The sequence below is a fragment of the Zalophus californianus genome, chromosome 1 (genome assembly GCF_009762305.2).
Source record: "Zalophus californianus isolate mZalCal1 chromosome 1, mZalCal1.pri.v2, whole genome shotgun sequence".
In the NCBI taxonomy this organism is placed as follows: domain Eukaryota; kingdom Metazoa; phylum Chordata; class Mammalia; order Carnivora; family Otariidae; genus Zalophus; species Zalophus californianus.
Window position 1 is genome coordinate 153,190,906 of NC_045595.1, and position 72,089 is coordinate 153,262,994.

At 36.8% G+C, this 72,089-nt stretch overlaps 1 protein-coding gene and 1 pseudogene across 1 annotated transcript; one reads left to right on the top strand and one right to left on the bottom strand.

Annotated features, from left to right (window-relative positions):
* Positions 1-1,368: 1,368 nt before the first annotated feature.
* Positions 1,369-2,524, top strand: LOC113917437 (ubiquitin-conjugating enzyme E2 D3-like). The gene has a single exon (XM_035728938.1). It carries the CDS (start codon positions 1,495-1,497, stop codon positions 1,936-1,938), a length of 444 nt encoding a protein of 147 aa, XP_035584831.1. The 5' UTR covers positions 1,369-1,494; the 3' UTR covers positions 1,939-2,524.
* Positions 2,525-27,734: 25,210 nt separating this feature from the next.
* Positions 27,735-40,836, bottom strand: LOC113915915 (annotated as a pseudogene).
* Between the last annotated feature and the right edge of the window lie 31,253 nt (positions 40,837-72,089).

The following is a 72,089-nucleotide window of genomic DNA, read 5'->3' on the forward strand; positions in this document are numbered from 1 at the left end:
GGTTATTTTATTTTTAAAATAATTCCCCCTAGGGAGGTGCAGCCTAAATACTGTGTATTTCAAAATTCTTTTATTGAAATACTTCTCTTCACTTGAAATAATTCTCTGAATGACTGTGTCAACAATTTGATATATAGTTAGGCTCAATTGTTCCAGCTTGCTTTTGATTATAGGGATTTCTTTGCTTTTTAAAAATTCAATTTTATTTTAAAATTATGCAAAATATTTACATAGTTGCAAAGCTAAAGGTGTAAAACAAGATCTATTTAAAGAAGCCTAACTTTGATAACTGCCCACCAAACCACCTCCCATTCTGTCTTTTCTCTATAGGTTACCATTTTTACTAGTTCTTGTTTTCTCATCCCACTATGGAACAGTGGGTATGTACACACACACACACACACACACACACACACACTTTCCTACTTCTCTTTCATCAAAGGTAGCATACTATGCACTCTCTTCTGCACCTTTGTTTCCTAATTAGTATTTCCTGAAGATGACTCCATATAATATATAGACATTATTCTTACTCTTTTTTAAAAATAAAACTCTATTGCTTGTAACAGCTTCACATTTACAGAAAAAATGCAAAGGTGGTACAGAGAGTGTCCATATACCTTGCATTCACTTTCCGCTATTGTTAACATCTGACCTTAATATGGTAGTTTTTTACCATTAGTGAATCAATGTTGATGCATTATTATTAATGAAAGTCCATACTTTACTCACATTTCCCTAGTTTTTAACCTAATGTTCTTTTTCTGTTCTGCGACCCCATCCAGGACACCACATTACATTTAGTTGTCATTTCCCTTTAGACAGCCTCTAGCTGTGATGATTTTTTTGTTTGTTTATTCATTTGCTTTGTTTTTTAGATTCCACATACAAGTGAAGTCATGTAGTATTTGTCTTTGACTTATTTCACTAACCATAATACCCTCAAGATCCATCCATGTTGTTGCAAATGGAAAGATTTCCTTCTTTTTCATGGCTGAGTCGTATTCTATTGTTTATATATACCAAATCTTCTTTATCCATTCATCTTTCAGAGGATACTTAGGTTGCCGCCATATCTGGGCTATTGTAAGTAATGCTTAAATGTACATAGGGGTGTGTCTGTTTTTTTGAATTAGTGTTTTTATGTTCTTAGGGTCAATATCTAGAGGTGAAATAGCTGGATCATATGATAATTTTATTTTTAATTTTTTGAGGAACCTGCATTCTATTTGCCATGGTGCCTGCACCAATTTACATTCCTATCAATAGTGTACAAGAGTCCCTTTTCGAGGGCCGGGGAGGCACCAGCTGCCGCGCGGGGAGGAGGCCGAGGCCGCAGCTTGAGGGAGGCCCCGGCCCCTCTGCACCTATGTCTGGCAGAGCCGGTGTGAGACGAAGAGACAATCCTTCCCTGCCGCCTGGATAATCAAGAGTTTTGGCCGGACCTTTGAGCACACACCGAGAGAATGAAGAGCCAGACAAAAAGCACAGACTATGGCGCTGAAATGGATTAATAAGGAACTTAGTGATTTGGCCCGTGACCCTCCAGCACAATGTTCTGCAGGTCCAGTTGGGGATGATATGTTTCATTGGCAAGCCACAATTATGGGACCTAATGACAGCCCATATCAAGGCGGTGTATTCTTTTTGACAATTCATTTTCCTACAGACTACCCCTTCAAACCACCTAAGGTTGCATTTACAACAAGAATTTATCATCCAAATATTAACAGTATTGGCAGCATTTGTCTCGATATTCTAAGATCACAGTGGTCTCCTGCTTTAACTATTTCTAAAGTTCTTTTATCCATTTGTTCACTGCTATATGATCCAAACCCAGATGACCCCCTAGTGCCAGAGATTGCACGGATCTATAAAACAGACAGAGATAAGTACAACAGAATATCTCGGGAATGGACTCAGAAGTATGCCATGTGATGCTACCTTAAAGTCAGAATAACCTGCATTATAGCTGGAATAAACTTTAAATTACTGTTCCTTTTTTGATTTTCTTATCCGGCTGCTCCCCTATCAGACCTCATCTTTTTTAATTTTATTTTTTGTTTACCTCCCTCCATTCATTCACATGCTCATCTGAGAAGACTTAAGTTCTTCCAGCTTTGGACAATAACTGCTTTTAGAAACTGTAAAGTAGTTACAAGAGAACAGTTGCCCAAGATTCAGAATTTTTTTAAAAATGGAGCATGTGTATTATGTGGCCAATGTCTTCACTCTAACTCGGTTATGAGACTAAAACCATTCCTCACTGCTCTAACATGCTGAAGAAATCATCTGAGGGGGAGGGAGATGGATGCTCAGTTGTCACATCAAAGGAAGCAGCATTATTCTAGCATCCAGTCTTTTTTTAAGCCTTCCACTGTTAGAGATTTGAGGTTACATGATATACTTTATGCTCATAACTGATGTGGCTGGAGAATTGGTATTGAATTTATAGCATCAGCAGAACAGAAAATGTGATGTATTTTATGCATGTCAATAAAGGAATGACCTGTTCTTGTTCTACAGAGAAAAAAAAAAAAAAGAGTCCCCTTTCTTCACAACTTCTCCAGCACTTATTTATTGTCTTTTGATAATAGCCATTCTGACAGCTGTGAGATAATATCTCATTGTGGGTTTCATTTGCATTTCCCTGATGATTACTGATGTTGAGTATATTTTCATATGTCTGTTGACCATCTATATATATTCTTTGGAAAAATGTCTATTCAGATTCTCTGCCTATTTTTTTTATCAGATTGTTTTTGTTGTTGAGTTGTATGAGTTCTTTATATATTTTGGATATTAGCCCCTTATTGGGTATACAAGTCGCAGATGTCTTCTTCCATTCAAAAGGTTGCCTTTTGATTTTTTTTAAAGATTTTATTTATTTATTTGACAGAGAGAGACACAGCGAGAGAGGGAATACAAGCAGGGGAGTGGGAGAGGGAGAAGCAGGCTTCCCGCTGAGCAGGGAGCCCAGTGCAGGGCTCAATCCCAGGACCTTGGGGATCATGACCTGAACTGAAGGCAGACGCTGAACGATTGAGCCACCCAGGTGCCCCACCTTTTGATTTTTTTTTTGATGGTTTCTTCATTGTACAGAAGATTTTTAGTTTGATGTAGTCCCCTTTGGTTTTTTATGCTTTGACTGTCATTGCATTACATTGAAGTCAGATCCAAGAAAGTATAACCAAGAATGATGTTAAGGAGCTTATTGCCTATGTTTTCTTTTAGGGTATTTGTAGTTTCTGGTCTTACGTCCAAGTCTTTAATCAATTTTGAGCTAATTTTTATGTATTGTGTAAGATGACAGTTCATTTTCATTACTCTGCATGTGGCTATCAGCATTTTACAATATCATTTATTAAAGAAACAGTCCTTTTCCCATCGTATATTCTTGCCTCCTTTGTCATAAATTAACTGACAATATATGTATGGGTTTATTTTGAGGCTCTCTATTCTGTTCTATTGATCCATGTGTCTGTATTTATGTCAATACTACACTGCTTTGATTACTATAGCATTATAATATAGTTTGAAATAAGGGCGAATGATACCTCCAGCTTTATTCTTCTTTCTCAAGATTGCTTTGGCTATTGGGGTCCTTTGTGGTTCCATAAGAATTTTAGAATTATTTGTTACACTTCTCTGAAAAATGCCCTTGGAATTTTGATAGGGATTGCATTGAATTTGTTGATTGCTTTCGGTAGTAGGGACATTTTAATATTAATTCTTCCAATCCATTAGCACAGAATATCTTTCCATTTATTGGTGTCTTCTTCAGTTTCTTTCATTAATGTCTTAATTTTAGTGTACAGGTCTTTCACCTCCTTCATTAAATTTATTTCTAGGTATTATTCTTTTTGGTGCCATTTTAAATGAGATTGTTTTCTTAATTTCTCTGTCTGCTAGTTTGCTATTAGTGTATAGAAATGCAACCAATTTCTATATATTAATTTTGTGTCCTGCAAATTTTCTGTATTCATTTATTAGTCCTAAGGGTTTTTTGGTGAAGTCTTTGGGGTTTTCAATCTATAGAATCATGTCATTTGCAAATAGTGACAGTTTTACTTTTTCTTTTCCTATTTGGAGGCCTTTTCTTTTTCCTGCCAAATTTCTTTGACTAGAACTTCCAATACTATGTAGAATAGAAGTGGTTAAAGTGGGCATTTTGCCATGTTTTCTTATCTTAAAGGAAGAGTTTTCAGCTTTTCACCATTGGGTATGATGTTTGCTGTGGATTTGTCACATATGGCCTTTATTATGTTGAAGTATGTTTCCTCTATACCCACTTTGTTGAGAGTTATTATAAATGAATATTGAATTTTATCAGATGCTCTTTTCTGCATCTGTTGAGATAATTATATGATTTTTATCCTTTATTTAGTTAATGTGGTGTGTCATGTTGATTAATTTATAGATGTTGAGCTACTTTTTCTTCCTGGGAGCAAGTCTCACTTGATTATGGTGTATGACCCTTTCAACATATTGTTGGATTCGGTTTGCTACTATTTTTTAAAATATTATTGTTATGTTATGTCACCATACATTACATCATTAGTTTTTGATGTAGTGTTCCATGATTCATTGTTTGCATATAACACTCAGTGCTCCATGCAGAACGTGCCCTCTTTAATACCCATCACCAGGCTAACCCATCCCTCAACCCCCCTCCCCTCCAGAACCCCCAGTTTGTGAGAAACAAACTGGGGGCTACTATTTTTTGAGGATTTTTACATCTATGTTTACCAGGATATCAGCCTGTAATTTTCTTTTTTTGTAGTGTCCTTGTCTGCTTTTGATATGAGCATAATGCTTTTCTTATAAAATAAATTTGGAAGTATTTCCACCTCTTCTTTTTTTGGGAAGAGTTTGAGAATGATAGGTATTAAAGCTTTGTATGTTTGTTAGAATTCAGGTGGGAAGCTGCCTGGTCCTGGACTTTGGTTTGTTGGGAGGTTTTGGTTACTGTTTCAGTCTCCTTATAAGCATATTGGTCTGTTCAGATTTTCTATTTCTTCATGAGTTAGCTTTGGAAGATTGTATGTTTCTAAGAATTTATCCATTTCTTCCATGTTGTCCAATTTGTTGGCCTATAATTGTTTATAGTAGTCTCTTAATGATCTTTTTTGTTTATGTGGTATCAGTTGTAATTTCTCTTTCATTTTTTATTTTATTTGTTTGAGCCTTCTATTTTTTTTTGATGAGTCTAGCTAAAGGCTTGTCAATTTTGTTTATCCTTTCAAAGAACTATCTTTAGTTTCATTAGCTTTTCTATTTTTCTGTTTCTATTTTGTTTATTTTCATAGTGATCTTAATATTTCCTTTCTTTTGCTAACATTGAGCTTCTTTTGTTTTTCTAGTTCCTTTAGGTGTAAAATTAAATTATTTATTTGACATTTTTCATGTTTCTTGAGATAGGCTTGTATTATTATAATTTCTCTCTTAGAAATGTTTTTGCTGCATCACATAGATTTTGGGTTGTTGTATTTCCATTTTCATTTGTCTCAAGGTATTTTTTGATTTCTACTTTGATTTCTTTGTTGACCTATTGGTAGTTCAATAACATGTTGTTTAATATCCACATATTTGAAATTTTTCTAGTTTTCTTATAATTGATTTCTAGTTTCATACCACTGTGGTCAGAAAAAAGATGGTTGATTTGATTTCAGTCTTAAATTTATTGAGCCTTGTGGCCTAACATGTGATCTATTTTGGAGAATATTTCATGTGTACTTAAGAAGAATGTGTATTCTGCTGCTTTTGGATGGAATGTTCTCTATATATTTTTAAAGTTCATCTGGTCTAATGTGTTGTTTAAGGCTGATGTTTGCTTATTGATTTCCTGTCTGGATGATCTGTTCATTGATGTAAGTGAGGTATTAAGGTCCACTATTATAATTGTATTGCTATTTCTCCCTTTAGGTCTGTTAATATTTGCTTTATATTTATATACTTAGATGCTTCTATGTTGGGTACATAAATATTTTCAAATGTTATACATACTTGTTGGATTTATCACTATGTAATGCCCTTCTTTATCTTTTCGTGCAGTCTTTGTTTTAAAGTCTATTTTATCTGGTATAAGTAGAGCTTCTCCAGCTTTCCTTTCATTTCCGTTTTTTAAGAAAATCTTTTTCCACCCTTTACTTTCAGTCTGTGTGTTTCCTTAGATCTGAACTGAGTCTCTTGTGGGCAACATATAGATGAATCTTTTTGTTTTGTTTTGTTTTTTAACCTATTCAGCTACTCTGAATCTTTTGATTGGAGAAGTTAGTCTATTTTCATTTAAAGTAATTATTGATAGGTATGTCCTTATTGCCATTTTATTTATTGTTTATTTATTGTTTCTGGCTGTTTTTGTAGTTCCTCTCTGTTTCCGTCTTCTCTTGATCTCTTTCCTTGTGGTTTGATGAATTTCTTTAGTGTTATGTTTAGACTCCTTTCTCATTATCTTTTGTGTATCTACTGTAGATTTTTGCTTTGTGGTTATCATTAGGTTTACATTTAACAGTCTATATATACATTAAATTTGAATGTATTCTACAAACTCTACATTTTTACTACCCTTCCCTGTGTTTTGTTTTTGATGTCTTATTTTACATCTTTTTATTTCATGTATCCCTTAACTAAATTATTGTAGTTGTAGTTAATTTTACTACCTTTGTCCTTTAACCTTCACACTATCTTTACCAGCCAGATTTTTACTTCCATATGTTTTTTTATTATGTTCAATTAGCCAACATATAGTACATCATTAGTTTTTGATGTAGTGTCCAACAATTCATTAGTTGTGTATAACACCCAGTGCTCATCACCACACATGCCCCCCTTAATATTTCCATATGTTTTTTATTATTAGTTAGTATCTTTTCTTTTCAGCATAATGAAGACCTTTTAACATTTCTTGGTTTAGTGGTTATAAACTCCTTTAGCTTTTGTTTGTCTGGAAAACTTTTTATTTCTCCTTCAATTCTGAATGATAGTTTTGCTGGTTAGAGTATCCTTGTTTAGTAGTTCTTTCCATTCAACACTTTAAGTATATCATAGCACTTCCTTCTGGCCTGCAGACTTTCTACTGAAAAATCAGCTGATAGTCTTATATAGGTTTCCCTTTTATGTAACAAGTTGTTTATCTCTTCCTGCTTTTAAGATTCATTATCTTTAACTTTTGACGGTTTAATTATAATGTGTCTTGCTGCAAATCTCTTTGGATTCATCTAATTGGAACTCTTTGTTTCCTGAAACTGGATGCCTCTTTTGTTCCCAGCTTAGGGAAGTTTTCAGCCATTATTTCTCAAGTAAGTTTTCTGTTCCTCTCTCTCTCTCTCTCCTCCTTCTGGAACCCCTATAATGGGAATGTTATTCCACTTGAGGTTGTCTCATGAGTCTCTTAAGCTATCTTCACCATTTAAATTCTTTTTTTCTTTTTGTTGCTCTATTTGGGGAAGTTCCACTATCTCTGGGTCACTGATTTGTTCTGACTTGTCTGTTGTTGAATGCCTCCAGTATATTTTTCACTTCAGTTATTGTATTCTTTAGCTCTGTGACTTCTTTTTGGTAGTTCTTTATATTTTCTGTCTCTTTGTTGAAGTTCTCAATGTTCATCTATTCTTCCTCTGAGTTTAGTGAGCGTTTTTATGACCATTACTTAGAACTCTTTATCAGGTAGATTTCTTACCTCCTTTTCATTAAGGTCCTTTTTCCAAGGTTTTTGTCTTGTTCTTACATTTGGCACATATCCCTTTGTTTCCTCATTTGGTTTGACTGTGTGTTTATGTATTAGGTGAAATAGCTACCCCTTCTAGTTTTGAAGGAGTGTTCTTTGTACAGGAGGTGAACCTTATCATTCAACCTTGCTCTAGCTCTTGGTTTTCTCCTGAACCTTTGTGACTGTCTAAGTTGCTTGAATTATTTTTGATAGGTCCCAGGTGTTGAGGGTGTGTCAGGACCTGTCAGTGTTCCAAAGGGAGTAATCTCAGTCAGAGCCTAAATTCAGGCTGATTGGAAGCCAGATTTTCAGGCAGCAGCTTTTAAAGTTTGCAGATATATGCAGTCCTGTGGGACCACAGTCATAGACTCTGCTGACTTCCAGACCAGGAGATTTGGACATGTCCCATGGGAGACAGTTCTAAGAATCAGGGCTTCAGTTCAATGTATAAGCTCCTTTCTGAGATGTTCTAGCAAGCTGTGGCAAGGCCCAGGGAAGGTGCACAGATGGTGTCTCCCTTCTTATGTTCTCAGAGAGTGCCTTTGTAGCCTTTAGATGTGTAGTATTCCTGAAGCCTCTCCCTCAAGTTGAGAGCTACAGGATGATTAAAGGGGTTTTATCATGTGCAGACTGGGGGTGTGTTTCATTTTGCTGTCTAGTGTCTGGGTGTGGTATCCTGCCCAGAACTATCTTTCTGATTGTTACAATCCTGTGGGGTCCAGGAGCACAAGCCCCTTTGGCCACCATAGCCAGGCAGTCAAGAGACATTCCTTCTGTGAACTACCCCCCCCCGCCTCCACCCCCCCCCCGCCCTGCTATAGCAAGGCCACAGGAGAGTGTTGGGGCGGGGTATACCCTTGGCTTTAGTGAGGCTTGGGATGAGCACTGAGGGTGGGACAAACCCTTGGCTTTAATGAGATTGTGTCTCTGTGCACCCACCTGCATAGTAAGGTAGCAGGAGAATGCAAACAATACTGTCCCCAAGGAAAATCCCAACTAATCCCTGCTTCTCCAACAGATGCTTTAAGATTAGCAACTGAATCACCTTCACTTATAATCTAGTCACCTCTTAAACTGCTTCCTTCGTGCTCAAAGAATGAGTACGAGCACAAGCTCTCTGAAAGGAGTATCTCAGATTCTCACAGCCCCTATAGTCCCCTGGAATGTTTTTAGAGACTTTGTCTCTAGGTGCAGGTCCCAAGGGTTGGAGTGCCTTATGTGGGCCACAAATCCCTTACTCCTCAGGATGAGGCTCTAGCCCAGAGATACCTCCCTGTTGTGTGTCATGACGCTGGAGTTGGGTTTGATGGGATTCTTGTCTCTGCCTCTCCTACTTCTCTGGATGTAATCCTTTTATCACTTATTATGGAGAAAGCTATTCATTTAGTTAATTTTTCAACGGGAATTATTCCATATGTGCAGTGGGAATTGTTCCATATGTAGTTGTAGATTTAGTGTGTCCATGGGAGGAAGTGAGTTAAGGGTCTTCCTAAGCTACTATCTTTGTTCCCCCCCACCCCTGAATAAATTTTTAGTATCACATAATGAGACACTTACACACGATTTTTGGAATTAGGTATATGAAATATTAACCCCAGCAATTATCCTGTGTTAAACTCATTCTCACTTCTTCTATTTTTGTTTTGTGCTGCTCCTCTAATTCTTGATCAGGAGCATGCATTTTTATACAATGAGCATAATTATTTTCCTCTTGTACCTATTTCACTCAAGTACATTGTATCGCATGTCATTATGAGATCTTCAGCAAAATTTTTTTAAGATCGTCACTGCTTATTGGTAGAAAATGCTTTAGCATTAGAGATTTTTTTCTAAGTAATAAAATAGTTGCATTTCAAAACACTTATTTTGCTATAAGGTAATTTGTACAGAATTGTACAATGACTTAGTCCTATTATGAAATAATAATTCTTATAATTAAAAAAATTATTTTCTTCAAAAAGCTATGTTACCCAGCATGCCATTTTCTTCCATGAATTTTCAACTTTGCTCCTGTGTTAACAAAAAATCTTATTAATCCAATATTGGTTTATTTAGGATAGCAAGAAGACTGCCAGTTCCCAGATATCTAGATGTTCTGTTACTTTAATAAAAAAAAATTTAGATAATCTCAAGCAAGTTAATTGCAATTCTGTATTTTTTTCTTTCTCTGGTCTCCTGTGTTAAGAATTAATAAGATTTTTACTGCATTATGTTAGCATTTTCCTGACACTAAAATTAAGCTTACAGAACTGTAGTTTCTAGAGTAATGAGTAATTCTTTTTTACATTTTAAAATGATGGTAGTTGTCTCATTCTTATCAAATATTTTACTTGTTTTCCATGATGTTTCAAATTATTACCAATATCTATGCATATGATTTTATGGGTTTATAACTGTCTTTGTTTAATTAAATCTATTTTTACAATTTCACCAAAAAAGATGAATTAGGAGGTACTTTCTAAAGTGTTTTCTTTCAAAAGTATTGTTCTCATTATAGAAACAGTCACTATAGATTTCCTTTAAGTAGCACACTTACCTCTTGCCAAAGTGCTGGAATAAGGTTTATCTGTGCATGTTTTTATCCTGAAAGGGCAGAGAGTACAGAGAAGGAAAGAGTGTTAATTATAAGTGAAGGAATTGATAACTGTGAAGGGAAGGAATGCCTCAAAAGCATAGCAAAGAAAGTCTTATTTTAGCAATTAGGTAGTGCATTTCTACCATAACTACCTTTATACTTAAATAATTAATGGTCAGCAAGGCAGGATTGGCACTAAGGAAAATTAAGTTTTCCCAAATTTATGGATAAGTTTCTGAAAAACCCATTGGAACTTTTTTTTCGTCACTTTACTTATGATCACTGTGAGCAATTAAAATAGTATAGAAACGTACCTGGCCTTAGAAACCAGGAAAGAGTGTAAATGTTGTGCTAGTCCTGAGTTTGTACCACCCAAAGCTCACTAAATGCTAAGGAAAATTAATGAAAAGAGAGCAATTCATATATATAGGCAGGACACATTTCTGAATGTCAAGGATTTTAAAAATAGAGGAAACATTCAGGTCAATATGTGAGGAGTAAACACATAAATAGACCAGCCAACAAACAAAAACACTTTACCTACAAATTACAAAAATCAATTTGATCTCAAACTTCTTTCAAACATTAACCCCTCAAAATAAAATTTTTGTAGGTTCGTCTAACTAATTAGTTCTTCTGAAGGACACAGAGAAAATTGTTCAGATAAGAAAGCATGCAGACAGCAGAAAAATCATATGCTTTATTGAAAATTTTCTTTTTCCATTAGATATTTTTTCCTAATTTGTCGAAGATTAGTTGACCATAGAGTTGAGGATCCATTTCTGGACTCTCTATTCTGTTCCATTGATCTATGTGTCTGTTTTTGTGCTAGTTCTATGCTGTCTTGATGATCACAGCTTTGTAGTATAGCTTGAAGTTAGGCATTATGGTGCCGCCAGCACTGGCTTTCATTTTCAACATTCTTTTGGCTATTCAGGGTCTTTTCTGGTTCCATACCAATTTTAGGATTATTTGTTCCAGCTCTGTGAAAAAAGTTGATGGTATTATGATAGGGATTGCATTGAATGTGTAGATTGCTCTAGGTAGCATAGACATTTTAACAATATTTATTCTTCCAGTCTGTGAGCATGGAATGTTTTTCCATCTCTTTGTGTCTTCCTCAATTTCTTTCGTAAGTGTTTTGTAATTTTTAGAATACAGATTCTTTAGCTTTTCGGTTAGATTTATTCCTAGGTATCTTATGGGTTTTGGTGCAGTTGTATATGACACCGATTCCTTAATTTCTCTCTTTAGTCTCATTGTTAGTGTATAGAAGTGCAAATGATTTCTGTCCATTGATTTTGTATCCTGCCACATTGCTGAATTGATATATGAGTTCTAGCAATTTGGGGGTGGAGTTTTGGGTTTTCCACATAAAGTATCATGTCATCTGTGAAGAGTGAGAGTTTGAGTTCTTCTTTGCCAATTTGAATGCTTTTTATTTCTTTTTGTTGTCTGATTGCTGAGGCTAGGACTTCTAGTACTATGTTAAACAACAGTGGTGAGAGTGGGCATCCCTATCATGTTTTTGACCTTAGGGGAAAAGTTCTCAGTTTTTCCCCATTGAGAATGATATGATAGATGTTCCCTCTATCCCTACAGTGTGGAGAGTTTAATCAAGAAAGGATATTGTATTTTGTCAAATGCTTTTTTTCTCTATCAATTGAGAGGATCATATGATTCTTGTCCTTTTTTTTTATTAATGTGACATATCCAATGGAAAAAGAACAGTCTCTTCAATAAATGGTGCTGGGAAAATTGGACAGCCACATGCATGAGAATGAAACTGGGCCATTCTCTTACACCGTATACAGAGATAGACTCAAAATGGATGGAAGACCTAAATATGAGACAGGAATCCATCAGAATCAAAGAACATAAGCAGCAACCTCTTCGACTTCAGCAGCAGCATTCTTGCTAGACACATCTCCAAAGGCAAAGGAAACAAAAGCAAAAATGAACTATTGGGACTTGATCAAGATAAAAAGCTTCTGAACAGCAAAGGAAACAGTCAACAAAACTAAAAGGCAACCTACAGAATGGGAGAAGATATTCACAAATGACATATCAGATAAAGGGCTAGTATCCAAGATATATAAAGAACTTATCAAACTCAACACCCAAAATACAAAAAATCCAGTCAAGAAATGGGCAGAAGACATGAACAGACATTTCTCCAAAGAAGATGTACAAATGGCCAACAGACACATGAAAAAATGCTCAACATCACTTGTCATCAGGGAACTACAAATAAAAACCACAGTAAGATACCACCTTACACAGTCAGAATGACTAAAATAAACATCTCAGGAAACAACAAATGTTGGTGAGGATGTGGAGAAAGGGGAACCCTCTTACACTGTCCATGGGAATGCAAGCTGGTACAGTCACTCTGGAAAACAATATGGAGGTTCCTCAAGAAGTTAAAAATAGAGCTATCCTATGACCCAGCAATTGCACTACTAGGTATTTACCCCAAAGATATAGGTGTAATTAAACAAAAGGGCACCTGCACCCCAGGCCAAACTGTAGAAGCCAAGATGTCCTTCGACAAATGAATGGATAAAGAAGATGTGGTATATATATATACAATGGAATATTACTCAGCTATCAGAAAGGATGAATACATACCATTTACTTCGACATGGTGGAACTGGAGGGTATTATACTAAGTGAAATAAGTCAATTGGAGAAAGACAATTATCAGATGGTTTCACTTATCATATGTGTAACATAAGAAACAGTGCAGAGGACCATAAGGGAAGGGAGGGAAAACTGAATGGGAAGAAATCAGAGAGGGAGACAAACCATGAGAGACTCTTAACTATGAGAAACAAACTGAGGGTTGCTGAAGGGGAGGGGGCGTGGGGGGATGGGATAACTGAATGATGGGCATTAAGGAAGGCACCGTGATGTGATGAACACTGGGTGTTAAACGCAACTGAAGAATTATTGAACACTACATCTGATACTAATGATGTACTATGTGTTGGCTAATTGAATTTAAATTAAAAAAAAATTTTTTCTTGAGCCATTTCAGCGTATATAACTAAAAATTTGAGTAAAGTAATATTGTGAATAATCACTGACATTAGTTAAATATATAATTCATGTTACTTCCAATTAATTTTATTTCTATTAACTTATTACCTGCATATTATGGAAAAATCAATTAATGTGAAAACATTCAGAACAGAAAGCAACAATCTTCTGCTCCATTCTCCCAATCTCATTGGCTCCTTCCCAGAGGCAGTCACTTTCAATTCTTGAGGCTGTTTCTTTTGGTATTTTAATACACATTTTTATACACACACTTGTAATTCTGTTTCTTAACTATAAAACTGAGACATTATTTATTAGCTTTCTTTTATTAGAGCTGAGGAATCAATTCTCTTTTTTTCTTCCCATATTTCTACTATAGTCATATCATATTTTATTGTTAAATACAAAATCTGTTCTTCATTTGGTGAAATAAAGAATATATACAAGGAAAAATACATCTAGGAACAGAATAGTAAAACTTTTGAAAAATTATGGCTAAATCAACCCCTAAACTCTTGATTAAAATAAGAATCATTACCTTCAAAGGAAAAGGAATCAAATGAGTAATTGACATCTAAACATATAGGGTGAAAGCCAAAAGGCAGTGTGATGACAACCTCAAAATTTTAAAATTAAATGGGTACCAACTTAGAATTTTACAGCAAAATTATCCTAAAAGGATTCTTTAGTATCCCTTTATATAAATTATCCTTCAAGGTAGGAGGCAAAAGAGAAGCATTTGCAAGGAAGTGGGGGAATTATCTGAGAGAATTTTCTCCCTCACCATAGTAAAAGAAATACAAAAGAGAACATAAAAATTTGTGATATGCAGCTAAAACTGTACTTAGAGGAAATTTAGTACTTTAAATGTATATATTAAAAACAAAAACATGAAAAGTAAATTAATTAAATATATATTTCAAGTAGGTAAAGAAGAACTGATGTAAACTCAAAAATTATAGAAGGAAGGAAGTAATAAACATAATTATTAGGTGATTTTATGATAAATATAAAATATAGAGAATCAAAGTAAAAATATTTAAAAAAATAGTAAAATTGGTAAACTAGTAAGAATAAATAAAAATGATGACATAAATTAACAGTTTCTGAAATGAAAAAGGGCCTATCACTACAGATGTTACAGATGCTTTTAAAATTTATATATTAAGAATAACTTTAGCTAATAACTTGTCAATATAGATGAGGTTGGCAAATATCTTGAAAAACAAAAATCAGCAAAAATGATACAAAAAGAAATGAAAAAAAAACTGGATGTGCCCTGTCTATATTTTTAAAAAGATTGAAATAGAAGAAATATATATATATATAGAAATCCCAACAGAATCTAAAAGAATCTATAGACCATTAGATGTAATCAATGAATGTAACATATTAATGTCAAATCATTTTGTCTACCTGTTTATTTAGTGCCTTGTCTATGTAGAATACTTTTCGAGTATTAACATGCTCATTTTGTATACAAACGTGCATAAAAATATTTATACTTTGTGCTCATGCTCATATGTCCACATACCAATGAGCATAAATCCATTTATATTCTTATCATACAAAGTGTATGAATAAGTGCATTACCCAAAGTTCTCCCTATTGGGAAGCTTTCCCCTAACTCATATCTTTCCCAAAGCTACCTATATGGTCCTATGTAGGACTGTAATGTAGCTGCTATCCATTTTTGGCTTGCCCAGTTGTACCAAACCAATTCATCCATATGTGACCTAACTATGAACTGAGGGAGAGTGCTTATCCAATAGTGGTGGATGGCATGGGGATTGAGGTAATGTACTCATGCACCTTGCTGTGTCTTCCTAACCTGCTCATGCTCACTTACAGTCATACCACTTCTATTTTACAATAGACCTATCCAACTTAGGATTTGGTGGGTCTCGTGGAACCTGGTTTATGATGAGCAAATATGTTACCCCATGGTCATGTATTTCAACTCTACCATGGCCCAGTAGCACACCACAAGCTATCTTTTCAAATGTGTGTATTTCTCCACTTCAAATGGCACAGCCTTGTTTCAGAGCACTGAAAGGTGTACATTATGGTTTTCCCATCGAAGTTGCCACAGATTCCACAAGGCATCTTTTTCTACTAAGAGTTCTAAGATAGCCCCCAAGAATACTAATGGTGGATATATTAGTTTTCTATTGCTGTGCAAGAAATTACCACAAACTTAGCAGGTGGTGCTAAGTGCCAAGAAGCACAAATTTATTATCCCTTGGTTTCTGTAGGTCAGAAGTTCGGGCTCAAGATAGCAGAGTTCTCTGTTCAGGGTCTTTCAGGTTGAGATTAAGGTGTAGGCCAGGGTTGTGGTCTCATCTGGAGCTCAGGATTCTCTTCCATGATTATTCAGGTTATTGGTAGAACTCAGTTCCTTGGAGTAATAGGCTGAGATACATGGTAATCACAGAGCATAACCAAGAAGCTGCTTGGTGTGCTGGTTCTTATGATCCAAGAGTCAGAGCTGCACACATCACAGTCTGAACCTGCTTTAGAACCCCTTTTTGCTCTAGGCCTCACTGAAACTGACAAATTTTCAGGTCACTCTGTGTAATAGGTTGATGCAGTATTCCCAGGTATGGAATATGTTGCCTGAAGGACCCCCGAAGTTTATCCCTTCCTTATCCCCCTTATCTCTATTAAGGGCACCTGGGTGGCTCAGTTGGTTAAAAGTCTGTAGTAGGAGGTACAGGGTACAGTAATTTGTTGTTCCTTTGAAGTAAATGGCCCAGTATTCCCTGTACTACTGGACACCAAAAACATTTATGGATGTGGTTGGTTCCTGATTTTTTGTTATCTCCTACCCTTTGGCATTCACAGGTTTTATCATGTCTCCATTGCACTAGCAATTTCTCTCAATTATCCTCTCTGATTAGATGCTGTAATCTCATATGATATCATTGATATTTTAAACCAGTATAGCGTTCTGAATGATGTCGTCAGTCCAGAGCTCTTTAGACTTTCTTATGACATGTATATTCTTGTCTATTCCAAGTGAATTCAAACTGTTTCTGATCTTCATTTTTAAAAATAGAAATATAAAATAATGCATTCACCAGGTCAGTGGCTACATATCATGTACCTGAAGCCATGTTAATCTTCTGTAACAAATATTCCACAATGGGCACAGCAGCTGCACATTGAGCTACTTAGTTGAGTTTGTGGTAATGCACTGTCATTTTCTCTGATCCATTTAGATTTTTCAGGAGTAAAATTGATAAATTAAATGCAGATATTAGGGGCACCTGGGTGGCTTAGTCGGTTAAGCGTCTGCCTTCGGCTCAGATCATGATCTTAGGGTCCTGGGATCCAGCCCCGCATCAGGCTCCCTGCTCGGCAGGGAGCCTGCCTTCTCCCTCTGCCTGCCGCTCCCCCTGCTTGTACTTGCTCTCTCTCTCTGACAAATAAATTAATAAAATCTTAAAAAAAATAAATGCAGATATTAGAGAAACACAACTTCTTCATTCTAGTTTCAAATTTAAACATTAATTTGTGCCATTTCCATCTCACCTCAAGGGTTTTGATATTGTTTACCTAAGTAGATGGCTGTAAGTCCCTTTGAAGAAAGATGGGGGGAATAATTACCATATATTTTTCCAAAGGAAAAACACATATATTTTTCTTCCTTGGCATCTGGCTTCTCCTTTAGTCAGTGTATTCTGGGTCTGAAAACTGGCTTACATCCAAAAACTGGACAAGGAGTCAAAAAAATGTTATTTAGGTGACTGCTCTAGCCTCCCTTGATTTCTTTGATTATATAGGATGAGTAGTTCCCTTGGCTGCCTATTTTGCTCCTAGGAATGTTATATTCTATTTAAAAACTTTCCGTAATTCTCTGTGGTTCAGGTCAGTTGGCTGTCCCTCCAACCTCATGAAAAGTATATACACCTGGTTTCTGATGATTAAGCCCTACCACCTGACCTCTATTGTTTTGGGGTCCTATAATCACTCTTTTTTATTCTTAAAATTTTTTTATTATGTTCAGTTAGCTAGCATATAGTACATCATTAGTTTTTGATGTAGTGTTCAGCAATTCATTAGTTGCATATAACATCCAGTGCTCATCACAGCACCTGCCCTCTTTAATACCCATCACCTGGTTACCGCATCCCCCCCCACACCCCCTTTGTAATCCTCAGTTTGTTTCCTGGAGTCCAGAGTCTCTCATGGTTGGTCTCCCTCTCTGATTTCTTCCCATTCAGTTCTACCTCTTGACATCAGTAAACCCATATTGTAATTGCAACTCCAGTCATCAGTTACGGTTTATAGAGAGCCAAAACTGAATATGTTAGTCATGTTGTCCTCTTTACCAGCACAATTTGTATTGCTTGGGTAAATGGTAGACCTGCTTAGGATAATAGTTCGTCCCTTGGGCTCTACTACTCTTATGATTAAATTCTGGATATGTTCTCATCTCTTTCTCAGCCATCCTGCTGTTTTTGTTGTTTTTTTACTACCAAGGAGGCGCTTTTACTGTCTCAGTTAGCTTTTAGTTGTGATTAATCACTTTTAGCTTTTCTTCTCTTCATTTGAACTTAGCTACAGTCACTTAATTCCACAGTTCTTATAGTTACTGTGTCCCACATATTTCTTAAATACCTGATATGTTATACCATTAGTGAATTCACTGCCATCAGCATACCATCCCAGTTCATGATAATATGTGTCTTAACAATTGCTCTGCTATCTTGTTATGGGGCTCAGTGTTCTACCTCAAGGAGTTAATGGTTTCTTGTTACAAGCAGGGTGATAGGTAGACAAGCCAGGTGCAAAATCCCATTCCAGAGTTTACTCTCTTGGGTCACTCCTGGCACCAATTGTCAGACTGTGTATTTAAGGAAGCACATACTGTGATGGAGATTAGTATGCAACAGATTTCTTAGGAATATTTTGGGGTGTAACACCTGAGGAATGGAAGGGCTGGATGCAGAATTAGACAAAAGGAGAAAATGAACTAAAATGTAGTCTCAATGGAGAACTTCATAGTACTATGAAGATCTTTGAAACTGAGATGACTCTTCAGTATTTTCTCAGTTTGAGCAAGAGTCAGACATGTATGCCCTCACAATGGTCAGTAGTTAGATGTGGGCTACACTTAGGAAAGGGGCATGGCCTTGGGTGAGTTTTGTCTCTCCACTTAAGGCAATCCCCAAAGGGGAGTGAACAGTAAAGACTTTTCTCCAGGCGAGACTTTCCCTTCCACTAAAAGGGGATCCAAGCAGGACCTCACATATTTACCACATATAGAAATGAAAAAGGACAAGAATACTCAAGACAATCATAAAAAATAAAAACTAAGCTGACAGATGTATAGTCAGATATTAAAACCTATTTTACAGCTATAAAAATTAAATGATTATAGCATTGGTGTAAGAATAGATCAACAGACCAGTGAAACAGAATAAAGCGTCTAGAAATCAACACACACATATATGAGCACTTGATTTATGATGACAAAATTGGCATTATAATGAGTTTGTGAAAGTATATCTTCTCAAAAATGATTTTGAACCAATTAGATATCCATATAGAAGAAATGAATCTTGACATCCATACTCATACCATATAAAACATTCAATTCCAGATGGAATATGAAGAGCTGAATATAGAGGCTAAAAATTAAAGTGCTTAGGAAAAAAAAGAACAGGAGAGTATGTATCTTCATCAGTTGAGGGAGGCAAAAATCACTAATCATAAAAAAAACAATTTGATTAATTGGGCTATTAAAATTAAGATAATTTTATCAAAACACACAAAAATACCTTAAGAAATTATAAAGCAAGCTATATAATGGAAGATATTTGCTATAAGTATATGATTAAACAACACACATCCAAAAAAGAACCCAGGCAAACCTATGTGAAAAAAATTTAAATGGATCAAAAAATGGATAAATATCTTAAATAGGCACTTTATAAAAGGTGATTTCCAAATGGTAAATTAATATATGAAAAGATGTTCAACCTCACCTGTCAACTGGGTACTGCAAATTAAAATTTACAATGATGTACTTCAACACACTTTACCTGGATTACTAAAATTAAAAAGAAAATTAACAAATTAAAACAAGTGAAGGTAAGAATATAGACTAGCTGGTACACTCATATTCCTTATGAGTGTTAATTGATACACCTACTTTGGAAAACTGGTAACATCTCCTAAAGCTGAACATATGTATATGCTATGACACAGTAATTGAATTCCTAAGCATATTCAAAACAGAAATGTGTATGCTCACCACAAGATGTATACAAGAACTTCACAAGAATATTGGTAATAAACCCAAATTGGAAACAACCTCAATGACCATAAAAAGGATAGGATGAATAAATAAGCAGAGGTATATTCATATAATAGATAATTATAATTATCAATGACAGCCCAAAAACTATTACTGTAGATATATAAATTTAGATAAACTCACATAATACTGAGTGATAAGAAAGACATGAAAGAAAACATACTGCGGGGAATAGTGTACATATGCGTGTATCTATTTCAAAAGCAGGAAACTTGATATATGATATTATATATCACAATATTTGTTTTGTGTGGGAATATAGTAATTCTCTGGGTAGAAGTAGAAGATACTTCTAGAGGATTGGAAATATTATCTATCTTGGTTTGGTACTGATTACACAGATGTGAAATTTCATTGAGCTATATAATATGATTTTATATATTGTGTTTTATGCTTGTTATACTTCAATTAGTATAATTTACAAAAAAAAATAGGAAGGACCCCCCCCATGAAATAACTACCATTACATCAAAATGATACTGTGCTAGTTGTGGTCCCAGTAAGGAATCAAAGAAAAAAATACACTCCCTCACTGCTAGTATTTAATATTTTTCTGGAAGCTCTATATGATGCAATAAGTTAAGAAAAATAAATTAGGCATATAATTATATGATGTCAAAATTATAATTATATGTAAGTGACATATTTGATAATCTGAAAAAATAAGAGAAAGTATAAATGATTACATTTAACATAGTGGTAGAAAGGTTGGCTTGTTTAAAAAACATAGACACCATTGCTATTTAGTGACATTAACTATTAGAAAATAAAATTTCAAAAAATCATATTAATAATAACTATGAGATCCTATTTATGCTTGTTATTATTATAGTGTTCTCTTTCACTATTAAAGTCTACCGATTTGAATAATAAATTATATGGTCATCTTACTAATAAGCAGTAATAAGTATAAAATATGTACAAATAATCCTAATAAGAAATGTAAGATAAGTGCAAAATAACCCCACTAAATATAATGACTATATGAAACAAATACCGAGACTTACTTAATACTAAAAATATTAATTCTCCGGATAGCACAATTTATAATATGATATAATTCCAGTCAAAATATCAATGAATGTTTTTGAAAAGTTTTAAAGATGTTTCTAAAGGTCATCTTGGAAAATTAATGATTCTAACATCCCACAAATTCTGAAAATAAAAGAATAATGAGAAGTGGTTTGTACTGGTTAATAATAAAATGTATTAGAATGCCAAAGTCATTAAAATAGTTTGGTATGGAGTAAGAACTGACTGATTAATTGTACCAAGTAGAAAGGATAAGGGTAGATTCAACCACATTTATATAGATTATGACACAGTTCACATGAAGCCAATACAGAAAGTAAGATATATTTGGGGGAATGATGCATTCTAGATGATTAAATAGTTAAAACAAAAAAAGGACCAACCACAAAATGCCTAGATGAAAAGGAAAGCTGGAATCCAGGGAAAATATTATATACATAAAAGAAAGACAAAAAATCCTACAACCAGATCGATATTTTCCACAAATAACAATGAAAATTGACACATACTATAAAGTTATTATCAATATTAAAACAAAAAATTTAAAATCAAATTTGTATGTTTAATAATTACTACAATTACTACATAAATGAAAGATTTTAATAATTAGTAACAAAATGGATGAACATACTAATAAAAATAGCCAAAATATGTTGCTATGGACTGAATATTTGTGTCCTCACAAAATTCATATGTTTGAAATCCTAATCTCCACTGTGATGGTATTCAGAGATGGGGTCTTCGGGAGGTAACTAGGTCATGAGAGGGGAGCCCTCATGATGGCATTAGTGGCTTATAAGTAGAGACACAAAGAGCTTGCTTCCTTTTTTTGCTCTCTGCCATAAGAATACAAGGAAAAAGCAGCCATTTACAAATCAGGAAGACAGCCTTCACCAAGAACCCCACCATGCTGGCATCCTGATTTGAGATTTCCCAGCCTCTAGAACTGTGAGAAACAAATTTCTGTTGTTTAGGGCACCGAGTGTGTGGTACTTGTTATAGCAGCCTGGACTAAGACATATATGAGCAGATGATTAACAATGACAGTAATCATTAGCCATTAATAATGAGAAAAATTGCTAGCTAAATAGTCCCTCACAAAAATCAAAGAGATGTCCATTAAGAAAAATGAGACTCTCTAGTTAGTCCATCCTCTTTAACCCTTAATGGCTTAATCCATGAATTTATGCAGTTGCTCTAGGACTTTTTTGGTTTTTGGAATGAGTTAAAAAAAATTTTTTTTAGCAGATCAATTAATTACTGCACTTGCTACCATTTTTTTTGTAATTACCACCAGGGGATAGATTTTGTATTTTTGAGGACTAAAGAAGAGTAACAGATTCAGAATGATGATATCTAGTATTGGTAAGGTATTTTTATAAAAACACTTTAAAAACTATAATTTCATTTTATTCTCATGTGCATTTTATTATAAACCTATGTACAGTTCATACTTGCTTTCCTACCACACAATAAAACTAAACCAAAATAGAATATTATGGCCATTTCTTAATTTTTAAATTTTAGTTTAGTTGTAAAATACTATATTTAAAAAGATATATAGGTTTATTAACATTAGGAAGCCATAAATGCAGGCAAAAATAATTATGCTTAGTGGAAACTAGAATAATTTCTCAGAATATATAACAATATTGAACTTCATACCTCTAACAATATAGACTTGAAATATATGAAGCAAAAAAGCAAAGAATTTCAAAGAGAGATTGACAAATTTTTTATCATAATGTAAACTTTTAACAATTGTATCTCAGAATCTGGTGAGTCATACAAGAAGAAACTTACTGAAGATGCAGAAAAATTGAACAACACAATGAGTAAGCTTAATACAATTGATTTTTATAAAAACTGCATCTCAAAAATAGAGAATAAGCATTATTTTTAAGCACATATAAAACTGACCACATATTAGGCCATAAAGGAACTTTTAATAAATACAGAGTAAACAATATAATGTATTTAATAAATGCAAAATAAATAATATCCATTTATCAAAAGGAACTTTTAATAAATACAAAATAAAAATATCAATATGAGTCCAAATTCCTTAGAAATATGCATTATGATTAGAAATAGCAATCTACATTAATCTATAAAATCTGATAAATTTGGAGTCTAAAGACATACTTTTACATAGTTTATGAATCAAATAGGAAATCCTAATGAAAATAACAAAATATTTAGAAGTGATCATCAGACTTTCAGGATGAAGCTTCAGTTTAGAAGATACATATAGCCTTAAAAAAAAAAAAAGAAGATACATATAGCCTTAAATCCATTTGTTAGCAAGTAATTATAAAAAGAATAACAAAGTTTAAGACTTCTGCTTTAGGTCAGGAAAACTGAATCTGGATCTGACCTCTTACCTTAAATAATTACAAAACTGAACAAAATATCTGAGACAATGATTTTCAAACATTGGATAAGAGGCAACACATCTAAAATAGTTAGATCTGAGAAAAAAGAATCAAATAAGGTGAACTGTATAATTACCTCTAATTTCATACTGGTAATTTCCAGGATGAAGCATAGGGAGAGGGAAGTCAAATTAGGTCCAGTGGTTTACAAGACAGAATTCAGATGTTGGGAGACCAAAGCTCTAAAATTCATAGAGAAGACTACTAGAGAAAAGACAATTGCATAGAGAAAGAGAGCTCCAGAGATTTGCAAAGGATTCTCCCAGAGGCTTCAATGAGTACTAATTGGTACATGTGGGTGAGGAAACAAAGTTGGGGGAAAATCCCATTAGAAAGGATCATGTGGAACAATCCTCACACAGGGCCAGGAATAATTGTTCTGATCAGTCAGAGCCCTGGTACAAAAGCTGTCTGGATTTACCTAACAAATCCTAAAAACAAGCTTTGAAAGGACCAAATTGTTTCCAACTAAGTGCATAATAAAAAAATGCCCAAAAGTATTTGAAGAAATGAAAAAAAAAATCGATATTCAAATTATAAACTTGACAAAATCTGGCATTGAATCAAAAATTACCAGGCATGGGGGCAACTGGGTGGCTCAGTCGTTAAGCATCTGCCTTCCACTCGGGTCATGATCCCGGGGTCCTGGGACCGAGCCCCGCATTGGACTCCCCGCTCAGTGGGAAGCCTGCTTTTCCCTCTCCCCCTGCTTGTGTTCCCTCTCTCGCTGTCTCTCTCTGTCAAGTAAATAAATAAAATCTTTAACAACAACAACAAAATTACCAGGCATGAAAAAAAGAGCAGAAAAATAAAAACAATAATGAGGATAAAAAGTAATCAATACAAATAGAAACAGAAATAATAAATATGGGAGAATTCGAAGATAAGAATATGAAATATGTGTTATAAATATTTACCATATGCTCAATATGAAGAAGAAAGCATGAGGTTGTTAAAGAGAAATATGGAATTGACTAATGAATGGATAAAGAAGATGTCATATATGCATATACAATGGAATATTACTAAACTATCAAAAAAGAAATCTTACCCTTTGTAATGACATGGATGGAACTAGAGAGTGTTATACTGAGTGAAATAAGTCAGTCAGAGAAAGACAAATACCATATGATTTCACTCATATGTGGAATTAAAGAAACAAAACAGATGAACATGGGGGAAGGGAAGAAAAAATAACATAAGATAAAAACAGAGAGGGAGGCAAACCATAACAGACTTTTAACTATAAGGAACAAATGAGGGTTGCTGGAGGGGAAGTGGGTTGGGGGGATGGGGTAATTGAGTGCTGGGCATTAAGGAGGGCACTTGATGTTATGAGCACTGGGTGTTTTAAGCAACTGATGAATCACTAGGTTCTACCCCTGAAACTAATAATACACTATATCTTAACTAAATTGAATTTAAATTTTTAAAAAAGAGAGAAATGGAAGACACAAAATGGCCCAAATCAAGCCTCCAGAGATAAAATTTAGTCTTGTATAAGATGAAAAATACATAAGATGGGTTTAATGGTAGAATAGACATAGTAGAAGAAAAAAATAATAATCTTGAAGAAATGGCAATAGAAACTATAGGAAAAAGATTTTTTTTAAGAAGGATCAGTGTGGCAGTGAGAAAACACCAAGCATTCTAATATGTGTAATTGGAGTCCCAGAAAGATAAAAGGGTAGGAAAGATGAAGATATTTAAAGAAATACTGACCAGTATTTTCCAATTTTGATAAAACTCTAAAGCCATAGATCGAAGAAACCCAATAAACCTCCATCAGAAGAAATCTATACCAAGGTGCATTATAACACAGTTGCATGAAAACAAAGTGATTACTGAGAAAATCTTCAAAACCAAAGGTAGGGAAAAGTCCTATTTTACCCTAAAGGGGAAAAAAAAAAGAATGATGGCACATTTCTTCTCAGAAACAATGTAAATCAGAGAAGAGGGGAACACTCTAACCAAGTAAAATAATCTTTCATAAACAAAGGTGAAATAATTTTAAGATATAGAAAAGCTTAGCATATAATCACCAGTAGACTACCACTATACTACTCACCATTATGACTATAAGAAATGTTGAAGAGAATCCCTTAGTGAGAAGAAAAATGACTGATGCAAATTTGGATGTACTTAAAGAATGAAAAGCATGAGAAGTGGAAAATGTGTTGGTAAATATATTTTTCTTATTTTGTAAATTCCTCTAAAAATTATTAACATTTTAAAGAAAAATAGTAAAAATATGTTATGGGTTTTTAACATAAGTAAAATGAAAATGTCTGACAATAGTACGAAATTCCAGCATGCCCCACTAACTGATAGAATAATAGAAAGAAAATTAGTAAGGTATAGAAGACATGAGCAGTGCAATTAAGTATTTCGACCTGATTTACATTTATAAAGCAGTCACCCAACAACTTTTTTTTAAATGTACACAAAACAATTAACAGGATATACCATATTCTAGGCCATAAAACAAATACCAATAAATTCTTTAAATTTCAGATAAAACGAATTATTTACTCTGATCACAATGGAATTAAGTTAGAAATCAATGAGAAAGATGTCTAGAAAATCCTTCAGTATTTAGAATCCAGTCAACATACTACTACATAATCTGCAGGTCAAAAAAATATCACAAGGGAAATTAGAAAATATTTTTAAATTATGGATAGTGAAAACACAGTGTAGAAATATTTGGAGATGCAGCTAAAGAAGGGCTTATAGGGAATTTTATAATATTGAAAATTAAGGGTGAGTAAATCTATAATCAGTGATTTATGCTTCCATCTTAAGAAACTAGACAATTAAACCAAATGTAATCATTATGAAGTATATAATTAAATAAAAGCAGAAACTAATGAAATACCAAACAAAACAGTAAAAACTGAGGAAACCAAAGTGGTTTCTTGGAGAAGATCAATTAAATTGATAATCATCTAAACAGATGGATTAGAAAAGATAGAGGAAAAATAATATACCAGTATCAAGAATGAGAGAGCTAAATTCTACCCCTGAAACTAATAGTACACTATATGTTAACTAACTTAACTTTAAATAAAATTAAATTGAAAGAATGACAGAGCTAATACAATCCCGTAAACACTGAAAAGATAATAACTAAATATAGTAAACATATGTTTATAAATTTGACAATATGAACTATATCTTGATATCCCTCATGACCATTAACACAAAGTATTAACAGAATTTTAGCAAATATAATCCACAAAATATACAAGCTAATATGTCTTGGCTAAGTATAACTTACACCTGAAAGGTAAAGTTGTCTTGGCGCTCTAAGATCAACCAGTATATTATTCACCATATTAAACTATCAAAAAAGGAAAATCATATGAGCAGTTTAATAGATGCAGGTAAATCATTTAATAAAATTAAACATTCATTTTTGATAAAAAAAACTCACCGCAAACAGGAAACAAAAGGAAACTTCTTCAACCAGATAAAAAAGCATCTATGTAAAATTTATAACCAGCATCATATTAATGGTGAAAGTTGAATGTGTTCCCCCAATATCAGGGACACCAAGGATGACTGCTCTCATCACTTCCATTGAACATTGTTCTGGAGGTTGGAGCCAATTCAATAAGACAAAATAATATAATATTAAATTGATAAAGTAAAATAAACAGTACAATAAAAATAAAATAACCCAATAAAAAAAACACACCCAGATTTTAGAGGGAGATAAACTATTGTTACTTGCAGACAACATAATCCTCCACATAGAAAAGTCTAAATAATGGATCCAAAAACTTCTAGAATTAGTAAAGTTGTAGGATAAAAGTTTATCAGACCAAAAACGATTATGTACAGTAGCAACAAACAATTATAAATTGAAATTGAAAAAAATACCACTTAAAATATTATAAGTATATGAAATAAAGACTACTTTCACAAGTTATGTGCAAAACCTATAAACTGAAATTTATAAAATACTGCTGAAAATAAAGTGACTTAAATAAATGGAGAGACATACCATGATCATGGTTTGGAATACTCAATATTAAGATGTCAGTTCTTTCCAACTTTATCTATTGAGTCCATGAAAAAAATTATTAAAAATCCTAGAAATTGTTTTATTCTGTAAAAATTGATAAGCTGATTCTAAAAGCTATATGGAAAATCAAAGACTTTTAATATCCAGAACAATTTTGAAAATTATGAGCAAATATGAAAAAGTTACAGTATTTTATTTAAGACTTAAGGGACTACTATAGTTATCTAGACATCATGGCATTGGCATAAATGAATATTAGGTCATTAGAACAGCATAGAGAATCCAAAATAGACTCTAACATATACAGTCATTTGATTTTTTTAAACTGTTAAGATATTTTATTTATAGAAAAAAAAAGCTTTTGTTAGAAGAAAACAACCCAGCCAACACCCAGATCTGAAAGATCTATGTAAACCAGCAGAAGAAACTGACTTCACTGACGGCACTAACAGCAACTAATCCCTGGTTGGGAAGAGACCAAGCACAGTTGGCAGGTTCTGGAAGATGCACTGCTTGAAGAAAGGCCACTGCCCCGCCCTCCTCGCCAATCCCTAACCCTATGAAGAACAGGGAGGGCCACAGTCCTAGCAGGGAGCTACCAGCCTCTGCTTCCAGATACATGCCCAAATCCACTCTGGGGAGACCTGTTGAGCATCAGGGTTCTTGTCCCTGCAACCCAGTACATGTGTGGCTGAGGCAATGTCAAATTCCTGCACCAGGTTCCCATTGAATGCCACAAAGGGGCAGCTGAAGTCTGGTGTGGAGGGTGGCAAGTAGAGCTGCGCCATGGTGAAGATGTCCAGCAGCACCTTTGCTTGGTACAGGGTCTCATCGGGAGCCTTCTGCTTTTCTCCTATTTTCACAGGGGAAGGTTTTGTTGTCAGCTTGTTGCCGCCTTTGCTGTTGAGGCTACTCAGCCTCCCTCCTGCCTTCTTGGCACTGGTGGAGGGCTGCTTTGGGGAGCCTTGCAAGACCCAGCAGCCCCTGAAATACCCTTATTCTTTCCACTGCTACCCACTGTAGTGGAATTCCCCTCCTTTCCAGTTGCCACAGTGAATTCTGCCCTCTCCTTGACAGCTGGTATAGTTCCTTGAATTGGGGCAAGTTAGTGGCAGATTTCCAGGCCTTATCATCAAGGATCTGGGTACCATGAGGGAATCAGATGAAGATGCCATCAGCTCTGTAAGCCTCAGATTTGGAGGACTCAGCCCCTTTGTCTTCCATGTGGCAGCTTTTTTTGAGTCTGGGACAATAATGAAGTCAGGATAGCAGATCTTGTTGATTTTCAGCCAGTTAGGTATCTTGCTGGGATCCTTGTGGATCTTCACCACATCTAGTTCCTTCTGAAGGTGGGCAAGCATCATATCATCATGGCCTCATGCACACTTGATGACTATGCATCACTTCTGGCTGCTTGTGTCATAGTGGCCCATGAGGAAGATGGACATCATGGCACCTTTGCTCCCATGCCCATAGAAGGCCCCAAAGCCCCTGGGTCAGCTGTGTCACCCATGGCTCACTCATTCAAATAGTCTTCCTTCACTTTTAGCCAGTGCTGCTTTCCAGGCTCATATGTACCCTTCACATCCTTCAGCTCTAGCCCTTCCAACCCTTCTCAGATCACCAAGTTTATCATGTCAGCCAAGTCTAAAGCTTTAGTGACTTGCTCCATTTCTGAGAACATGATCTGGTTGGGAATTTCAACTATGTTATGAAGAAATTTCTGCTGCTCACACAGGCCTGTCCATCAAGCTGATATTAAAGTAGATATAATCAAAAACAAAGAGACAGACATTAACATCCTGGAAGGCAGCTTTCTGGTGCACTCCCCAAGTCCCAAAGGGCAGTGGTTTGGCTGTCTAGTATCATTCAGGAACACCTCAGAGTCCAATATCATGCCATGGCCCCCACAGAAAGGCTGGGGGATATAGTCCTTAAAGTGGGCCACCTTGGGGAGCAGGACAGGCTTGAGTCTGTGACTGAAGTGGCTGAAGTGGTCCCCCTTCTTATGCACCTGGACTCACTCCCCATGATACTTGATCTCAGAGAACATGCCATTAGGACACTCCTTCATCTGATGTTTGATGGACTTGCAGATGGCAGCCAGCATGGGCTATACTGGCATCATCAGTGAAGCCTGGGTGCTCAGAGCTCATCTCTGACCTGGCTACTTCTCTACCTCCGGCTCTTTGCAGAGGACCTCCTCCACTAGGTCCTACAGGTTGCACAAGGCTTTGAAGTCTTCATAGACATTGAGTTCAAGGGCATCTAACATATGTTTTGTACCCAAGTTCATCTTCAGATCATGTTTGACCAACCTGATTATGCACTTAAGGTCATTGGCTGGACACCTGAAGGCGATGTCCTGCAGGGCCTGTTGCTGCTCTTCCTCCTTGGTGAGCTTGGAGAGCTGAAGGAGGAATTTGCCCACCTTTTGAATAGTAAGGAGGGTCTTGGCAGTTGAGGGGAAAGACTTGCTCTGCTCAAAGAAGACTCTGATTGTCTCTGACACTTCACCCTGCTCTAGGTCTCGTGCCATATCATTTGGGTTGCAGTTAAGAATGTGGCTGAAAATCTTCACAATCTACTTATTATTCAAGTTGTAAACACTTTTAATAGTAGCTGGCAGCAGCAGCTTCACTGTTAGGTACACATCACTGTGGAAACTCTCTCCTGCTGAACCTTTCCAAAGGAAGTCCTGGATCATCTGGGTCTTCGTGTCATAGCCAGGATTTTCAGCCACCATGGCACAAAACTTCCAAAACTAACATAGCAGACAATCCTTGTGCTTGGGGTCACATTTGCTGAGGACAGACTTGCCTTAGGGGTAGGCCTTGAGCAGGCTTCCCTGGAGTTGTTGGGCTTGACTAAAAAGTTAGAAAATTTCTGGGGATTGGTGTTGGTGACAAATGATGCATCTTTCACTGGAGATGTCACCTGGCCAGTGGCTGTTAGCTTTGCCTGGACAGTAGCTTTCTTCTTTGGTGTGCTTGTTGCCTTAGAAGACAGATCTGCAATGTGCTGGCTTATCTGTTCCTTCTCATTATCTTCCAGCTCTTCCCAGCCTTTAGCTCTATGTGGTCCTCAATATTTTTTGTGGTGGCCCAGGCCCACTCCAGTTTCTCAAACATGCGTTTATTTTTTTAAAATTTATTTTATTTTATTATGTTAGTCACCATATAATACATCATTAGTTTTTGATGTAGTGTTCCATGATTCAGTGTTTTTGAATAACACCCTGTGCTCCATGCAGTACATGCCCTCCTTAATACCCATCACTGGGCTAACCCATTCCCCCACCCCCCTCCCCTCTGAAATCCTCAGTTTGTTTCTCAGAGTCCATAGTCTCTCATGGTTCATCTCCCCCTCTGATTTCACCCCTTCATTTTCCCTTTCCTTCTCCTAATGTCCTCCATGCTATTCCTTAATTTCCACAAATAGTGAAACCGTAAGATAGTTGTCTTTCTCTGCTTGACTCATTTCACTTAGCATAATCTCCTCCAGTCCCATCCATGTTGATGAAAAAGTTAGGTATTCATCCTTTCTGATGGCTGAGTAATATTCCACTGTATATATGGACCACATCTTTATCCATTCATCTGTTGAAGGGCATCTCAGCTCTTTCCACAGTCTGGCTATTGTGGACATTGCTGCTATGAACATTGGGGTGCATATGGCCCTTCTTTTCACTACATCTCTGCCTTTGGGGTAAATACCAGTAGTGCAATTGCTTGGGTCATAAGGTAGCTCTATTTTTAATTTTTTGAGGAATCTCCACACTGTTTTCCAAAGTGGCTGTACCAACATGCATTTAATATGATACCACTTTCTCATCACCCCTGGACTCTGAAAAGGGATGGGCACTACTTTGCTGATCTGGCATACACTCTTCACAATCTCTTTCTGGCATTTCTTTTTTGCAACCGGCCATGCCATGCTTGGCGTAGTCCACACAGAACCATTCCTCAGCCATCTCACAGGGGCCACTGCAGAGTTCCACATGTGATCATGTGGAAAACAAGGCAGGTGACATGTGGTCTTAGATTACCTTCCTGAGGGGCACCTGGGTGGCTCAGTCATTAAGCGTCTGCCTTTGGCTCAGGTCATGATCCCAGGGTCCTGGGATCAAGCCCCGCATCGGGCTCCCTGCTCAGCAGGAAGACTGCTTCTCCCTCTCCCACTCCCCCTGCTTGTGTTCCCTCTCTTGCTGTGTCTCTCTCTGTCAAATAAACAAATAAAATCTTAAAAAAAAAGAAAAAATGAAGATTACCCTCCTGAATGACAGAACAGGCTTTTTTTTCTGGAGGAGGTAGTACTCATGAAGCACATCTGTTTTTGACCAATGGCTGAATTGTCTTATGTCAGACCAATGATGCTGCTCTCGGGAAAGGTGCAGTTCTTTTCGGCTGAGTGTGTGGAAGGTTGGTGGGAAGAGGATCTTGAAAGCCAGAGTGATACAACTCATGGGATGATTGGGAGAATTAAAATGAGTCCATGGATGGGCTGAGGGGCTGGACTCGGAACTCCCTGCCTTCTCCACTCCAGTGCACACCAGAGGCCTTGGACCAGGCACCCACAGGCTGCATGCACCATGTTGGTTTGTCTCAGTTATATGATTTTGATAATGGGGTTAAGGCAATTCAATGAGGAAAAGATAATTTTTCATGAATATAGATATAAAAGTGCAAAAAAAAATAAGAGAGAGAGAAAACAACTCTTACAATAAATGTATTTATGTGGACCACAAATCTAAATGTAAGCTTTAAATGACATTGAGTTTGGTAAAGATTTTTAGGTGAGAGATGAAAAAGAATGTGCTATAAAAAATAATCCATTTTCATCAAAATGAAATAATGTTTTTTAAAAGAAATTTAAGAAATCAAAAAGAACAACCATAGACTGTGAAAACACATTTACAAAACATATCGAAAATGGACTTGTGTCTAGAATAAAGAACACTTACAATGCAGTAATAGTAAGAGAAACAATAAAATGGGCAAAATATTTTAATAGACACTTAGCCGAAGAAAATATATAGATAGAAAATAAGTACACGAGAAGATGCTTAACATCATTAGGACAATGCAAATTAAACACAATGAGATAACTCTACACACCCTGTAAAACACAAATTTGAAAAGGTTGTTGCTACGAAGTTTTAGCAAGGAATCACAGCAACAGGAATTCTCATGTAGCGCTTGTGGAAATGTTAAACAGTACTATTTTGGAAAACAGTTTGGCATTTTCATAAGAATTTAAATATGATTTTCCATATGAAATAGCCATTCCATTTGAAGGTATTTAACTAAGAGAAATAGCCAATACACCAATCTTTTTAGTTACTTTATTTGTAATAGAAACTGAAGGCAATCAAAATCCTTCAACATTGAACGGACTAACAAATTTATATAATATGCACAATAGTATTCAGCAATAAGAAGAACAAACTACTGTCACATGCCTCAAAATAGATGAATCCCAAAAGAGGTATGCTTAGTGAAAGAAACCAGGCCAAAAAAAGCACATACTCTATTTTAATTTATATGAAATTCTAGAAATGAACAATAATCTATATCGACTGGGCACATACCAGTGATTGTCTGAAGATTATGCAATAGGAAGAAAGAGTAATGGATGCATTACAAAAGAGCATGAGGAACCCCTTAGGGTGACAGAAATGTTCAATATCTTCATTATGCTGATTGTTTCACAGGTGTATAATTATGTCACAATTTATACTAATTGTAAACTTAAGATGTGTCCAACTTATTTTGTGTCAAGCATATCTCAATAAATCTATAAAATATCATAACCAAGTAAACCCAAAACAAATAGTACAAAAGAGAGAAGGAAGAGTAAGGATCATTGCAATAGAAAACATTACCAAGAAAAACAAATCCAAAAAAAAAAAATACAAGAATGAATCAACCAAAGTCAAAGACTGGTTATTAAAAAAAGACAAGTGAGGGGCACCCAGGTGGCCCAAATGGTTAAGCGTCTGCCTTTGGCTCAGGTCATGATCTCCAGGTCCTGGGGTTGAGCCCCACATTGAGCCTACATTGGGCTCCCGGCTTAGCAGGGAGTCGGCTTCTCCCTCTGCCTCTCCCCTCTACTGTTCTCTCTTTCTTTCTTTCTCTCTCTCTCCCTCTGTCTGTCTCTCAAGTGAATAAATAAAACCTTAAAAAAAAGTGAAATAGTCATCTGGCAATATAATTAGAGGGAAAAAATAAACTACTAATAATATATATTAGGAATTAAGAGTATAACAAGGTATATAGAGGGGTTTAAAATCATAAGAAATGATCAACTCGTTAATACTCATGTTTAAAACATAGATGATATGGATAATTCCCAGAAGAGTAAATTTTACTAATTTAAAAAGCAATTGAACCTGAAATGAACTTATAATCATTATTCGTCAAAGTATATTAACAACTTAGCCCCAGACTAACACAATTTTACAAGTGTTTACCAAACTTTTAGAGAAATTATTACCTATCTTATATTCACTTTTACACAGAAAAGCTAAATAGGAAACATTTTCCAATGCATTTTGGAGGCAAAACAGAAATTATATCAAAACTGGATAAAGATACTGACAAGTAGTGTTGTTCTCAGAAATGCAAGAACAGTTTCATGTTATAAAACACTGATTAAAAGAGGAAAAATATTATTTTATCAGTAGATTCAGGGAAAAGCATTCAACTTCATTTAATACTCATTCATAATAGAAGAAAACTTCTTCACCTTCATAAAGTGTCTCTATGAAAAACCTATAGAAGGGGTGCCTGGGTGGCTCAGTCTTTAAGCATCTGCCTTTGGCTCAGGTCATGATCCCAGGGTCCTGGGATCGAGTCCAACATTGGGCTTCCTGCTCAGCGGGAAGCCTGCTTCTCCTTCTCCCACTTCCCCCTGCTTGTGTTCCCTCTCTCGCTGTCTCTCTCTCTCTGTTGAATAAATAAATAAAGTCTTAAAAAAAACCTATAGGAAATATGCACAACTGAGTACAGAAGCATTATTTATAAAGTCAAAAAGAATTTAAAGATACCTGATACTACTCCTCTTATTCAACACAGTATTGTAAGTCCTAGTCTTTGTAATGGGACAAGAAATAACATATAAGAACAGTCAGGTTTTGAAAGCAATATTTTTTTATTCAGAGACAATGTGACTAAGTACATAGACAACCCAAGATCTATTCCAGTCTATTAGAATAAATCAGAGAATTCAGCAAAATTGTTGGAAATTAATCAATAGACAAAAAAATCAATAGTATTTCTATATGTCAATCTCTTAGTTTGAGTTTCCCCTGAAAGCAAAACCTAAAACAAGAATTAGGTGCAGCTAATTAATTTTTGATATGAACTCAAGGAGCAGTAATCAGGAAGCAGGAGAGTGAAGAAGGAGAGGAGCAAAAGTCAATACATGGGTGAATTATTGAAGTCACTGCTACAAATGATGGGTGTCTAATTTCACTGTGACATCTGAGAAGCACACAAAGTTTCAGAATTACCAGTTGAAAGGAGAGGGCGCTGGGTCATTTATCCATGGCTCTTGTGCCCCCATTGGTTGGGATTTGTTCTTGATGACATTAACTCCCCCCAACTTCTCTGCTGTGTGTGTGTGTACCCAGTGGGCTTCTGTGGATTCAGAGAAGGCTCAGAAAGTCCTTAACATGGAATTGTCTGCCACAACTAAGGCTGAAATCAGAGGTGAGGGGAGGTGATGTGACATAAGACCCTAAAGGCATCTGTGACAACCAAGAAGATAATATAGTTTTCTTTAAAAACAGTGCAATCACAATGGCAAATATCTATCTGCCTGTTTGTCTGTGTCCATCTAAGAATAAGCCCTATAAAAGATTTGTGAAATCATTGCAGAGAAAATGGAGAGGTATCATGGACATAGATGGGAAGAGACATTATCTTAAAAGACATTGTTTAACCTCAAATTTAACAATAAATCCAAGTTAATTAAAATTTAAAAAGCAACACTACAGTGATCTTTGTGGGACTCGGTGAGATATATGTATACGGGGCAAATGTAAGGGAGGCAAACAGAAACTGAATTAGTCAAGATAATTGAATGAGAATCAAGAAGGAGGACTTGCCCTCTACCAGATTTTAAGACTTATTACAATGCTGGAGAAACATTTAAAAAGTGTTTTTGATGCAGGGAGTGGGGAAACAAATAGTTTATGATCAAACTGGGAGATTTACTTGCAACCCACTTAACTGGTAAAGCATTAATATATATATATATAAAGAGCAATGAATAAGTAAGTAAAAAGACAGTCCGACAGTAAGATGGATAAAGGACAGGAGCCAGAAATTCACTATGAATAAGAATCCCAAATACACAATAAAACATAAAAACAAATCACTAGTAATCAGGGAAATGAAAATTAAAACAGTAATTATATATAATTTCACATTTATCAGATTAGGGCAAAAATTCCTAGAATAACAACTGTTAGAAAGAAAATGGTAAAAGGGAATGTTCATGCATTCCTTCATGAATTGCTTCAATGAATTGCTTCAAATGAATATTGATATAAAGTCTTTGTGGATCAATTTTTTTTTAGTATCAAAGGTAGCTGATGCTGAATTTATCCACTGAAATGTATCTCAGTTGTGTTCATTGCCCTAGCTCTGGTATGTGTATCAATACCTGATATATATTAGGTTCTAAGTGACTACCTACCTTAAAATCAGTAACCTTTTTAAAGTAATCTTTTGCCATATAACTAACCATCTCCAAACTTAGTGGTTTAAAACAACTTAACAGCTCCCAAGTCTGTGGGCTATCAACTTGGGTTCAAAAGGTTCATCTCTGCTTACTTAAAATGCCATCTAGGTTCGCTAATGATTTTAGGTCTTGACTGGGATATGATGGGCTTCTCTCCTCAGGCTCTTTATCATCCTACACATTAGCCTGAAGTTTTTCATGTTGTCAAAAGAGTTTCCACAGTCAAGAGAAGGCAACTGGCAATGTGCAAGCAGATTTTAGTCCTCTTCTTTTATCACATTTGCTATTATCATTGAGAAATGTGGAGGATGTGAGATTTTATTTTCCTTGCAAGTTAACAAATTAGCCTGCTATAGTCTTCTGGAAGCTGGTAAGAAGATACTAGTCTCTCGGACCAGATCCAAAGGATTCTGTTACAGCACAGTAAGTAGCATGAGCATCATGTTTACAACAGTTTTTCTTGCCTCTCAAGTCATATGAGAGTGACACAGGGGTGGATGCTTCAAGTGTGGCGGGTTTCAATCACAGCTGAGGAACTCTGAGCTTACAGAACCTAAATCTTTTATGACCTATTATAAGCAAATCTGCCTTTGCCCCAGAGGAAGACATCATCTCTTTGATGTGGGATGATATATGATGTAGGATGTTAAGCAAATCTGTCCTTTGCTCTGCAGGGAGACACTCTCTTTATCCTCTAAGGCTATTTGTTATACTAACATCCTTGAAAAAATAGGCTGGAGCAAAAGGCCAATTAGTGCCTTACTTATAAGAGGCTAGAGTCAGGAGACAATACAGGGGCATGGATACAGGGAAGCATGATTTATTAATCATTATAACAACCTAGCACATCCTTCAATCCAGCAATTCACATCCAGGTATAAGATATTCTCACACATATCTAAAAGGAGACATGGATATCTATTACAACATTTTTTTTGTACAAGTAAAATATTGGATACTATGTAAAAGTTCATCATAAGGGGAATGGATATATAAATTGTGAATATTCATATGAATAAATGACAATATGGTGAAAATAATAATAATAGGTAACCTTTATTGAGTGTTAACTACGCTCATGGCATTGTTATAAATAATTTATATGTATAATGCCAGCTCACAAAAATTGAATGATGTATCACAGGCAGGCATTTCAACCAAGATTGGAGATCTAGAGAGATAGTGGTTTGAAATATACTGTATCAAAATGGATATTTAGAACAAAAAATTGAATGAAAAAGTAAATTGTGGTGGAGACAGAATATATCCATTTATATAAGATCTAAGGATATACAAACAAAACAATACTATTTGTTTATTTTTTCTCTTTTATATGTCTTTAGTCCTCTCTTTTTTAAAAATATATCTATCTATGTGGAAGTTCCAAAGTTATTTTGAGCTTTGCTTTGCTTCTCTTGCTGGATCTACCGGCTCCTTCCACCATTAAGAATATGTATTTTGTTTGAAGCTGGGGGTCTCATGCTGGAGCCAAGCCAGATTGGCAAAAGAGAATGCTTTACTGAACCTGCAGGTGGTTCTTCTGCAGAGTTCTTCTGGGCAGAAGAATAACATGTACCTGTTGCTGCTATTCTTAACCACTTATTTTTGATACAAACATAATACATATTCTTTTTAGAAACCTTTGTCCTTTGACTTTTCTGTTATTTACATTATATTCACCAAATTTTAGATTTTTCCACCCCTCTGTGAAAACCACTGCACATTCTTTATCATATCCTCTGGTATTCTTACCAACCTTCTATCAAAGATTCTTACAAAAATCTTGTGCTTAAACATATTAATGTCCTAAAATTTCCAATGAAATTCAGCAAATATTTGTTGAGCCACTTGGAAATTTTTATCATAGGTAGCCCACAGTCTAGTGGGAGAGAAAGATCTATAAACATATTAACCAAACTGTGATACAATATGTGCTAAGACAAATGTGTTTATAAACTACTTTGGGCTCACAGATAAGGGAGTGATTAATTCTGCCTTCAAGTCTGAGGGAAAACCATAGAAATTAAATGACATCAAGTTGAAACTTGACAGAAAAGTAAGGGATTCCACAAGAGAAAAAGTGAGCAGGGATGTTGTGAGAAAGTAAAGAGCATATACAAGTGGCTGAAGCAGGAAGTGATGTGGGAGATAGATGATATTGTTGGTGAAATGTAAATTATATTAAAAGACAAAGATAGAGAGCCTGGGGGGTTTGGTGATAGGGGAGATCTTTGGGGGTCTGGCCACAATAGGGACTTTTTAAAAGATTTAGGGCAGGGAAGTGTCATAGCCAGGTTTTTGTTTTCAAAATATTTCTAAAAATAGATTATAGGCTGCAGGAAAGTAGTAACCTTGTTTGTTTTATACTTATATACACAGTCTCCAGAATAATCCAAATATATAGTAGGTGCCTAGTCATATTTGTTAAATAAAGGAGCAGCAGCTAAGCGTGGAGGCAGATATTTCAGGTTAGATGTTTATACAATGGTCCAGGAAAGTAATGATCAGGGCCTTTATTAACATGCTTATTTCAGTGAAATGTTTAATGCCCCTCAAATTAGGGAGACCATATAATTTATTGTCTAAATTGGGAAACTTTTGAAAATACAAGAGGGTGCATTTAAAAGTATTCTGGAGAAAACAGGTGAGAACTGGAGATGTGGTGGGTGTGTCTCAAGCTCCTAGCACATTATCAGGGTCCCAGCCTGAGGTCAGCCCTCCGCATGGGGGATGGAGAGGGTACGGCTCTGAATAGGCAGGGGCTGGGAAAGGACTTGGCCCCATGTTGATGTTCTTGTCCTTGTGGGGATGTGTATTTGGTTTGGTTGGCTTTGTAGTTATTACCCATGCCTAGAGTTATTAAAGGTTTGTGAAATATAATACCTTGAGATCATCTGGGGGCAAATAGGTAAGGTAACAAAGATAACACACAACGGGTGGGACAGAGTTCCCCTGAAGGGAAGAATCTTCTCACTGAGAGGTCAATCCTGGAGCAAGAAGTGAGCATGCAGAAGGAGCGCCTTAGATTGACATTGGTGGAAGCCATTTCCACTTTTCCTGCAGTCTTTTGACTGCTGGGTGCTAGGGCACTGAGATGCCTGTGGCTCTTTTGATCAGGGTGAGGGGGGTGCATTGGACTCTCCTTTGAGGTGGCAGATGAGCAGTAAGTCAGAGCTATGGGAACTGTTAAAGAACCTTAAGGGTAGGCATAGGTCTGTGTACTCAGAGTATCCACACAGCTAGTGACGGATAGGAGTTATTCTTTATGTTGTGTTTCTCTCATTATCTTCAAACCATCTGTAACATTTTCTTATTTAAAACTGTAGATTTTCTCTGCTTCTACCATGGGGATGCAGGGGAAAGCTAGGAGCGAAAATACTGAGGGTGCAGGGGTACGGAGCCAGCAGCAGCTGCCTGGGGTAAGCCCCTCTGAAGAGGAAGGGGTAACTGTCGCAGGATGAGCGGAGCTCTGGGATGAGAGGAGCGGTGAACAGATCCAGACCACTGGCAGCCGTGGCGAGCAGCAACTGGGCCAAATTTGTCACATTGCCCAGAAACATTTTGGAAAGGAAACCTGGTGAAAGGCAAAGCTTTGCAAAGTCAAGTAGACTGAGGGTCTAACTGCATATTGAATTTTACAGCCTGAGGCTGGGGAAGCAAAGATATTTGGGTTGAAAAAAAAAAATGTGGTTTGTTTATTGATGAGATTTTTCTAATTCCTCAAAGCAGAAGAGGTTTTCTTCTCTTCCTTATCTTCTTCCTGTTGCCCAAATGGCCAATTAACAACCAAAAAAAAGGCCATACTTTTTTATATAAAAAAGTTTTTTTATTAAAAAAGTTTAAATAAACTTTTTGTTTATTTCAAGTTCACCTTCCCCATTTTTTTTCTCTTTACGTTTTCCCCATCACCGTTCACCAGTCTTTTCCTGTACCCCTGTTTGCAGTATCCACTTACTGACACTGATGGTGCTTCTGAACAGAGGTCAAGAAAGAAACATTCTGGGCTTAGCATACTTCAGCCATACCATTTTCCTGCTTCTTGCCATTGCTTTTGTTGGTTTTGTCACTTTACCAGTTTATGTGTGGCTAGTGTGCTATGTTCTCACAGCCCTCCTCTTGTTTTGTTCTTCTTGCTTGAGCTGCTAGAACGTCTTACAGAGCTCACACTCCTTACCCCAAGTCTGCAGGAGCACCTTCCCAGCAGAAGTCAGTAACTCACTCAAGCACTCACCTATGCACAGATATGCAAACACATCATTTGTTCCTTTGACCATCCTTAAGGTAAAGAGGTAAAAGGTTATTATTATTGTTTTTTTGCCGATAGAGAAACGTAAGTCCAGAAAGGTCTTGATGAAAGCCAGCCAGCCATAATGATAGGATCACATACATTAAGTCAATTACAGAAAAGTCTACTTATGTGTTAAAAAATGGATGGAACTGGAGGGGATTTTGCTAAGTGAAATAAGTCAAGCAGAGAAAGACAATTATCACATGGTTTCACTTATTTGTGGAACATGAGGAATAGCACAGAGGACATTAGGAGAAGGAAGGGAAAAATGAAGGGGGGAAATCGGAGGGAGAGATGAACCATGAGAGACTATGGACTCTGAGAAACAAACTGAGGGTTTTAGAGGGGAGGGGGGTGGGGTGCTGGGTTAGCCTGGTGATGGGTATTAAAGAGGGCATGTACTGCATGGAGCACTGGGTGTTATATGCAAACAATGAATCATGGATCACTACATCAAAAACTAATGATGTAATGTATGGTGACTAACATAACATATTAAACAACAACAACAACAACAAAAAGCCCCACGAAATTTTAAAATTTAAAAAAAAAAATTACTAAAGCTGGGACCTCTCGGTGGCACCCAAAGCAGTTTCAAGAGAGGGCACTTACCAAATCAACCAATGAAAGAATGTGACATAGGAGTCCATGGTGACCACAGGCAACGTAGGCAGTGCTGTTCTTCCAACCTCTCTCAGCCTGGACACACAGCAGCACTGTTACTGTCATCAAGAGCCACCACGATGGCAGGTTCTACTGCCAATTTAACCAGCTGCCAAGTTAAACAGTGAGGTTTGGTAAATGGCTAGAACTGATACTATTTAAATGCAAGAAAACTGAAATATAATGGGAGATTTGCACTGGTTTTAAACAGCATTAGCTTAATTTGTGAGAAATGTAAATATGACCCTTTGAAAATTTCAGGCGCCCACATTAGTGACTCTCGCATTTGTGTAAGATAGAACACACAGAAGCCTGGTGCTCATATTTCACAATTTAAGAGCCATAGTCATGGTCCTTTAACAACTCTGCAGCACGTTTACAAATGTCTCATTAACAATGTTTCCATATCATAAAGCCAGATGGGAGAGGCCATCTTTTATTTATCAGTCTCAAAATAAAATGTTATCATCTCTGGGATTTAAAAAGGATTTTGGTGGCTTCAATTTTCTTCCTCATCTTCTCATCCCTGTTACTCCCACCCCAAGCCAACTTTTTGTTGTTCTGAATTGCTCTGCTCCAATGGGAAAGCCAGATAATTAAGCTGGTCCTGTTATTCATCCTGGCTCTATCAGCCATCCAGCTAATGTAAGCCATTGGTTTCCACACTTGACTGAGCCTGAAAATCATCTAGGGGATCTTGTTTAAAATACAGATTCTTGGGGCGCCTGTGTGGCTCAGTCGTTAAGTGTCTGCCTTCGGCTCAGGTCATAGTCCCAGGGTCCCAGGGTCCTGGGATCAAGCCCCACATCGGGCTCCCTGCTCGGTGGGGGGCCTGCTTCTCCCTCTCCCTCTCCCACTCCCCTTGCTTGTGTTCCCTCTCTCCCTGTGTCTCTCTGTCAAATAAATAAATAAAATCTTCAAAAAAATTAAAATAAAATAAAATATAGATTCTTGGGCTCCAGATCTCCAAATTATAATTTCTAGGAGTGCGCCATGGAAGTCTGTATTTTAGGAAGTTCTCCAGTGATTGCTGTGTGGACCTGTGTTTGGGAACTATTTGAAATTCAAAAATTCTCGATCAGACCAGTGTCCAAACTGGGATGTAGAGGGTGTCTCTGTTGATAACTTTGAGAATGCCAGCAGGCCAAAAATGACAAAGGGTCATGGCAAAAGCACACATCTCCTTCTACAGATGCTAGGGAAATTTCAGGATCTTATGGAGACCATGGGTAGAGTTGTAGATAGAGAGAAGAATAGATTTGTTTTGGAATCTCTCTGGGAAGTCTTTGTGTGGTGTGTGGTGTGTGTGTGTGTGTGTGAACTGGCTTCACTGACCCAGTGGACACTGTAAGGTGTGTTCAGGGATTAGCAAATATTCCAGGCTGGTGAAAGCAATGTTAAGATGTGTTTAGGGCTATGTGCTTTAAGATAGAGTCAGAAAATATGTTGGTGCCATATTGAATGCCTGCTGAGTAACATGATCTTTCTGTTTTGAACAAGTAAACATTCACATATGCATCTATTAAATATTATTCTTTATAGTGCAATTGATGGGGAATTTTCAAGCAGAGGCATGACATCATTGGATATATCCTTTAGGATGATATCCTGATAAAAGTGAGTGGGATGGAATCAATTGGAATGGGAAAAATTGGAAGTGGGATTAGTTAGGAGCCAGTATCATGGTGAAAAAGTGAAACTCAAGCAATGACCATTAGAATATAGAATCAGGAATCGATTTCAAAGTCATTTCTTAGGTAGGACTGGCAGTACGCTTCTAATTGACAACATGGAGAGACTAGTCGGAGAGAAGGAGGAATTAAAGATGACTCAGATGTTGATGTTTTACCTGAGTGGCTGGGGAACTGATCATGCTCTAGAGACAGAAAACACGTTGAGAAGAGTAGACTTCTCCCTCCTGAACTTGAATGCGTGTGGGACATGGAATTGGGCCTGTTCGGTGGGCAGTTCAACAGGGTGATTGGGACTAGAGTTCAGGAGGGAGGAAGTGGAAATGAAGGATTCAGGTTGGCGATTGGGGGGTAATTGGATGATGGGGGAATGGATAAGATGCCTCAGAGGGATTGTTTCAAGGATGGAAACGGGTGGCACACAGAGAAAGGGGAAAGTATAGGTCAAGGGGCCATCAAAAAGAAAGACAATTCTAAGGAAGTTCCAGAATGCTCCATTCTTGGTGAAGTAGTGGTTGATGGTTCCTGTAATGCTGACATGGGGTTTGTATGTGGTGGTGGTTGAGATGAAGCAGAAGCGGGGAGTGGGAGTGCTCAGGGGAGGATTTCTCTCATACTGGCTTTGAGCCATGGGAGGTGCCAAGCTAGAGCAGCAGACAAAGCCAAAAGCTGAGTAGGAAACTAAGGTCCCACACCAAAAAGAGGAGTCTAACCAATTGTGAAAACCGTGGTGCCAGAGTACAGAGTCAGGACCCAAGGGCCAGCAGACTGAGAACTAGCAGTGGACCTGGAATTCACTGGGTTTAAAGACATCTGACTAAACACTGTCCTATGGCTTTCTTACATGGGCCTGCTGCAGCATGTTGTATGAGCAAACTATCCAAATGCAAAGGTCAAGGGATAGATAATAAAAAATAGGAAATGTTTTGCAGACTTCCTTGTATTAATTTCTGAAGCCTCATTACTGTGCTTGGCACATAGTAGGTTATCATAAAGATCTGCTGAAGGAATTGGTAAATGAATTAAAGTAGCCGATAACTTCTTCGAGTAAACTAAATTCTTAGAAATCCTGGAGATGAGCGTCAGCTCCTAGCACTTCTATAGATGGAGTCTGGGGATACCAACCTTTTTGGCAAAAATGTCAAAGGGAAATGCATTCACCAGAGAAAACATCCCGGTCACTTTTGCTATCCTTCACAGGAATGGGAAACTTCCCATCTTCATCCCCCACCCCTGACAAGGGGCAGAAGAGATAGTTCTCTGTTTTCCTTATGAGATTGGTGAGCTGATAAAGAATAATGAACCCTATCAGAATCCATAATTATCTCACACAATTTTAGTTTTATAAACTTGTCGTGCTATAATTTTCTGTCTTTTCTTGAACCATTGTTTTGAAAGACTGCAGTGTGTTCTTTATTTTCCCCTGCACCGGGACTACCGTCACCCAGCATATGGCATCCACTATATCATATTAATGGCTGCCAGCTCAACAATTTGATACTCAATCCCATATATCAACCGCTGATATAATCCATTGCCATACAGTATATTTCATTTGCATTTATCTTCTCCATATACAGCACTCTCTTTTATCACTCTTTCAGGGGTCCCTCTTCTACCCCCACTCCTGTATGTTCCCTGGCACACATCTACACATTCTTCCTGGCTGTGCTATTAATAATTCCTACAAAGACCTTTCTCCCCTTTGTACCTTTTCACCTCTCAGTAACTAACAGCTTCTTACATTTTTGGCCTTTTAATGCGGTAGAATCGGGTCTGAATGAGGATGTTTCTTTGTTATTTTCACAGACATTAGCATAGCTGCCTGAGCTGGGACTCAGGCACTTTCTCTAGATATGATTTATGACATCAATCCAATTTATGGCCATTTAAAGGAATGCTGAACTGGCTGTAAATCAGCAAAAGCACATAAAATACTCATGAGAACTGCTGGAATCCATCTGCATCAGCCTCCATCACCTGTAATGGCAGCCAATCAGCAGCAAAAGGATGGAACTTTCATGTGGGCAGAGGGAAGCAATGGCAATGATAGGCTTGCATGGAGGAGTAACAACTCACCTGATAACAGTAACAGAACAGACGTGAATTTCAGGTGGGTAAGAAAAGTCTCTAGGGGCAGAGAGTAGGGGTGAAATTTGGGGCTGGTAGCCAATAGGTACACACTAAGGAGATGTTGCAAAGGAAAGCAAAAATAACATTTTGTAGTGGTTTACAGTTTACAAAGTTAACTTCATATGTAGTTTCTCATCTTAAGCCTGTTGACAACCATAACAATTGGGTCTTATTTTGCCTATTTTATCTCTGAGAAAGATCTAGTCTGTAATTACCAAAGGGTCAAATTAAGCCCATGTTTTCTATAACATAGTTAAGTAAATAAATAAGTAAAAATAAATTTAAAAAATTACTTTGTGTTGCTGTAGTCAATTAATTAATTGAGGAAAAACCTTACAATACTTTAAATATATTGCTAGGCACCGAATGGCATTTTTGCCACCGATGATTTACGCTTTCTTTACATATAAAGATGAATAAACCCTGGAGAAGTTTTGGCTATCCTAAGGCATTTGCCTTCCAGTGCATTGTTGTAAAAGGAAATCCTTCAATTAAAGACAGTTGTTCCTTCCTCAGCCCTTTGGGCTTTCTGCTAGTACATTTTATCTAGCAATTCTTTCATTTGCATTATGTTGTGATAGTACACATGTATGGATGGATAATATATTGACCTGTCAATTTTTATTTCTTGCTCCCCATCCTTTCCCTCTCTCTCTTTCCCCCCCACCCACTTAAACAGGTAACTGATGCTCTGTCCATTCCCTTGGGGAGTTACATGGCAGAGAAAAAACTAGAAGTAGACCTCAAAGACCTCTTAGCTTTTGTTTACCAAAGCCAAAGGCTCAGAGTGAGAGAAGATTTTCAAGTAGAGCAGAGTATCTGGGAGAAGCAGGAAGGAGATGTGGATCAAGCCCCTGCTGGTCGTCCTCTCATCTGTAAAGAGATTTCTTCGTGCTAGGAGGAGGAAAAAATGGGACCTTGGAGTTACAGAGCCCTGAAGATCTGGGCCCTGCTCACTGGCAGTTTTGCTTGGAGATCACAAGACTCCAGGTGCTTGTATCACTTTAATTAAAAATATTTTTAGTTAATTATTTCTAAAATCTGTGTGTGTATGAGTGTGCGCACGTGTGCATGCACATTTTAGTTCTCTCTTCCCTCATGATAAACTAAGGTTCAGCTTTTTCTCCAAGCCCATTGCTAGCATATTCCCTGGCACGTACGTTTTCCTATACCTGGTCTTTCAGGAGGTTGTATATTTCCTAATGATTTTTTACTATTCCCCTCACCTGCTTCCCTCACCTCCCATAAATTATTTCCCTTGGACAAAGTTTTCCCCAACTGTGCATAAGTTGAACCTTTCAGAGGAGAGATGCTATAAAACATTTAATCGATAAATAACCTTGTTCTCTTCATAGAGTAAAAGAGTCAATCAATCTTTACTCCTCCACGTAAATGTGCATATCTTATAGCTCAAATCCCATTATAACTATTTCCATGGGGGATTTCTTTTTGGTTGCAAAGGAGATTCTGTAATAAGTAAAGAGGGCATCGTATTTACCAGAATTCTTCACCTCCTTTTCAAACTAGGTGGGGAAATGAACAGAAAAGCAGGATAGATGCTTGAGTACCTGTATAAGATGAGATCCGTATTCTGACCTTGGATGAGCTAACTCTGCACAGGCCTGTATTAATTTTCAAGGAGCATCCAGGACATGGACAGTAATCCCTAGAGGGCTCAAGAGCTTCCTCAACAAGATGTTAACACATTCAAAAAATGCAGATGAACTATGCCTGGCATTATGTAGTCATTACCCTTGATTAAATTTAATCACTATAACTTATGAAGGACATGGAGTTGTTTGGTTCTGAATTGTAAAGACTGGTTGTTTATGTTTTATGAATTTGGTAGAAATGTGCCATTACACTATTTAATTTGGGGTATGTTTGAGTGACTTAATAATTTCCATCACCTCATCCTATCATCAGTGGACTTGAACTCCCCTTCAGGGTGGTAGGCTGGAGATACCAGAAGAGGCCTCATTGGGAAACTACACATGAGCAGTCATATGGAAACTAGATTTCAGTGAGAGATGATTCTCTAAGAAAATGGCGGGGATCAAGGCCGCAGGGCCTGGGCCAGGCATGGGAGTGCGCTGTATGTGAGTTCAGCCACCTTGAGGTACAATGCCAAATCACATGTACTTGTCTAGGAATCCTGTTGCTTCAGCCCCTCATGTAAGCTGTTTGATTCTACTCTAATTTATTAACCTCTCTCTGCCTCAGTTTCTTTATCTATAAAATATGGATAGCAATAGCTTATTTCAAGATTAATTGAGGTACTTCACGTGAAGTGCTGAGAATAGTTTGTGGCACATAGTAAGTCCTGAATAATGTTACCTATTAGTATTTTTGTAACTGTTATTGTTAATTCATTCTTGTTATCTCTTCTTACTAAAGCCAACCTAACTAAATTATATTACCATGATTTATTTGGCCCCTAGCTCCTTTATATTATTTCTAAATTGTTATGTTATCACCACTTCCTTCTCTGACAACTTCTATAATCCACATATGCTGCAATTTAACATTGCATATGTTCTCACTCAGTGCCTATACATTGCATCAAAACCATCCAAGCCCCATAAATTCTCATCAGTAAACAGCGTAGATTCCTATGTCTTGCCCATCTGGTTTTCCATACAGTCTTTCCAACTTCTTGGTTATTTATCTACTGGAATTTATATCCTATCTATTCAAGAAAAGGAAAGGATTTAAGGCAGTAAACAGTATCAGAAAGCTAGTAACACTTTCAAAAGGAGCTAAATTGCCATATTAAAGATTTAGATTGTATGTGAAATTATTTTCCTGAGTGCAAGAGTTATTGAATGCTGGAGAGGGTTGCCAGATTGTTTCAGCTAACATATCAGAGCTTTAGGCTCACGTATTTGTATCCAAGGGGTCTGTGAGCATAGTTCAGAAAGCTCAGGCCTACAGTGAGCAAGGACCCTTACAGATCATGTCATATCAATTTGAATTGCTAGATCATTTTATTAAAATGAAAACAACAAAATAAAATTCATAGAGAACCAGGTGGGGGATGCTTGGATCCATGGTGGATTAAAGAGGCAGATAGTATAGAAATATTAAAATGGCATCTATTTCCATTTAATTATTGTTCTAATTCCACTTGCAGAATCCTGAGTTAAGAAAATCAGTTCTCCCCAGTCTCCTCTAATAAAAGACATGCTTAAAAAATACAAGTTTCCAGGCCCCATCCAAGATATTTTAAACTAGAATCTTCAGAATGCCCTGTGGTAAAACTAAATGTTTAATAGGCACACGTATGATTTTTATTTTAAAATGATGTTTGGAAAATACAGAATTGGATGGCCACTTGGTAATCTCGCTCATGTCCTTTGTGCCTCACTGTGGGTTCTCATAGGATTTCTTTCAGATTGGGAGAGTCCTCATGCCACCATAGTGAAAGATTTTGAACAAACGTCATCAAAGGAAGTAGTAAGGCCTAGTAATAATGGGGAGCGTTTAGCATCTTTGAAGCACGTAAGAAATGTTTCCAAGAAAACTTGTAGAATTTAAGGCCACAAGACATGGTCAGCCTCTAACATTTATGATCTACCGTAACATTGCTTAGCATATTGACCTTCTATGCCTCAGGTTTCTTCACCTTTAAAATGGGAATAATCATCCTCTAGGGCCTTCATAAAATTGTGAGACTGAATGAGACAAAGAGCAAAGTTTCACATAAATGTTATTATCCTTTCTTTATTGGGACTTCAGCTCTCCAGGGGTGACTTTCTGATTAACCCTCAATTATTCCCTTCCTCTGTCATTTTAGCAACACAGTTATAATCTGTGTGTGTGTGTGTGTGTGTGTGTGTGTGTGTGTGTGTGTGTGTGCTGCACAAACTCTATTCTCTTTTTTATTCTTTCCACATATTTTTCTTTAATCCAGAGAGGAATACTTAGAATTTCTACATGCCATCCCATCCTCTTCTCCAAAGCTGAAGGCTGATCTGATGCCAACCCAGCCATTTTTATCCCCCAGAGTAACAGGGGAAATGTAAAGTTGGTTGTTGGCACTGCTGCTTTCTATGACTTCTCTTTTTTTAAAGGCAAAGTTATTCCACAACTTGACTAGCTAGAGCTGAGATAAACAAGGTTTCCGAAGTCACAGAACCCAGAATAGAACTTGGATTTCTGACTCATCAGAGGCAATTTAAAATTTTTCTCCATCTGCTCTAAAAGCATAAAGAGCCTGGTGGTTCTTGTGCTTCAGTAATTAGTAGAATTAGGAAGGAATACCCATCCCATCTAAAAACATCTGCCTCCCTTTGGGTGCATCCACCCAGTACCTCATTCCCTGGGATGCCCTGCTCATCGAAAATTATGGAAATCACAGCACTATGTGATGTAGCCACAAAGGGACTGCACATTTTCTATTGTTCAGGAAGTCTGAAGACCTTGAGTGGATAGAAAGGAGAATTGTATGATGTACAATTCAGGGCAAAATGTGGCCAATAATAGAACAAGGACAGGAGGACTTGGAGAAAGCATGCTCTTGTGTGTGCATGGATACACGTCTAAACTCTAATGTGGTTAAAAATCACCTCGAGGTCTTGTTAAAATGCAGATTCTAAAGCAGAGGTTTGAGGTAAGGCCAACAATCTATACTTCTTATAAGCCCCAGGAAATGTTCAGACTGCTGCTCAGGAGACTACATTTTACAAGCAAGGGGTTTGCCCCAGACCTTAGGCAACACTATGTACATTAAGGTTGAGAAGCATTGATTTGGTGTCAAGAGTGATTCTCAAACTTGGGCTATATATTGGAATCACCTGGGAGCTTAAGAAAATGTGGATCTACACCCAGACGTTTTGATTTGTTCTGGAGTACAGACTAGGCGTTGAATCTCTGGGGAGCTCAAATATATAGTCAGGTTTGAGAACTCTAGATTTATGTCTGAACTCTAGATGGATGCTTCTCAGAGTACAGTTCCTGGGCCAGTAGCATTAACATCCCCTGAGAACTTGCTAGAAATGCCAGTTCTTAAGTCCTACCCCAGATCTTCTGAATCAGAAACTCTGAGGGTGGAGCCCAGGAACCTGTGTGTTAACAAGGTCTTCAGGTGATTCGGAAGCACAGTAAGTTTGAGAATCAGGGCTCTGGTAGAAAGTTGGTTAACACACAGATTACCTTACCTCTTTCTCAAGTTCCCAGTTCCGTACACCTTGCATGAGACCAGAAACCTTACTTTGAGGCTCCAGGTCTACATGCAGGAGATCATGGAGAGAGAAAGAGTGATTATAGCTTTGAAAGACCCTAGGAACGAACTTAACTGGAGAAGAAGAAAGAATGGACTCAAAAACACACAGCTAGAAGGTAAGAGCCAAAAAACCCTTATGGTAAAAACTAGAAATGTTTAAAATTATTTCTGAACTTGTTTAGTGTCTTTCTTCTCCACTAGAAGAGAACTCTATGAGGTTGCAATTCATGTTTTCCTTGCTAAATGAAGAATGAATGAAAGGAAGAATTTAATGACTTAAAATCACTAATACAAGTCTGTTTATATATAACCAACTCCTAATCATTCATTTGGCAAACACTTAATGAGTTCCTGTTGTATCAGGCATTGGCCAGATGCTGGGGAAACCAGGATGAGTACCCAACCAATATAAGTAGGAACTTATATTTCTTCTGACCTTCATTCACATAACCCTGAATTTATTTGTCCATCTCCACTGATGTATTTGTCAAGCATTTACTACGCATCAAGCATCTTATGAGGTGCAGCACGTAGGTTAGCAAATAAAACAGACTTGACCCTACCTTTGAGAGTATTGCAGTCCAGTGGGGGAAACAAACAAATAAATACTTGAGTGAATATATAATTTCAAATTAGGATAAATGCTCTGAAAGAAATGCACAGGAAAAACAGAGGAGGAAGCTTAACTTTAATGGGTATGAAAGGGTCCCTTGGAAAGATTAACACAACACCCCAAAGAGAAAGGACATAGTTAAAGTAGTGGTTCAAAGTCTGGGCTTTGGAATCCAATAGGCCGATTTGTCTAGAGAACTCTGTGAATCTGTAACCTTGAACAAATTAATTCTCTAAACCTCAGTTTTCTCTTCTGTAAAATGAGGATGGTAATAGTACTTACTGCACAGGGTTCTCATGAAGAAAATGAGATACGCCATGTATTTTGTCTGATGTATGGCATACTTTATGTACATATTATCTTAGAGAGATGGACCCAGCCACGTGAATATCTACTATGTGTTTGCTTTGTTTAGATGCTGGAAATACAAAGACAAATATGAAGCTTACAGTAGTAGGATTACATAGTTTGTACTCGGAATAACAATCTTGCACCGTAAAAGGAGATGACCATGTCACAAACTGCATCACCTGTTGTGGGAGAAGGCACTTGACAAAGGAAAAGGGGAAAACCCCTAAATTCTGGGCTGGAGTCTTGGTAGATAAATCCTTCCTGAGATTTTGGGTTATGGATATTGAAAATTTTCCCAATAAGCAAATCTAGTATACCTGCCTTCTCTTTGAGGGCTTAGGGGAGGACTATATTTTTATGCATAGTCAGGCATGGAAGCAGTGCTGAACCCCATCCATCCCTTACTGGATGCTGAGCCTGGAAACCACTGAAAAAATGTGGAATTACTCAACAATTCACTAAGCATTAAACATTTCTTTTGTGCATTACTACTCCATGCAGTATGCGGTTTGGTAGCAGTAAAAGACTAAAAAGTAGAGTTATCTGGCTTTAAAGACCTCAACATTGAATTTTAATAATATAATAATAAATACCATTTGTTGAGCATCTACTATGTGCCAGGCACTGCTGACACCTTATATACATGATCTCATTTGATCCTCAAAAAGAAATCCTCCATGAAGTATATGTTATTTTTCAGACATGGTAACTGAGGCTCAAGATGATTAAGCTAGGAAGTATGAAATATAAAGGCCATTCTATCTGGTGTAAAAGCCTGTGTCCCCCATTCGCTTCCACTGGTTTTTTCCTGTTGCTCTTTTTTTGTTAAACTTGGGGTGCCTTCTCCATCTTTCATCTTGGTTTTCACTTTTCTATCTAAGCAATGCAATAATATAGAATTAAATTAAATAAAAGTAAGATTCTCAGGGCACCGGGGTGGCTCAGTTGGTTAAGTGGCCGACTCTTGGTTTTGGCTCAGGTCATGATCTCAAGCCTGGGATCAGGCCCTGCACCAGGCTCCGCTGAGTGTGGAGTCTGCTTGAGATTCTTTCCCTCTCCCTCTCCATCCCCCTCTGCTCCTCCCCCTGCTCATGGGTGATCTCTCTCTCAAATAAATAAATAAATAAATAAATAAATAAATAAATAAAACCTTTCTTTAAAAAAGGTGTAAGTTTCTCTCTCTCTCTCTAAAACAAATAAATAAAATCTTTAAAAAAAGAATTAGGTTCTCTCTCTCTCTTTCTCTCCCACCCCACCCTACTTGAAGCAAGGGTGGGGTTGGAAGTAAGAATTACCTTTCCCACCTAAGCCTCAGGAGAACTTATTTCCATATCTTTTTAGAAATCTATAGAGCTTTTGCTAATTAGGGTCAGTTTTTTTTTTTTCCTGGTATATGTCTTGTCTTTTCAAATATGGAATAAATGGAGTACTATAGCATTTGTGAAAATACAGAATAGAAAATGGGTTTCTATAAATTATCTGACTGTTGCAACACCCCAAGATTGGCCATTGGGAATGGATGGTCCAGGAAGTAGGGCTGCAGTTTGTGCTGTATAATTGCTATATTATTTGACTTTTAATTTCTCTTTACAGAAAGATTTAGTCACAATTTAATGTGCTTTTCATGCTCATGAAATGATACTTATTGCTTCATCATTATGAAGCTTCAACATGTTTTCTGAGGTGCTCCACCATTCAAAATATTATATGCATATAAGAGTAGGTGGCATCTTTTCTGAAGTGGTATATCTTGGTTGTGGTCTCTACTACAGAGATATCAAGTTAGAAACTGTGGGGATGGTTACTGTGCTTTGTTCTGCCAGTATTTTGGCTGGGAAAGGTTGACTCCACCACCTCTGTTTCATCAGAAAATCAATTTGTGATATTCGTGTGTGTGTCTGTGAATCTATTCTCAATCACAGTATTAAATTAAGAAAATACCTATTCACTTACCTTGTATTTACCTTTCTAAGCCTCAATTTTGTCAACTGCCCAGTTCGTCCAGTTCCTTCCAGCTCTTCTTATGGCTCTTAAAGATTGCCAAAATGATTACCAGTTCCTTGCTTCTACTCTGTTTTCCTCTTAAGATTGTTGATTACTGATTTCTGAACATTGATGTTCAATGAAAAGTTATGACTTTAACCAGGCGGAAATGATGCATTGGTGCATGACATTAATGTTCTCAACTTCTCTTAACTTACTGGACTATGAAATTCATGAGCACCTAAAGCACTTTGAAATTTTAAAACCCTTTTTTAAGCAAAGTTGTATTATCTTTTAAAATAAATGTATAGGGGTGCCTGGGTGGCTCAGCTGGTTAAACATCTGACTCTTGGTTTCCACTCAGGTCATGATCTCAGGGTCATGAGATCAAGCCTGGCATTGAGCTCTGCTCAGCCTGGAGTCTGCTTGAGATTCTTCCTCCCTATTTCTACTCCTCGCCCCACCACTCACGCACATGTGCCCTCTCTCAAATAAATAAATAAAATCTTAAAAAAATAAAATAAAATAAATGTATAAACAGCAACTTTGTGCTAATATTGGATTTACAACTTAACATAGATTGTTCCATTTACTCTTGTATTAGTCCTGTGAATTGGTCCCTTACCCTTAGTTTGTAGGTGGAATGAAAATGCAGTGACAGCGGAACACAGGGCTTCAAGATTGCCTGAGATCAGAGTCTGACTTGACCACTTAGTTATGTGGCATGGGTAAGTTAATAAACCGTGTAGTCTCAGTTTTCTCATGTGTACTGGATGGAAATAACATAATATGTAACTCCATATGGTTGTTCTGAGAATTCAGTGAGATAATGAATATAAAACTTATTAGAATGGTGCCTGGTCTATAATAAGAATTCAGTAAATGTTGTCTGTTATTAGCATTGCCCACGATCACAGATCTAGTATGTGGTGGAATTGAAATTTGAATTTGGTTCTCTTTGTCTCAAAAGTCCATAGTTTAACCAGTGTACTGAAGGGAATCAGAATATGCTGCCCCCAAAATATGCTACTTTGGCATAAGGATTATTTTGAGCTGAAAGCAATTGAGAAACAGCCGACACAGGGGAAATAAACAACAACACAACACCTCTTCCTCCTTTCTGTTTAAAAGCAGGAAATGAATTACCCTTGTGAAGGTGACTTCCTCCCCTTTCTTATACCAAAAAGATGACTCTTATCATTGAAGATAACACCAACTTAAATCTGCATAAACAAATCATGCTAAAATAACCCTATCTTCTATCAGTTTCCCCCATATATTTACTTTCCCGTAATTTACTACCCAAGAAGCTCAACCCCTATTCCTTCATTTTGCATGTCTCTACAATTTGTCACTCTTTGTTAAAATGATATATAAGCTCTCAGTCCTAACTGCCTTTGAGAGATTTTCACTGCTTTTCTATGATTCCAGCCTGCCCCCATGCTACATAAAAATATGAACACCAAATAAAATTTGTATGCCTTTTCTTCTGTTACTATGTCTTTGTTGGTTTAATCTGTAAGGCCTCAGTTACTGAACATAACAGGGTAGAGGAAATGTTTTGTTTTGTTTTGTTTTTTCCTCCTCTACAGTACCATGCATCCAGAGATGAGTCATTAGCCTAAGAAGATTTGCGAGCAATTACACCCCATGCTATATGAGTGTGGTGGTTTGAGATTGTTGTGTTGAATGTCTTGTTCCTACCATTCAGTTCTCTACCTAGCATTCAACATAATCTTCTAAATATATAAATCCGATCATAACACATTCTTTCCTAAACGACTTCAATGTCTTTCCTGATCCTGGCCTCTGCTCTGTCTTACGACCTCTACTTTCTCACTCACACTGCTCAGCAATACAGTCATCCTTTCACTTCCTTGAACTTGGCAATCTGTTCATAGTATCAGGGATTTTATACATGATGTTCCCTGTACCTGCAAGAAATCTTTTACTTTTCTCTTGGTTAATTCTTACTCTTCCTTTAGGCCTCAGTTTATTTTATCTCCGAGAAGACATCCCTGACTATACCGCTCCCTCAGCCTCCCTCTCTCTAATAAATGCCATCCATAGTTCATAGCACTTACCAGAGGTACTTATTATGTATTTGTTTATGTTTATTTGCTTAATATCTGCCTCTCCCGATATACTGCTAACCTTATCAGAGTAGAAACCATGTCTGTTTTGTGTGGGCTGCAGAAAGAATATTATTTATTTACAGGCATCCTTCCTCAAAAATTCTACCATTCCCAAAGAGTCTGAACCTCCTTGAAGGGTGTGTGTGTGTGCATGTGTGCACGTTTGTGCACGCATGCACGTACATACATGTATGTGTGAGAGAATTTCTGTTAAAGTTACTATAAACATACAAAAAGTTTTATGAAAAATTTAAATACCTATGTTCTTACTACATGACATTCTCAATTTCTAGCCATATTTCTTTACATTTTTTAACTTTAAAAAATCAGATACAGTTGAAGACTTCTCTCAGAGAATACTAGAGTATTCTTTTCATTCTTTTTTTGTTTTTCTGCGTATTTATGTTTTAAATGTTGGGCCATGTTGCTATCAGTAGTTCTAATTCATTTTCACCAATGTATATATGAAATTTGATAAATACACTGTCTGTATTTACTGTCCTGCTGATGGACATTTAGGTCATTCCCCAAGTTTCTCTATCAAGGTTGTGATGAACTTGTTTGTCATGTCTCTTTGTGAACATCTGCAAATTTTCTCTAGGAAATACACCTCAAAGTAAAAGTGCGGAGTCAAAGAACATGCTTATTTTTAAATGTGGTAAATACTTTTAAAACGTTCTCCAAAATGTACCAATTTATTCTCTGCCAGCATGATATGAGAGTCTCAGTAGCCATGCCAATAATGACATTGTCAAAAAGTGTAAGATTTGCCCATCTGATGTTTGTGGAATGGTATTTTATTGACTTAAATTCTTTTTGTATCTTCAAAACATGGTAGGCATTAGACAGTGATGTTTCATGGTATCATTGCTGAATATTTCATTCAATACCAGAATTCAGCTTTTATGCATATTATGGAGAAGATATCCCTATAGAAGAGTATCACCAATAATGAGACCTCCAAAGTAGAGTTTGACTATAAGATTTAAGAACTCCTTTCCCTCTTCTGTTATCTCTAGCAAGTGGGAAGGGAAATGAGAGCCTGTTCTAAGTTACAGTTTTACCAAATAAATTCTTTTAAATAGAAAGTTTATTGGGGTTTCTCTTACTCTTTCTCTCTCCTTTCATTTCTTCCTCTGCCCTAGGAGGCAGGAGTGTGGTCTGAGGAGGTGAGGAGGTGGCAGGTGGGGTGTGGGGGCTGAGGGGGGGCAATCACACCTAAAGAGCTAGTGGAAGGGCCAGGGGCCAAGCAGGCAGCAGTGCCGGGACCTGAGGAGGTGGTAGTGCTCAGAGGCCTCAGGGCTAAGAACTGCAGAGGTATCCAGTGTGGTCTGGAGATACATACAGTGGAATTAATCACTCACTGCAGAGAAGGAATCTATATACAAATGGAAAAAGAGAAGGCAAGAAAGAACCCTGAGGTGGTACGTTGGAATTGGTGATATATATTTTATCCAGCAGAATCAGGCTAGCCAGAGCAAGTTCTCATGACAATTAGAAGCAAGAGGAGAAAGGGAAAGGCAAAATGCATTTTCAGGCCTCTGCTTGCATCAGCTGTGCTAAGAAACCAGTCTAATGTCTGAGCCCAGAGTCAGAGTGGGGGAGGACTACAAATTTACAGGGCTCAAAGGCTTGGATGCAGGAAGTCCCATTAATTGGGACATTGATGCAATAAATGTACCACATACTCCTTCAGGAGGATTGCACAGCCTTCTTCCTCCTTATGTGGGCTATTGGAGGAGTGAATACCTGAGCAGAAGTTTCTAAAGTATTTATATTCTCTCTACTTTTTTTGGTCATCTTATTATATATTTAGTTTATCTAGTCATTGAGTAGTATGAGTTTAACTTGTAGTTATGAGTTTAACCTGTTTTTTTGATTTATTGACTTTAGACAATTTCTATTTATTTCCTGATATTAAAGTGAGAGATTTAGAGCAATTACCCTTCTTTCCATCATTCTTATCTGCAAGTCACTTTTTGGTCATTTACGTTAGCAAATTCCTATTAAGATCCTTAATATTTATCCCTTTTATACCCATACACCTTTCAGAGTTCATCAGTTGATTTCTAAAAATTGAAATTGCCACATATAATTCACACTATTATAGTTGTATACATATTATTCACTGTAAAACTAAGAAGTGTGGTTAACTCAGAGAAGGAATTGCTACCCCAGTGGCATTTCAACTCTGTGGTAGAGGAATTCTCTCAGCATCTTATTTTAATGGATTCCTTATTCAATGCTTGTAAGCTTTCTTTCCCTCCTCTGGGTTGTACTTCAGTGTATATCCTAGGTCATCCTCTTTGTGTCCTTTTTTTGTTTTTGCTGGAGTAACTTCTTGAGTAATTTCTTTTGTTCATAAAGACTGTGTGGATTGTAAACTTTCTAAGTTCTTGCCTGTCACCAAGTGCCTTCATTTTTCTCTTTCATTTGCTTGCTCTTTTTCTAGGCATAATGCTTTGGTTTAGATTCTTTTCTCCTTGAGAAGGTCAAGGATAGCAGTGGGTTGTTCTCTGCCCTCTTAGTTGTTGAATATATAAAATTATCCCTAAAATTATTCGGTTTCACCTGGATATAGGTGCTTTTATTTATTCTGCATGTATTTGATTGGTCCTTCCATCTAAAAGATTTTGTGCCTCTCTTCAAGATGAGGAAATTATCTTTTCTTGTTTCTTTGCACTGGCTCCTACATTGTCACTGTTTCTACCTGATTGATACTTTATTATGTCATCATTAACTATCAAACTTTTGACCACAATCTAAAAGAAGAACTATATTTACATACTGTTCAATATGTACATTACATTACTATATATGGTATATTCTGATCTCATTTCATTTTCAAAATCCTACTTGTAGAGCACTAATTTGATATCATGACCCATTAAAGGGCTAAATCTACAGTTTGAAAAACAGTATGTTTGATCAATGGTGTTCTTTGGAACTATCTTCATATGTTTTATTTATTTTTTAAAGATTTTATTTATTTGAGAGAGATTGAGAGAACGAGTGGGGGGGGGGGAGGGGCAGAGGGAGAAGCAGACTCCCTGCAGAGCAGGGAGCCCAATGTGAGACTCGATCCCAGGACCCTGAGATCATGACCTGAGCCAAAGGCAGCTGCTTAACCAACTGAGCCACCCAGGCACCTTCTTCATATCCTTTAAATACACTTCCACATTTTTCCATTTATTTATTTTGCTACATATATATTAGATTTTTAACTTTATTATGTGTCAATAAATAGATCTTAAGTTAGGTCCAATTTATTAATTTGCCAACCTATTGAATTTTTAGTTTTCTTTCATCAGTGTTTTTAATTTCTGAGAACAGATTCTTACTTTCTGAATACTATTTTCATAGTACCATATTCTTTTATGGCTACAGTTACCTCTTTTTTTTCTTTTTTTTAATTGAGATAAAATTTACTGAATATAAAATCCACCATTTTGAAATTGTACAGTTCAGTGGGTTATTTTCCTCTATATTTATTGTGTTGTAAAGCATCACCAATATCTAATTCTAGGACCTCTCCATTACCCAAAAAAGGAAAGCCTATTCTTGTTAGCAGTCAGTCCCAGTAACATCCCCCCTTCCCTAGCTCCTGGAAACCAGTAATCTACCTTGTATCCCTTGTGGATTTACTTATTCCAGCCATTTCACATAAACGTAATTGTATACTACACCTTTTGTGTCTCCTTTCTTCCAACTAACGTAATGTTTTCAAGGTTCATCCATGCTGTAGCATGTGATAGTACTTCAATCCTTTGTATGGCTGAATATGCCATTACTTGGATATACCACATTTCATTTATCCATTCCTCAGTTGGTGGACATTTGGGTTCTTTCTAATGTGGGGCTATTATGAATAAAGCTAGTGTGAACATTTGTGAACAAATTTTTGTGTGAATGTATATTTTCAGTTCTCTTGGGCATAAATTTAGGAGTGGAATTGCTGGGTCATATGGTAATTTAAACTTCTGGACAAGCTGCCAAGCTATTTTCCACAGTGTCTGTACCATTTTACATTCCCATCAGCAGTACAGGAAGATTCCAGCTTCTCTACATCCTCCTCACCACTTGTTGTTTGCTGTTTTGTATGTTTATTTGTTTTGATTCTAGCCATATTAGTGGATGTGAAGTATTATCTCATTGCATTTTTGATTTGCATTTTCCCTTTTTTTATTTGTATATAGTTTATTACTGTTCCATCATCCTGATGCATTGATATTTTAATCCTTATGAAATGACTCTTTTTCCTCTAGAAATATTCATTTTGGAGTGCCTGGGTGGCTCAGTCGGTTAAGCAACTGACTCTTGGTTTCAGCTCAGGTCATGATCTCAAGGTCATGAAATCAAGCCCTGCATGCTCCTCGCTGGGTGTGAAGCCTGCTTGGAATTCTCTCTCTCTCCCTCTCTCTCTGCCCTACCCCCTTTGCCCCCTCGCACATGTGCACACTCTCTCTCTCTCTAAAAAAAATTAAGAAAAAAGAAATATTCATTTTATTAAGATCAATTTTATTTTATATCAGTTTAGCCTTTCCAACTCTCTTTTGGTTACTGTTTCCATACTATATAGTTTCCTATTCTTTTACTTTCAGGCTGGGTATTTAAGTCTGAAGTGTATCACAAGTAGAAAGGGTAGGCAATATATCATGAGATCATGTTTTCATATTTATCCAGTCTGACAACATTTGCTTTTTGAATAGAATTCTTTTTTTAAACTTTCATTTAATGTAACTACCTGTATATTTGAATATTTGATTATATATGTATAGAATATATGTATTGGGTATATATACATATTCACATATATGTATAAACAGTCTTATATTTACCAACACGTGTATGACATTTCTGGTGTTCTCAATTGCCTCCTGTGGATTCCGATAAGATTTGCATTTTCCTAATGACTAATGATGGTTATAATAATTATGTGCTTAACAGCCATTTGTATATCTTCCTCAGAGAAATGTCTATTTAAATCTTTTGCCCCCTTTTCGATTGGGTTATTTGTGTTTTTTGTTACTGAGTTTTAAGAGTTCTTTATATATTCTGGATATTAAATGGTTATCTAATATATGCTTTAACATTCTGTGGGTTGTCTTTTCACTTTCTCTATGATGTCCTTGCATGCACAAAGGTTTTAAATTCTGATTAAGTGTACTTTATCTATCTTGTCTTTTGTTGCCTGTGCTTTTGGTGTTATATGTAAGAAACTGGTCTAATCCAAGGTTGTGTAGATTTACACTTGTTTTCTTCAAAGAGTTTTATAGTGCTCAAATTCATTCTTTTGCATGTGGACATCTCATTTTTCTAGCTTCTGTTTATTGAAAGGACTATTTCCCCCAATCAGTTGTTTGGTACCCTCATTGAAAATCAATTGATCATGTGTGCGTGGGTTTATTTCTGGACTCTCAGTTTTATTCATTGGTCTATATGTCTATCCTGTGCCAGTATTATACTCTCTTGATTACCAGATCTTCATAGTAATTTCTGAAATTAGGAAGTCCTCCAACTTTTTTCTCTTCTTTCAGGATTATTTTCATAATCCCTTGAATTTCCATAAGGATTTTAGGATTAGCTTGTCCATTCACTGTTGCTTCTTGAATTTCTCTGAAGCATGAGACTAGTTTAAAATATTTTAATACATAATTTTTCATCCCTAAATTATCTGTCTTTACTCTGTTTACTTTTCCTGATTATGCTCATCAATGCTTTCTTCTCTCAGTTGTTTGAACTTCTTTTCATAGCAGGTGCCCATGTATATCTGTTGAAGTAGTGAATGAATAAATGACTTGATCAAAATGGATTTCTAGATTGCTTATTTTTCTTATGAGCTAGATCAAAAGTTACCCCATTCAGACATATTCCTTTCTGAAATGTCAGTAGTGACTCTGATGAATGCACAGCCTACACAGCTCATGATTTATGTGCTCAGTTGCAGGCATATGTATTATGAGTGTTCTTAAGTCATATCATTCTGTTTATTCCTTTAGATAGAGATAAGGCCTTTATGTACCTGTTTCTCTTTGTCTTTATCTCTGTCCCTCTCTTTCAACTTCTCCCCTCCTCTACTTTCCATAGCCACAGTGGTGCTCAGTAATTTGGACACATTAATGCCGATATTAACTTACCTAGACAGAAAGAGCCGTCACTAGGGACACAACAGCTTTACTACAGTTTTACAGGTTTCACCCGGATTTTCACAATTATATGATGATCTTTCCCTTGTCATGTGGCTTACATAATAGAAAGCCCTCTTAATGCAAGAATTTATGACTGATAAAGTAAGTTTTTATATGAATTCTTTTTGCAAGAATTAGGTTACTAGATACTATATAACCTAAGTATCCTTTAATAAATGTAAAAGGCATTTGACATTTCTTGTATGCTTATTTTGGAACAACCTTCCTATATTGTTAGAATCTTATGAGAAGTTGGCCTCCCATTATGGAATCCAGAGGTGGAGGGCAGCAAAGATGCAAAACTCACCCTAAATTTGGCCAATTGGATGTTGCTCCCAAACACTTTGGATCTTGAGGAAGTGAAACAAAGTTAAGATACGCCAAGAGATTATATGTAGAGACTGCTATGGAATCATAAGCCTTCTGTCCCAGGAGTGAGTATTCATGGGCAGTGGTATCCAGGGGGATCTTGCCCACTTCTTACCTCCCCTTATTACCTATACTTTTTCTGAATTTGGCTCTGTGGCATTCCTGATGATTTGTGAGCTACCCAATATCCTTCAAATAAATTATCTTCTAATAAAATTAATATAGTTTGGTTTCTGTGGTTTGCCACAGCTGCTGATACAAAAAAAAATCAATAAAAATAGTTCTCTAAAAGTTAATGACATTAAAAACTCTTAAATCATTATGAATTATTTAACTCATGTATTTTTTAATTCATGTATTTATTTTTAATAAGCAAGACTTTTTCCCGTACATGTAGTTCTCCAACCAAATACTCAAGAGCCACCTGACTGTGTGATTTGGAGCTTTTTACTCCTATGTCCTTTTCACTAAGCATCTATCCATACGTACTTCTTACACATTCCTTAGCTCTCTCCCACTTACAAACCATTATAATACAGACCTGACCTAGTGATTTGCTTTCTCCTATTTTCTACTTTTTCTAAAATCACGTTGCAGAACATTTTATTCTTTTTCTACCATCCACTTTATCTCCTTTTTCTATACCCATTTCCCAAATTGCTCTTTTCATAATTTTCTTCAATAGAAGCAACCCAAGGGTGCCTGGGTGGCTCAGTTGGTTAAGCGACCGCCTTCGGCTCAGGTCATGATCCTGGAGTCCCGGGATCGAGTCCCACATCGGGCTCCCTGCTCGGCAGGGAGTCTGCTTCTCCCTCTGACCCTCCCCCCCTCATGCTCTCTCTCTCTCATTCTCTCTCTCAAATAAATAAATAAAATCTTTAAAAAAAAGGAAGCAACCCAAAACTCACATCATTTAAATATCCTAGAATGGTAATTTCCTTTGTTGAAAATTCACTATAATAGTGTTTCCCCTAAATTCTTATGCAGACCACTAGAATTTATTGGATGTAATGATTAGTTTCTAGTCTAGTCCTCAGATGTCTCAAAGTGGTAGAACCATCTAGCATAACTTATTTGCTAGATAGAAGCATTACTTCTATCATAGAAGAATCCTGGGAGACCTCTTTAGTCCCAAACAGGAGAGGAGGAAAGCCGTGCCCTTCTATGTCCATAGGATAAGGAACAACAGCTCCTTAATCCAGAAGAGAGGTCTCTGTTCCCAAACACAGCAGCCTGCTGGAACTGAGTGGCATCTTCCTTCTTTAGGCAGGACATGAACTTGCTAGTTTTCCCAGTCTTTGCCACTTCCTACTGTCTCCTGAAAAGCCAAGGGTCAGCTCGAATTTATCCTCTGGGGTCAGAATTGGTCGTTTCCACGGTCTGCTTCTTCCCAGAAAGGCTTTGAGTTTGTGAACTCTGGCCCTACACCATCAATACAAAAAAGCCTATTTATCATTACCAGTGACTCAGATTAGCAATTTTTCTTTTGTCTAGAAACATGAGGCTGGTTACAGCTGCCCTCATCCCCTCTGCCCGCCCCCCCCCCCAGATAATAAGAGCAAAGAAGCTTGACTCCCCTTTGGTAGGAAAAGAAAGATGTTTCCGTGTTTGTTTGTTGTCGTGATTTGTCCTGGCATGGTAAAAGACAGCATAAGGCAATTTCTCAATATGCAGTCCAGCTACCTCAACTTTATATTAAGTGATCCTGATACCCATGCAAGCCACATTTGACCTGGGGAACTCATGCTTTTAGAGGGTTTACTGAACCGCATCTACTTACTGGCTATAGCTTCCACTGGTCACTGGGTGATTATAAACAACAGCAAATATTGAGCACAGAAAATAGGATTTTCAGAAGACCTCAGATCTGCCAGCTGACGAGATGCCAGAGTGGTACTGTATAACTATGGAGCCCTATGGGAGAGAAACCAGCTGCAGCCACTGCCCCTTTGAGGGTGATCAGAGGCAGCTGCTGTCTAGTTTGTTTTACTTCAGATAGGGAAACTGTAGTGATGAGGCATTGTGGGGTCTCTCAGGATTCCCTTATCATACCAACCTAGGCAGCCAACTTGGGCTTCCCGAGGAAACTTCTCCTCCTGAAGTATCTCCAGGCTCCTGCCAGTAATGTGTTTGGGCCTTGCTGGTGGACACTGGAAAGGATGGTGTATCTGTTCCCCTGGGGCTTCTGCTCTATACCGCAAGGATCCAGGGGCTGAGGTAGTGTTTTTGTTGTGTGCCCAGAAGTAAACCCAGGACCTGGCTAATAGAGAAGATGCTTATGTTTGTTCCAAGGTGCACTTGTCAATTATAGAGATGAGAGCAACTCCAATTTTCTCCTGAGTCCTCAACTGTCCTTTTCTGGAAGCTAAGTACTGTGGTGAATTATTCATTATTATAATGCCTCAAACCTTCTCTCTTTTAAGGCCTGCTCAGTTTCTGAAAAAAATTACCATATTCTATACTTGAATTTTGCTAGCTGAGTAAGCATAGGTGTCCCATATAATAGACCAGACACATGGACTTGAGAAGTTACTTCAGTCAAACTAATGGGGTGAACAAAATCTGGGCAATGGCTCTCTTTGTACAGCTGATTGAGGTTTTAAAGACCTTTCCTTTTCCCTCCTTGCCTTTTGTGTTACTTCTAGAATAAAGCCTGGAATTAAGAGAGCTCTTGCAAATCCCTTTGGCATTATCACAGAATTTAAAGGCTGTTTACCACTCAGGCACCTCCCAGGTTTTATTACCACTAATTCCAGCCATGAATACCCTGAAGTAGACAGATTGCCCTTGGACCAATTGAATTAGGTATTTCCATAATAATGCTGTGTAACAGAAAATCCCAAAATATCAATAGTTCACTAAAACAAGCTTTATATTACTTACATAAGATCCTATGGGCCAGCTGGGGTAGGTCTGTTTCAGGGTGAAGTCAGCTAGATTTTATTTCAGGCTTTAGATTGATTTCAGGTTATCTTCATTTGTCTCTTTATTCTCTTTGGGTACATTGCTATCTAGGAAATATTTTCATGGTGAATGGCTATATTGCAAGAGGGCAAGTAGAAACTTTTTAGGACTCACCTCAGAACTGGGACATTTACTTTTCATCTGTATTCCATTGGCAAAAGCCAATATGTAGCTAAACTTGAGTATCAGTGGGGAGGGAAATATAATCTCCATCTAGAGGATGGTGCCACAAAATCACATGGCAAAGGACATGTATAAGTAATTCTAATATAGGAAGGTCATGAAGACTTGTAAATAATGATTTAATATGTCATGTTAGTGAAGAACACAGGAAGGAAAACTCTCTGAAAGAAGGGAAAGGATTCATTATTAAATAATGAAATTATAAATGATGGGAATGTAAGTCATCCAGTCTTGGGAATGTGGATATAGATTAAAGGGAGGATGTTTTATGCAGAAGACAGAGCCAATTAGGTGACATGAATAAGCAAGTTATTTTTTTTAAATTGCCCTCAAAAAGGTTTATTTGGCAAACATAACTCTGATAAGAGAGATAAGAAAGAGGTTGAGAGAATAAGCATAGAAAGGAAAGAAGAAAGAGTAAGAAAAACAGGTCTAGAAAGTGACAATCAGTACCTGTGACATATATCCTGGAACAACTTTATGAGGGTCAGATGGTCAACATTCTGGAACCATACTTCCAATTCATGGTAACTGGTGTCTAAGTTGCAAAGAGTCCTTGTTCACAAAATTTCTTTTGATGCTTTTTTCCCCCTGTTCTCAATGATTTAAAACATGCATAAAGACAGTAAAATCACTGAAATATAGAATCTTAGAGATTACAGTATATTCTGCTTGAATTGTCTACCTAATATCTATTTCCCCCTTCTTACTAAGAGAATGCAATGTTCATGTTGGTTGCAATGTACCCAATTAAAAATGTACATTTTCCAACCTCTCTTGCACCTAGGGATGAATCTCTGATGCAGTTATGGCTACTTATTTTTTTTTAAAGATTTTATTTATTTATTTGACAGAGAGAGAGAGAGAGAGTGCATGCACAAGCAGAGAGGGAGAGGGAGAAGCAGACTCCCCGCCGAGCAGGGAGCCCGATGCAGGGCTCCATCCCAGGACCCTGGAACCATGACCCGAGCTGAAGGAAGACGCTCAACTGACTGAGCCACCCAGACCCCCATTTATGGCTACTTATATATGAGTTTTTGGGTGGAGCTTTTAGGTAAACTTTAGAAGGTTCACTCTGCTGGAACTTGTTTCTTATCCTTCTTCCTGCCTAGATGGAAGTGCTAGAGATAGAGTGACCATCTTGAAATCACAGGTGAAAAGCTTTAAATCTAAAGCCAATCACTGAGCAGAAATACTGGAATGCTGTTCCCTGTTGGCATTGGGGAGCCCCTGTACCAGCCCTGCACTAAATTTCACACCTCTTATTATGTAAGGGAAAATAAATCTCTGCACATGGTTCAGCCCCTGTAGTTGGACTTCTGCTACAAATTCATCACCTTGCTAAGAAAGTAGTGGAAGGTCATTAGAGAACACCTGATCACCCCCTTCCTCTTTATCTTACAATGAAGAAAACAACAGTTCTGCAAAGTAAAGTGATGTTGCCTAAGATCAAGCACCTGGAGGTCTCAACAACACTTTTGGCATTATGATACTAGAATTGGGACCATAGAACGATAGGTGAATTAACCTAAAAAAACAACAACAATGAACAGGATTCATAGCACAGCTACATTCTGCTCCAAAGCCCTAAATTCACAGTATGTTTCTGCCCGTGTGAATATGACCTTCAGCATGCTGGACACTTCTAATTTCATAGGCCAGAGTCAATTGACCTCCAATTGTGTTACCATTCCCATGCTCTCTAAAAAGAATCAAACCTGGAAGCACTGAATTGTGGACAGCCTTGCCAAGAGATAAGCTTGGAATTTTGGAGACTCTCTCCGGTGTGTGCTAATAACCAGAAATGGTAATAGTTCAGGAGAAGCAGGAAGTCTCCTTCCATTTCCCAGGAGGAGCAGTTAGCTGGCAAACCAGTTGTCCTCACCCTCACTAGATGCTCTTTGAAACAATAGGTGGGCTTGAGTTGCCAGGAACACAATGCAGCACAAGCATCCTGAGATCCAATCTGCAGTGTGAGGGCTGGAAATTAATTGGCTGGCTGGAGCTTAGGAGACCCTATCTAGACATTTCACTTCCTCTCATAATTACTGCTTAAGGAGCTGCTGCATGGGGACTTAAAAAGGAACCTATCACTTCTGCCTTGGGAATATTTAGTGAGGTATTTTTTATGTCCATGCAATCTTAAGAAGTCTAATGCTGTGGTCTGTGCTCCAATTCTCAGCACACGCGCGCGCACACACACACACACACACACACACACACACACACAGGCATTTGAGCTCAAGATTCAAATTTGCATTATGAACCTTGGAGCATTTTGCTCTTTCTTTTCCCAAAATGGAGGCTACTATTTTCCTTTTGGGGAAAGAGTGGGTAGGAGAAAGATATCTCTAACTTCCAAACTGCCTCGCTCAAATTCCTTTTACAAATAGCAGTAGTTTTCTTACTGACATCAGTTAAAAGGCCTTTCAGTTGAAATTGTCAAAGTGACAAGATAAACGGGTACATTCATCTTAAAGCTTGAGAAATACACAAGGGAATGAGGCTCTGTCAGAATTAGAAAGAAGCCATGAAAATCCTTAGATTAAGCTAAATATGCAAATGCAGTGAGTTTACTCAATTTTAATTTACTTACAAGAGAAACTAAACACCATAATGATCAGATTTAAATACTTAAATTGTTTCCTTTCTTTTTTCTTAAATTACCAGATTTTTTCCTTCTTCCTCTCTTCCCTTACATATTTGGTCATTTACTAGCCAGTGTTTTCTTCCTTTATACATAATATCTTTTAAAGGAGCTTGCATTTGATATCCATGAGAATCCAGTGGGTTTAAATTCTGGCAGTGGTGCTTATATTAAGATATTGATGAGGGAATAAGTCATAATCCAGCATAATAGGGAATTTCAGAAACATTTAAGAATATTTTATCAATTTGGCGGGGGGAAACTTGCTTTTCCAAGATAAACTGTATAATGATAGTTAAGATATATGGTTAGAAATACATAAAGTAATGAAAACATTCTTTTATTTGGAAGAATAATGAGGACTCCAAGCTATTTGAGGCTTCTGTTTCTCTGAAAACTTTCTGACTAGAGTTTCCAGATTTAGCAAATAAAAAGCACAGGATTTCCAGTTAAATTTATTTCAGATGAGCTATGAATTGCACAGAACATACTTATACTAATAATTATTTGTTGTTATCTGAAATTGAAATGTAACCCAGTGTCCTATGTTTGACCTGGCAACCTTATGTCCCAGGATACCCAGAGACTCCTCTTTTTGGCTATTACAGATCTCCTGCAGCCATTGGTCCTCCTTTCTCCATTAACATGGTCTATTGTCATACTGAGATAGAAGAGACCCCCATTACCAGCACTGTTAACAGTCCTTCTTAGTCTCTCAGAAAGGGGACCAGGGCAGTAGTTAAGTACTTCCAGAGTTAAAATTTTTTTGTAGTATAGTTGACACACAATGTTACATTAGTTTCAGGTATGCAACATAGTGATTTGGCAAGTCTGTATGCTCGGCAAGTCTATATGTTACGTTGTGCTCCCAAGTGTAGCTACCATCTGTCACCATACAGTACTATTAGGATACCAGTGACTATATTCCCTGTGTTGTGCCTTTTATCCTGTGACTTATGCATTCCATAACTGGAAGTCTGTATTTCCCACTCCCCTTCACCCATTTTTGTCCATCTCCCCAACTTCCTCCCCTCTGACAACCAAGTATCCATCAATAGATGAGTGGATAAAGAAGTTGTGGTATGTATATACAATGGAATATTACTCAGCCATAAGAAAGAATGAAATCTTGCCATTTGTGACAGTTTGGATGGACCTAGAAGGTATTATGCTGAGTGAGGTAAGTCAGACAGAAAGACCAATACCATATGATTTCATTTATATGTGGAATCTAAAAAACAAAACAAATGAATAAGCAAAAAAAAAAAGTAGAAACAGACCCATAAATACAGAGAATAAACAGAATTACAGTTTTTTAAATTGAACTTACTTTCTTAGATTTTTAACTCCTTTGTTATAGGACATATTAAAACCTTTCCCAAGAACCTGATTCAGTGATATATATAAAATAATGGAAAAGTCATTTCTTCCTTACAAAATTAACCTTTGTCATCCTTAACTCCATCTTATTTCAGAGCCCCACAGCTCCCATTTGGGCACTGCTTTAGAAGTTAGGGGTTAACCTCTCTTCATTTGAAAGCCCTTAACCCTTGTCACGCTCAGACCAATGTGTTTTATTTCTTTTCTCTAAGAAGGAATCTAGGTTATTTATTCTATGAAAATGCTAGAAATACCACAGTAAAACATGATAGAAACAGTATTCTCTCTGAACAACACACTAAATATGATGAAATTTGCTATCCAGATGAAGTATTGGATAAAAACTATAGGGTAATCATAGAATAAGTAGACTTTCAGCTCTTAGTGATCCCTAACTACTCCTGACCATAGTTGGGTAAATTCAAAACTGTAGTGTACAACTATATTATCTCAAACCTGCTGATTAATAGATTATTATCAACCTGGAGGTAGGTTTCTTGTGATTTGGCTCAGATCATTATGTTATGTCTGTCTTGGTCAACATTATTCTTACTGACTTGGATTTAGATTGTATTTACCTGGAATTTAACTATGAGATGCCAAAATACTGATTTTTTTAAAAAGGGATGAAAAGCAGGGAGTCTGCTTCTCCCTCCACCCCTCCCCCCCTCATGTGCTCTCTCTCTCTCATTCTCACTCTCTCAAATAAATAAATAAAAATCTTTAAAAAAAAAGGGATGAAAAGAGTAGGTATATGAGTTGTATATGTGCAAATAGGACTTAAGCTATTTTCTGATAGTTGTATCAGGTAGGAGTTGCTAATAAGTTGGATTATAGATAGTTGGGCATAAAATTAATTGTTGGGAAGAGGGTCTATGAGTTACTACATTCTATCAACATTATTGATTCAATAAGATTTACCTTTTTGTGCAGTTTTTGAGCTGAGTCCACCATTAGTATTTCCAGGTAGTATAGAGATGCCAGGGAGCTATATCATGGGGCAGCTAAAAAAAATTATTGGTTATCACTTTGTGCTCATATCCTTATGTAGCAAATACTATCTGTATATTTTCTTGCATTCATAGTCATTTGGTATATGTGTGTGGCCTAATGATCACTGTTATTGAATGTTTGCACCAAGTCACTACATTTCCACCAGATAAGCAAATTTCTTGTATTAGCAGGCATCTGGGACATGGAAGTAAATTTGCTATAGAGAAAAGGTCATTATGATGGTATCTATTAGACTAAGCTAAAATGCCTTCCTGCATTTAGTACACAGTGGACGAAAGGATGCTGTTGAGATTAGGTTATTACTGGAGCAGAGGGAACAAGAAATGCCTGAGGGGTAAAGAATAAATAGGGATTATTTCATGATGGTGATTGAAGAAAAATGTGAGTTGTTTTTGTGTGCACACGCATGCACACATGCACGTGCATGTGTTCTTACTTAAAGTAAGCAAGATGGAAAAAAAGTAAGCATTAGTTGAATTTAAAAACAATTGAATACATCCCAACTCACAAAGATAAACAGATAGAATCAATATGATGCAAAAAAAGTCCATTAAATCAGCAAACATAGAACAAGATGGATGAATAAAAGCCAGATTTATCAGTTGTAACAATAAATGAAAATAAGTTAACACAACATTTTTTAAAACTGTTCTCAATTATAGTAAAAACAACTAAATAAACTATGTTCCTTAAAAGAGATATACTTACAGCATCATGACACTGAAAAGACAAAAGCAGAAACTATCAGACAAAATCAAAAAAGGAAAGAGAGATCTTAAAAGTTAAACAAAGAAAAATGAGAATTGTCCATTTCTTCAGTAACAGCCTAGTATATACTCAACATCAAAAACTCTATGAAGGGATTCTCACTGGATGTCAAACCCCAAACAGAAGGCAGTAAAGTGCATAGAATGTCACTTTATTTTGATAAATGATATAATCCACAGTAAAGATATGAGTCATAAAGATTTATGTCCTAAATATCATTATATCAAAATGTATAAATCAAAAACTATTAGATAAATAAAGAGAAGTTGGCAATAGCTTATTTCTGTAAGTCCTTTATAGACCAAAAAAGAAAAAATAAAAGATAATGATCTAGATAATATAATTAATGAGGGTAATTTTATGGATTAAAAATAAATATATGGATATCTAATTGAATATCTTTAAACAGAAAATATAAACTTTATAGCCTCTAATCTACTTTTTAAAAATAATTTCTGTGTTAGACCACAGTAAATACTCAAAAATTCCAAAATGCAGAAAATAAGTGGCTCAAAATAAATGGGCCATAGTCTCAATTTAAAAGAAGCAAATAAATGAATTACACTTACAGTTTATTTTTGTTTAAGTCACTTGAAGTTAAACACTCCCACAAAATGCTTTTATGAATAACTTACGAGGTAAGAGGAAAGTTAGATTATCATTAATAATTGCTAATGCTTGTTAAGTATTTATTATATTCCAGGCCCTGGAAAAAGTATTTTAGATATATGACATATTATAATCTCATACCAATTTATTTAAAATAGGAGCTCAGATTTATTCTTCTCCCAAACACTAATTCATTCCCTGACATTCTATGACTTATTTATGTGTTCATTTGTTTACTGTCCATTCTCCACTAGAATGTAAGCTCCATAATGGCAGGGATGTTGTCTAGTTCCTTTGTCACCATACTCCAAAGATCTAGATCAGTTCCGTGACATGGCAGGTCCTTCATAGATATTTGTAAATTCTGTGAGGTGTAGATACTATTATTAATTTTTGGATGAGAAAATGAAGGTATAGAAGGATTAAGGAACTATCCAAATGTCACAATGCTATTGAGAGACCAGAGTTTAAATTCTTGGGCTTATTTAACTCTACATATACATGGCACTACATATATTTTGGGAATATAATGACAGTTTTTTAAAAAAACAGTAAATTAACTTAAAGTTTTAGCCAAAGTTGACTCATAGGAAAGCCATAGTTTAAATGTTTTCATTACTGATTAAAAATGAAATGTGATACATGGCACATTAATGTCATGGAGTCAGAAGAACTGTAGAAGCTATGGAACACAGGAGGAATGAAGTTTTATTTTTTTATTTTTTTAAAGATTTTATTTATTTATTTGAGAGAGGGAGAATGAGAGACAGAGAGCACGAGAGGGAAGAGGGTCAGAGGGAGAAGCAGACTCCCTGCCGAGCAGGGAGCCCGACGCGGGACTCGATCCTGGGACTCCAGGATCATGACCTGAGCCGAAGGCAGTCGCTTAACCAACTGAGCCACCCAGGCACCCAGGAATGAAGTTTTAAAGCAAAAAATGAATGTCAAAAGTTTCTATGAATAAAAGTAATGGCAGATGTCAAACAAG

Coding starts and splice junctions, on each gene's coding strand:
- LOC113917437 (XM_035728938.1), top strand. CDS start 1,495: ATGGCGCTGAAATGGATTAATAAGGAACTTAGTGATTTGGCCCGTGAC.